Source organism: Gossypium hirsutum, chromosome D07 (genome assembly GCF_007990345.1).
Source record: "Gossypium hirsutum isolate 1008001.06 chromosome D07, Gossypium_hirsutum_v2.1, whole genome shotgun sequence".
In the NCBI taxonomy this organism is placed as follows: Eukaryota; Viridiplantae; Streptophyta; class Magnoliopsida; order Malvales; family Malvaceae; genus Gossypium; species Gossypium hirsutum.
The window spans coordinates 27,173,034-27,245,122 of NC_053443.1; the positions used below are offsets into that span (position 1 = coordinate 27,173,034).

At 33.3% G+C, this 72,089-nt stretch overlaps 1 protein-coding gene, 1 long non-coding RNA gene and 1 other non-coding gene across 4 annotated transcripts; all 3 read left to right on the forward strand.

Moving 5' to 3' along the window:
* Positions 1 to 14,210: 14,210 nt before the first annotated feature.
* On the forward strand, positions 14,211 to 16,371 carry LOC107956731 (uncharacterized). The gene is made up of 2 exons (XR_005916240.1): positions 14,211 to 14,645; positions 15,141 to 16,371. It is a non-coding gene; the product is annotated as an uncharacterized lncRNA (long non-coding RNA).
* Positions 16,372 to 25,785: 9,414 nt separating this feature from the next.
* On the forward strand, positions 25,786 to 28,982 carry LOC107954609 (uncharacterized). Of its 2 annotated transcripts, none has more exons than XM_016890217.2 (5): positions 25,786 to 25,977; positions 27,241 to 27,413; positions 27,963 to 28,155; positions 28,410 to 28,516; positions 28,622 to 28,982. In XM_016890217.2, exons 1-5 carry the CDS (start codon positions 25,906 to 25,908, stop codon positions 28,701 to 28,703), a joined length of 627 nt encoding a protein of 208 aa, XP_016745706.1. In that variant the 5' UTR covers positions 25,786 to 25,905; the 3' UTR covers positions 28,704 to 28,982. The 2 variants fall into 2 exon arrangements, with proteins under 2 accessions (XP_016745706.1, XP_016745707.1); XM_016890218.2 differs by having other exon boundaries at positions 27,963 to 28,146.
* Positions 28,983 to 52,921: 23,939 nt separating this feature from the next.
* Positions 52,922 to 53,028, forward strand: LOC121219673 (small nucleolar RNA R71). The gene has a single exon (XR_005916563.1). It is a non-coding gene; the product is annotated as a small nucleolar RNA R71 (small nucleolar RNA).
* Positions 53,029 to 72,089: the final 19,061 nt, after the last annotated feature.

The window sequence follows — 72,089 nt, forward strand, 5'->3', positions numbered from 1 at the left end:
CATGTTATTAGATATTTAATTTTTCTTTTTCTTCTGTTTGAATAAATGATTTAGGGTATATTTTCAGGATTAGTATGTTAAATAAATTCTGTCTAAGAGATTGGAACTTAAGCGGGACCGCTTGTGACCTCTCCAATCTTTCTTGAGAATTGATTTTAACATAATTTCCCAAGAAATTATTCCCTAAATGACAAAATAAATTTTTAGTTTTTCAAATAAAAAGGTCAATTTTGATCCAAGTTTTATATTGCAACTCAATTTTGAATTTTCATTAAGTCTAGGAACTTAATTGAATTATTTTTAAAAATTTGGTTGCTCTTTTTGTAAATATTAAATATTAGATTTGTAAATATTTTCAAAAAAGCATCTAGAATAAATGTTTTTAGTTCAATAAAAAAAAGATGATAATTATTAATATATAATTATATCTATTATAATATATATTATTTATTATTAGCTTTATTTAAAGTTAGGATTAGTTTTAATTTAATCATATTTTATTCGATAAGTTTTTATCTTAATAAATTAATAGAAAATAATAATTTAATATGCATTATATTAATTATTAACTGTTATTTACTTTGAGTAGAATTAGAACTTAGAATTTTTAAGAATTCTACTCTAGCTCCTACTCCTTTCATTATAAATTCCACACATCTATTTTTTTTTCATTCATACACCATTCCCTCCAAAAACACCAAAACCCTTAAGTGTCTAAACCTCCTAACAATTCTCTAGCCACAGCATCGCCCAGCTAATCGGTTAGCAGCACCCCGCGCGCGCCCACACCACACCTGCTCAACGATCCGCACGCTGCTCACATCCATCCCCTGGTGCGCACTGTTGCCTTGCATACCCGAGCGGCTCACTACCCTTTCACTCATCCTTAGCCAAAAACCCCTCAACCTATTTTAATTTGCCATCTTTTGATTCAAAATTATTTTTCTTAAGAGCTCTTAATCTTTACAAAAAAAGGTGGTAAGACCAAATTTTCTACTAAATTTTAATTTAATTATCTAATTTTTAAATTTATTGAATTATTAATATTTTATATTAATTAAATTTTTGAGAAAATAATTGTTACCATCTTATGATCAGGTTAATCATGCCTCGCAAGAGAACTCGGGCATCTGCCCAAATTGACTAATCATAAAACAAGTTTCACTGTGAAGAAGCCAAAGAAAGATACGAAAGAATCTTCAAGAATCAACAGATGCATCCAGAGAAAGGTTTCACATTGAAATAAAGCAACTATATTTCTTTTAGGGCGCGTATTGTCAGGTTGCTACAACTTTCAATTAGCAGTTGTTTTGTGAGAAGAGACCTAGTGTGGATGAGGAGTTAGTACGCGAATTCTATGCGAATTTAACCTCAAGCGAGTTGACAGAAATTCCAGTTCGCGGGATTAAGGTACCAATAACTTCAAACGCTATTAATGAGTTCTTTAAATTGCCTGATTTTAAAAACGACGAATATTCCTCCTTGATGAGCAATATAGAGTCTGAAAATTTGCAACCAATTCTCGAGGAACTTACAGTTTCAGGTTCTAAGTGGACTGTGTCAAAGCAAAGAATCCACACTTGTCGAAGAGAATATTTGACACCACTCGCAAAGGTATGGTTCTACTTCATCTGATTTAGCCTTATGCCTAGCTCACATGGGACTATAATCTCATTAGAATGAATGGTCTTATTATACTCGATTTTCACTGGGAAGACCATTGATGTGGGAAAAATCATCCTAAGGGAAATGCAGAATTGTGTCATTAGACGTTCACATTCTAGCCCAGCTTACTTTCCCTTTACGATAACAATTTTGTGCTTGAAAGCTAAAATTCTTACAAACGTAAAGAAGATAGGCTATAGTCACGGTACAATCACAGATTGAGACCTCTATCGAATAGGTGGAGACTCTGTTCTACAGCAATGAGTTGAAGAAAGTGAGGATCCCGAAAAAGAAGAAGAAGATCCTACAAAGATCGAGCCAGTGTAGTCGGTTGAAGTCCCTGATAAGGTGAAACCAATGGAACCAGAAGCTGAACCTGATATCGAGACTTCAATGTTCAGATCTCAACCGCCTCGCCCAGATCTTCGAGATGAACTGTCAAAATTAATGGACATAATGCAACATATGCAGTGGCAGTAACAAGCTTACTGGAAATACTCAAAAATAAGAGATGACTCGATGAGAAGTGCTCTTACGAAAATTTACAATGACCCATTTATTTTTGTGCCTAAGTTTCTAGATTACATATTTGAATCATGGAGCCCATTATCGAAAAAGGACCGAAGCGATTCATGCAAAGACAATAATGATGGAGTAAAAGATGAGTCGCATTCGGAAGGATCTGCAAATAAATAAAGGGGGATCTCGACTTTATTTTATTTATGTTCTTAGGTTATTTTAGGGTAAAGTTAATTAAGAATTTTTGCATAATAAAACGAGAGATGGAAATCATTAATAAAATTGAACAAGTCGCGAAGTATAAAGTGTGGCAATAGATATATGCATGTCTAGGATTGGATTTAGAAAGAGCTTGGTACTTAAGCAGTCAAATTGACTCACCTACTCTTTTCTAGAATCCTACCTGGTGTATAGTATCTATTCACTTTAAACAATGAGGACATTGTTCATTGTAAGCAGAGGGACCGAAAAATTGAAATTATTTCCACTCAAAATAAATAGTTCTTTTAATTATGATTAGGATATATTTTGTTCAATAATTTTAAATTTTGTTAAGTATGCTAAATTTTAGTATAAATAAAGTTCTATTATTTCAATAAATTGTTATGTTAGTTAAATAATGATATAAATGTATTTTTAATAAAGCAAGCAAATCGTACCATAAAATTTCTAGTTCCTTAAGAAAGGTAGGCATGCATGAAAGTTTAAGTCTCTAGAATTGACTTAGTAGTTTCTTGAGGCGAAATCTTAGGAAGCATGGAATGTTGAAAATGATTTAGGCAACTCTTGTTTGGACTTTTTGAGCCTTTCAAGCCAACCTTGATGAAATTTTATCCTTTCAAACCCAACTTTGAGACTATATGGCCTAATTTTATTTGAACCCTTGCAATATATAGCCATCACTTCTCTCTTAATTATCTTTAAATTGTCCCAAACACTAGACTCAATACTATTCAGTATATTCTTTGAAAATAAGTTTGAGGGAGTTGAAAGAAGTATCAAATGCTCTAAAAATTGTAGTACATATAGTAAAATGCTCAAAAAAAAAGCACATGTACTTGAAAGAAAATAGATGTACAAAAGAGCATGTGAAAGCAAAGTAAGTTGGTATATTGAGGGAAATTATTCCAAAGGTTCGATTGAAGCTAAGTCTAGGGTTTAAAAGCCTAAATTTATCTATCTTTTACCTAACACTAGCCTAGCTACGTTCCAACCTTTTTAAAGACCTATTGATTCAAGTTTTCTAAGATACCTACATTAGTGGAGAGAAATTGCTATGTTCAACATATGAAGGCATAAGTTAAACTTAATGATTGCAACTTAATCTTGAATAAGGAAATAAAATTAAATTGGTAAGGGTTAAAATGTCTTGTTAATGAAGCATTTAGTCTAATTGTGCTATCATAATAGTCGTTGAGATTAATTTGAACGATCTGTATACTTAAGTAGCATAACTATAAAATTTCTTGTTTTTGAGCATAAGTATATTAAATTCATAATTCTGGGAAGAATGTTATTCTGAAGGGATTTTTCAAAGCTTTTTTTTGAGTAATTATTTTTAATTTGTGCATTACTCGGGACGAGCAATGAATTAAGTTTAGGGTGTGTAAACACAGAAATTTACACATTTTTGCATACCCTTTTTCACTTAACATCATACAGTTTCGATAAAATTCTTGTCGAAAAAATAATTAATTTTTTCAAAATAATTAAAGTGCACTTTAAATATGAAAATTTTGAATTTTAGTTACTTTTATAATTAATTTTGATGAGTTTTGGTTATTTTCGACAGATTTGCACAAATGGCGAAAAATGGCTCGACAAACACTGCTAGAAGCGCAAAATCGAGAAGCAATTTAAAGTATTGAGGCAAACTAAATTTCAGCCTAAGACGGTCCAAATTATATGTATTAATTCATAATTAATTTATATCCAATTTAATTTGGGTTAATAAATTATTATTAATTAATTATGAAAAAGTGGTCTAGTTGAACTGAATCGACCAAGAAATGGATAGCCCAAAAATTGTCCCAAGAGATGACCCAAATTAGCTTATTAGTTGACTATTTAATCTTGCAAAGAGGCCCTTGAAGACTTGTTCAAGTTGCATTCAAACCTCTCGACAATTGGTGGCTTTATAGATTTGCCCCAAGCCTAAATTAGCAAAGTTGAAACTATCAACCTTGCCACATGTGTGGCCGGCCAAGGGAGGGCTCTTTGGCTGATAATTTTAGCTATTTCTAGCAGCCCTCCTCAGCTATAAAAATCCCCTTAGGCTGGTCATTTGAAAAACACACCTCAAGCATTCACATCTTTCCTTTCTTCTCTCCACTTTCTATCTTCTTTTCTATTCCAAAATTCCCTTGCTCTCTTGCCGATTTCTCCTCTTGGGAAAGGGGCATTCATCAGCTATTTGGAGCAGCAATTAAGTGTTCATAGCAGCCTTGGTCAACGAGGACAACAGAGAAAGAAGAACGGAGCAACTAGTCAAGCCACGAAAAAACACCAAATTTGATTATTGTTCCTTATCTATTTAATTTCTGTTGTTGTTATGCTGAACATATCTCTGAATATTTATGTTGTTGGAATGGTTAATTTAATCCATTTAGCTTTAATTTAGTTCGTGTTAGGTTGATTGCATTTCATTTGTTAAAATTATTGAAATTGTGTTTATGTTGTTATAGGCATCAGTAAGATGCTTGATTAAGTAAAATCATGACTAAGTTATTCTTGCATTACAATTGTTAGGTAACTAATGAATTAATTATTTAATCGAATTGAAATTGTAATTAATGGACACAGTACTTAATCAGTGCATGTTTAATCATCTAAGGTAGCTGAGGGTTAAATTAGCAATGGTATCTGAGGATACATTTGCCTTGCATAACTTGCAAGATTATTGTGATTAAACTGTTTCAAGGTAAGGATACTTTGTTACCTCACATAGTATTTTACGTGCTTATTAAATCGAGTTATTGTTTGAATTGACATAGGGATATGTACAAGAGATTATTTCGATTTAATAAGTATGTATGTGCAATAACATATTTGCCTATTAAGAGTTGTTTAATCGGTTGAATTGACATAGGGATATAGTCAAAAGACAAATGGATTTTGGTAGGTGAGTATGTTCATATGTTAGCAAATTACCGAGTTGTCGTAAACTTATTTGTAACAATATAAACATGAGTTTAATAATTCTAAGTTAAGAAGTGTAATTAATCTAACACAATTTTGTCATCTTGATTAAAATCGTATTTTGAAACCGTGCATTTGAGATTTATTTATTTTGTTCACTTAAAATCTTAGTTTTTAATCACCCTCTTTAAACAAAATATTTTTCTTCACCAAAGTGTTTTAAATAGCATTCATAAATAATTCTTTTCACAGTCCTTATGGGTACGATAACTCAATATTTACTTGTCACTTTATTACTAGTTGCAATTGTGTACACTTGCACATTTCCGTCATTCTAGCTATGCAGGAGGTTGATTCCAAGCTCTGGAAATAGGCCATAGATGCCAAGATAGATTCTATGAAATCCAATACGGTATAGGAACTTGTAGGCTTATCGGTTAAGATTAAACACATAGGGTGTAAGTGGATCTATAAAAAGAAGAAAAATGCGGAAGGGTAAGTGGAAACACACAAAGCTAGACTTGTAAGGAAAGACTACACATAGAAAGAAGGCATCGATCACAATGAGACATTCTCTCCGGTAGCCATGCTCAAGTCTATCTGTATACTCTTATCCATTTTCATTACTCTCGATCACGAGATCTAGCAAATGGATGTTAAAACAACATTCTTAAATGGCTATCTTGATGAAACCATTTACATGACGACTCAACCCGCTGGCTATGTTGTCAAAGGAAATGAGCAAAGAGTTTGCAAACTACTAAGATCCATTTATGGGCTTAAACAGGCGTCTTACTCATAGAATAAAAGGTTTGATCAAACAATCAAGACTTTTGGATTTGAGCAAAACATTAATGAACCTTGTGTTTATAAGCGTATAAAGGAAAAAAAATGTGGTGTTCCTCATTTTGTATGTCGATGATATTATACTTATCAGAAACAATGTAGGAGAATTGTCATCAGTTAAACTATGGTTAGCTCAATATTTTAGCATGAAGGCCTTGGGTGAAGTTAGTTATATTCTTGGAATTTGAATCCTTAAGGATCGAAAGAAGAAAATGATAGCTCTATCTCAAGCTTCATACATCGATAAGGTACTAGAATGTTCTGCAATGACCAATGTAAAGCCAGGCATTTAGCTGACTGCATCATGTTTTCATCTTTCTTTATATGATTGTCCTAAGACAGCAGAAGAAAGAGAGCATATGAATAAGGTTCTATATGCTTCGTCAGTTGGAAGCCTTATCTATGCGATGCTTTGCACACGTCAAGATATCTGTTTCGTAGTAGGAATGGTTAGTTGATATCATATGAATCTAGGTCTCAAGCATTGACAAGTTGTAAAGCATATATTATGGTATCTTAAAAGAACCAATGATTATATGCTTGTGCATTCTAGGGAGGACCTTACTCCTGTTGGATACACAAACTCAGACTTCCAAACCTGCAAAGATTCGAGGAAATCAACTTCGGGATATGTATTCGTTCTAGGCCATAAAGCTATAGAATGGAGAAGTGTAAAACAAACTTGCACCATTGACTCTACTATGGGGGCCGAGTATGTGGCTGCTTCTGAGGCAACAAAAGAAGCAATATGGCTTCGAAAGTTATTAACTAAACTTGAAGTTACTCCTAGTATGGAAAAAGTTTATGATAATAGTGCTACAATAGCAAATACCAAGGAAATGATAAGTCACAAGAGGACGAAACACATTGATCGGAAGAATCACTTGATATGAGAGGCAGTAGCAGAAGAAATTGCAGATGTGATGAAAGTAGCTTATGAAAATAACCTTGCAAATCCGTTTACTAAGACTCTTGTAACTACGAGTACAAACACATCGAGGATATGTCAATATGAAACATGACACATTTACTTCACTAGGGCAAGTGGGAGATTGTAGGAAAATGTGTCCATATTATAGTAAACATGTAACTCTTTTCTATTTATTTGAACAATGAATAAATAAATAAATAAAGTTAATTTCACATTTTACTATTATGTCTCTTTTATTTTGTCTCTTATATTTTGCATACATAGCGAAATTGTGACAAGCAAATATTAGCTCATTAATTCTCTAAAGTTCAAACTAAAGATAAGTGGCATTGTAAATAGAATTTACATTGTCTGAAAGGCAACTTACTTCAGTAGATAATCTAAATAAATTTGTAATCCCGTAAAAGAATCAAAGTGAGCATTTGATTAAAATAGTGAGAAGGATTATTATGTTGTCTACCATTCCAATTGGGGAGATGGCTAGTCTTGGCTATTGGAGTAGTTGACTCCACGAGTAGAGACATAGATGTATTCATTAGTACAATGATACATTGGACTAGACCCAATATGAATTAATTCTGAATCCATTCATGAATTAATTCACTTGTGACATTCATGGTGTGATTTACCTAAATTTTGAGTTAGCCACTAACCATACGTATGTAAATCATATTCTTTGATATGGGTGGAGGCTTATGCTCTAAATATGACCGAGCCCATAGCCGGTATATTGGGTACATGACTTGTGTATGGCATGGTTTTACTAGCAACAGTGGAATTCATAGCTCAATTAAAGAGTTAATGATATCCTCTCATTGGCATTGTGTGGATTGATAAATATGGAACGTGGCCACAGGTTACTTGTTCTCAAACGATCAATTTATCACAGTCAATTGTTGACAATGATCATTTTAATCATTAAGAAGACACAATGGTGACAATGAGATAAAATGGGATTGTATTGAGTGAGCAGATTTAACTCAAAGGAATCAAGGATATCATATGAGGGTAACACACATATGACAAGGTCATTGGGCAAAGCAGTTGGAATAATTGCTTTCATAAAGAGTAAACAGTAAGGATTTTCAATCGTAGTACTTCTTGTGGACTGACTCCATGATAAAGTAATTGCAAATTATCGGAACGATGCATCTAGAAATAATTGCAATCACTAGAACCTAATTGTATATGTCTGATTGGTCCCTCTGCTAGATCAACAAAAGCTCGATCGGACTACATTTGAATTAGAAGAAATTCTATGACTTTAGGAATAATTTAATTGAATCGATTTATTCGATGTGGATTTAAATTAGGTGGTCGTGATAATTGTTCAACTAGAGAATTTGATTAAAGAATTTTCTTGAAAAATTAATTTGGAAAATCTAAGTGATTTTTGGAAAAATTAATTTTGATGAAGTAAAATTAAATTAATCAAATCAATTAAAATTAATATGATATATTTAGAAGTTAATTTTCAAGTCAGAAAAGTGGGTCAATGGGTAAGTGAACTTGAAAATTACACCTGATATCGTAATTTGGGCCAGGGAGCACAAAACCGAGACAAAGACCCAAAAATTGGTCGAACTGAGTCTCGTATGAGAAATCGAGACGATAGTCCAATTGGTGGCTAAATCAAACCAGTCGGGTCGTCATTGACCCGGATATAATCGGTAACAACCGAACCGATTCGGGCTGCCGTAAGTGTGTCGCACCTGCATCATCGGACACAGCGGTGCCGGTGGTTGCGGCGACGGCGTCCTGGTGGCTGGTAGCGGTTGGTCGTTGGTCGTTGAGCGATGGAAGAGTTACACTCATACTAGGGCCCTACTAAAGAATTTGATTTCAGATTAATTATTTCCAAAATAATATTATTTTAATAGTTTAATATTAAATTAAATTTAATACTTATTGTAATAGTATTTTATTAATTTAATATTAAAGTGATTATCTTAATATTAAATTTAATTTAATGTTTATCTTATAGATAAATATTCTATTATTTTAATAAGATTTAATATTAAATTTAATCTAATATTTATCTTGATAAATATTATATTAATTTAATATTAAAGTGATTAAGTTTAATCAAAGTTGAACTCTCTAAACTCTCCCTATATAAAGAGAGCATTTGGTCATTATTTACACACATTTGAAATTCAAAAGAAAGTTGTAGAGAAAAAAGTCTCTAAAGAGATAATTCCAGAAAATTTCTAGAGATATTTTTCTGATTTACAACTTGACCCAAAAGTTTAGAGAATTTACAAAATTACCCCACTGGTAATTTTTGTGAATAATTTTCTGATTCGAAGTGCGCCCACACTCGGCGAATGTGAGCTTGAGGATAGCAGAGAAGACTACTCGGTCAAAGCACTCATCCTAGACGAATTGAAAAGGTACAATTTTGATTAAGTGTTTATTATTTTAGATATCACAACCAAGATCTTCTTTTGAAAAAAAATTAAAAATCTGGCTTTTCCCAAAATTTATTTTTCGTTGTGTTTTTTTATCTCATTTTTCCAATACTCTGTAAAGTAAAGCCCTTGTGACAAATACTAATGAAGCCTTTTCTGGCTATTTAAATGAATGAATGCCTTCACGGCAAATTTTTAATGAATGGCGTGTAAAGAATTAGTAAAGAATGGTATGAATGGTCCTCTGAAGGTAAATTAAAGATAGGGCTTTAAAGGTATGGTAAGAGTAAGAGATAACGTATAAGACTAGTAGGAGGAACTAAGTTTCTAGCGAACTTTGAAAGAAAGGCACTGTACGTAAATGAATTGGCAAACCCCGCATAGTAACAAAAAATGAATAGTGAAGCTAGAGTGCGCTAGAATAGGTGGCGAATCTGGGATATATGTTATTGGCATGTATAGATTAGACTTGTCCATGGGCCGCCCGGCCCGACGGCCCGCCCGAAATATGGGAGGGTTCGGGTAAAAATATAGGCCCGAAATATGGGCTAGGGCAAAAAAAGAGGCCCGTTTAAAAAATGGGCTGGGCTCGGGCTCAACTTTTTTGGCCCGAGCCCGGCCCGGCCTGGCCCGAATATAATAAATATATATTTTGTATATTTTTTTTAATTTTAATTTTAAAATACATTAAAAATGTTTTTTTTTATTTTTTTATTTTTAAAATTTTTTTGTGTTTATTAAAAACCGGGCCGGGCTGGGCTCGGGCTTATTATTTTTTTCTCGGGCTGGGCTCGGGCTTATTATTTTTTTCTCGGGCTGGGCCCGGCCCTAAGAGTCGGGCCCATATTTCGGGCCAAGCCGGGCCCAGGCCTAAGAGTCGGGCCGAAATTTTTTCCGGGCCCGGCCCGGCCCATGGATAGGTCTAGTATAGATAGTACCTTGAAGGAAGGAAGATCTAGGCGAATTCTGTGTGAAGTAATGAGCGTAGTCTACCTTGCCTAAAGGTAGTGGTAAAATCAGGACATATGAAATAAGATTTTAAGTCTGCTAATAAGGGAAAACGAAGTGGTTAAGGACTATGTAAAGATAAGATTTTAACAAGAGACATTGAAAGTGATGGAGTTGTAAGTATAGTATGTTCAAAGGAAAGAAACTATCATTTGATTTTGGATCTCGAATCTGGAGCCCAGTAAAGCAAAGGCTTAATAAATATGAAAGGAAGATAAGACCTTAAATACATTGAGAGGAAGACAAATGTCTAAAATAGAAAATAGTAATTTTAGTTTGTTAAAGGGAATCTTAGTGAAGTAACTGCCAGAAGAACTAATGAAAAGTCAAATGATAAATGAAAAACATGTGAAGCATCTATCACGCTTTGATATAATGAATCAGGTATTTAAGGTTTAACTCACTAAGTTCTTATGAACTTATGAAGGTTATTTCATGTTTCAGGTTGCAAAGAAGTACGTGCCAGGAGAGACGATGCCAGAGCTACACCAAAAAGAAGTGGCACGATGGACTATTATGCATACAAAGGAAGTTAAGTGGCATGTTCAAGTTTGAGCACAATTTTATTAAGTAGTATTCCAATATGTGAATAGTAGGCCGAGAGATAAAATAGAAATTGATGGAAATTTTATTATCATGAATTGTAAATATAACCATACAATGTACACTCATAAGAAACTCTATCACATTCATAGATAGAACTTTTACAAATGTAAAAAGCTTAAGTTACATTATAAGACGTAACACCTAATACTCGGATCTGGTTCATTGGGTCAGGTGGAGGGTATTCCAAGTTTGGTATCAGAGCCTAATTTAGCCGTTCTTGGACCAAGAGTGAAAATGAAAGGACCTTGTATGCATAATGTGCCATGCTTGGCTTAGTCTCTTAGGTATTATCTCCAACTCTGCCTCTGTGCAGAGCTGATGAAAATGCATTGAAATGACCAGAAAGGGGTTGTTGGAAGGTTAGGTCACTAAACAACATGGTGAGCTTGTTGGAAAAAGAGTGACCTTTCAAGTCCAATGGTAACCAGAGACCCCAGAAAGCTAAAGATCAATGCTAAAATGGGGTCTTGATAGAGGTTGCCTTGATGGACCAACGACAAAGTCATGCTCAGCAAGTATGATGTCATTTTTTGCACCACATCATGTTGTGGTCCACTATGGAGATCCCATATAATCTTTTAAAGAGTCTTTTCTGGTCACGGGACGCTAATGAATGATCCTTATAAGAATGAATAGTAAGGATTTTAAGTGATTCACACCAGAACCTGAACCCACATTTTGGCCAAGAAACGTGAAGGAGCAAAAGGGATAAGGCTTTAAGTGATGTCGCCTCAATAGAATCTAGAAGGTTGCCTGGTTCCATGACAGGGACCTTACTTTTAAGAAAAGTATCCTCGATCTTTGAAGGAATCATTTGGGACTAGAATTAAAGAAGTGATGCTTCATTTGGCACGAAGGTAATCTCCTCTTAAGGGGAAGTTCACGCAATTTCGTATGAATGATAGGAAAATGGAAAGAAATAGAAGAAGGAAAAAGGAATTTGAAATAGAGGATGGAAAAAGGTAAGAGGATTTTGACTAAGACTGGTGAGGGCATCAATAGAAGTGTTTAGCATGCCCATTTTATAGAAAGAGTCAGCCTTGCAAGAAAAGCTTGTCTGATGGAAACCATTCGACTTCCCCAAATAAAGTAATGACATCTATTATAAGAAATAAATATTGGAAACGATAGAAATAAATACGTGAAAATGTATTTGAGAAGTTAAGTTTCAGACGATGACTTATATTCTTTAATGGGAGTTTAATAGTTGTCCAAGGAAACCGTGTAATATCTGCACTGAAGTGCTTGGCCGCCAAATATTTAATTTTTTATCTCAAAAGTAGATAAATGATATTTCTAAGGAGATTTTGTGGGATATGAAAGTAAGAAGGAAATCTTGAAAACTTAATTAGGAAGTTGTATTGTTTTGATGAAGGGTTGTTGTGTGCAACCATTTTACTCAAGTCATTGAATGCTTAGAAGGATGAAAATTTTGACTACGAAATTTCCTAAGTGGGGGAGAGTTGTAACATCCTGCCCGACGAGGTCACTATTTAAGTATTGATTATAAAAGTAAGGCTTAGGGGTAAGTTTCAAGTGCCCAACATCAGGATTCGATTAAGTGTAGGGACTTTCTGAGTGTGTTAGTGATTCCATGATTTGGCGGACTCTAAGAGAAAAGAAAGAAACCTATGGAGAACTCTGATAAAACAGCGTATGAAGTCTTTTAAATGAACGATAAGTATGGCGAACTCTGGAAAGTACATCATATAAGATATTCTAAAATAACAAAGCTTATTGCTAACATTAAAGAAAGGTAAGTATGACAAATCAAAGAGTATTGGTAAGAATGTGTATATATATAAATAGCGCGCATAGTTATAAAGAAATATGACTGACAAAGTAGTGTTCACCCAAAAGCCCATTGGGACGTATAGAGTGGGCAGACTTCGAAAGGAAAATAAGTGTATAGGGATTCCATGTCAGATAACTGTGAGTAGTGAAATAAGGCTTATGGCTATGTAATATGATTTTTAGGATATGAGTCCACGTCATAGTACACATTGTAACCAATGTGGTCTCGTACTAGTTAATTTGCAAGGTAAGCTGGTTGGGAACTGATTAAGCGTGAACTAGAAGGGTTAAAGGCTAAAGGAATAATCAGATGAGTTTTTTAGAAGTGGCAGATTTTGGTTAAGACAATTTAGCATTGATGTGATGTTTTCCAAGTTCCCATAAGAACTTGAGTTAAGTTAAGGAGAGTTATTTTCCTTCTTAAGAACTAGGGCTAAAAGTAGATGAAAACATCTCTCTAAGATGAGTTTGAAACCCTAATTTTTGTTAATGATTTTCCTCTCATCAAGGTACGTTTCATGACTTTGTTGGTCAAGGGAACACGGATTTGTAAGTATGCTTGAAAAGAAAAAAAAATAGGGCTTAGTGATACGCCTGGGTTTTAAAGTAATGATAAAGGTTTGAATGGCTGCTGGTAATAGATTAGGATTTTTTTGCTTTGAACATATGCTTAGGTTTTTGAAAGTTTTAGACATCTTTTAGAGAAATTTAAACAATTGGGTGAGAAGAGGGGACTTTGGGCTATTGCTTTGTGGTCTTTGATTAATGCTCTGATGACAGGCAATAGCGGACTTGATGGTGATGACTAGGGTTTAGAGTCATTGATACTTTGTTGGTGACTAAATGAAAAGAAATTAGCCCCAAAAAATAGTTAGGTGGATACTTTATAAATTGTAAGTGGAAAATAGAAAAAAAACTAATTTGGTAGCTAGCTTGGAATTTCGTTAGCACATAAACTCATAGTGACCAAAATGTAAATGGAACTGATCGTGAATGTCTAAATTTCAAAGTTTTTTTGGTGTTTAAAGTGAAAATTTTTTGTTAGGGTTTTGTTAGGGCAAACTACAAAAATAGTTACTTTTATTTACTTCAGGTTATATTTTAGTCACTTATGTTTGAAACGTTACGTTTTAGTCACTTACGTTATCATTTTGTTACAAAGTAGTCATTCTGTCATTAAGCTCCGTTACTTCCTTAACGGTAATCCTACCTGACAATCTAAATGAATTTCAAATGACAACTTAGATGTCCAATTGAGATTAAAATAACATTTAATTACTTAATTAAATTTTGGGAAAAGGTAAAAAAGAGTAGACTTTCTCTCAAATTAATCTATTTCGATTCCCAGTCCAAATCCAAAGAAAATATTACCACCTTTCCTCACCATCACATTCTTCCCACACAAATTCCCCCAAATCAACCAAATTCACTCTTTCCATATCTCCAATCTATCTCTCCCTCTTCTCTTTTGTTTTGTTTTCTTCACTTTCTGCATCAAACATCTTCCGTTGTCTAACATAACTGAATCATTGTCGGGGAAAATGATATCCTGGCGGTAACCGAGCGCGGAGGACCTGGTCTCCTCGAACAATCATAATGCTTGGACTTTTGCTGATTATGGTTTGTTAGAAGGATTATGGTTTGTTAGAAGACATTCATCTTCCCTCACTTGACCGTTCAGCCCCAATCTGGCCATCTCCCTGCCCTACTTGTTCTACTCCTCTTAGGTTCCTCTTTTCTCCATATTTCTTCATTGCTTATGAACTTTAAAATGGCATGGAATTCAATACTAGTTGTAAACCTCATGTTAGATTAGATCAACTTTCAAGTGGGCAAAAGTTCGAAGGAAGGATTTTTCTAACATTATAGTACTCAAAGCAATGATTTTTTTTAGAACTTTTGTAGTTTTGTTTCCAGTTTGTTGTTTGTTTAGCATTATATTTTGCCATTATGTTTAGCAATGGACTAATTGGTTGGCAAGCTACCAAGGCCCCTAGTTTCTCCTTCAAGTTAGGCTATGTTAAATTTCTTACTGTTCTTCAAACCTGCTCATTGACCTTTCTAAATGCTTCTGCAGTTTTGAATTCATTGAATCATTTGGGAATTCAAATAGGATTGGTTTATCAAATTATTCTTTCTCTTTTGCTTTCCAAGTCGTTCATTTACCTTTGTCACATATCAATCATCATCTAACTCTGACGTAATTTTGTTATTTTCTGCAGGTAAGCAATTCTTTGGTTCGATATGGGTGCACGATGGCCTGGCAAAGGGCGTGATGCACTAGGGTAATCCACTAGGAATTTTGGTTGCTTATGATGAATATGGACTTGTCTGTCATTGCTTTTGGAAAACTACCTTTTAAATGTGATTTATTTAGAAACATCTCAAAGACGCTTAACTCATTTGATGTGCAGCAAAACAAATAGCTTTTGCTGCTATGACTTTGCCTAATCAAAAAATCTTCTAATGTTGTGTAGTTTCTGAATTTAATTATCCCCTTTGTTGTGTTCTGTATATTTTAGAGGATTACCTTAGTATACCCATATTAAATGTGTTATTAAAAAAAAAAACAGATAGCTGAAATATGTGGGGGTTTTTTTACTATTAGTTCCTATGAATTTAGTTCATGTAGTTTAATATGGTTATTTTTAGTTTTTATATTTTTACAATTTTTGAAATTTGCTTTTCCAAGTGGCTTGAGTATCCATTTCTTCTTATATATAATAAGCTCAGTTCTATTTGTTGGCTATCCCGGAGTTTCCATGTGGCAATTCTTGCCTCCTTCTGCTGTCGATACATCACAGTAACCGTTGATTTACCATCTTGTAGAATCTAATTTCACATTTGGCAGGAAAGAATGAAATTTTTGTTCCAATTTGTTTGCCACCTATTGTTCTAGTAATGGAACTAAGACAAGTTTAGTTCGATTACTTCCTTTTCATTTCCATGTTATATCTCTTTCTGTGAATTCATGTCATTATTTTGTCAGGTTTACCAGGATTAGAATTTTCGAAACAGAAAAAGATTATTGCAAAAGAACAAAGAAAAGAATGATGTTTGGTAGTTGAAAGGCTATTCGGTGATGATCCATGCTTAGAGGGTGTTTTTATTGGGATAAATTTATTTGTTTTGGTATTTCTTTTGGACAAAAAAGAAGAAAAATATTAAGTTAAACTTGTTTTGCTTGATAATTGTATCTGTCATCTCATCGGGTGTTGATCTTTTTGATCTGTAATGTTTACCATTTTACTCCCCTTAGAGTATGTGAAGTGAGAATTGAAAACAATGTTTGAAGCTACATCGATTAGTTGGATATTCTAACTACATCGATTAGTTGGATATTCTAACTTTTGTACCCCTAAAAGTTTGAAAGCATTGATTACATTGCAGTTAAAGCAGTTTTGTGTAACTTGTACCTGTAATCAAGTGAAACCAACTTATTTGCTTTTTTAACTATTTGATTCCTTTGATGCAATCATTTGATAGCATCAACCATTTGATGAAGTTGCCCTTTGATAGTCCTTGAAAATGTTTTTATCTCTAAATGGGAAATGGAGTAAAGAGAATTGGAAACAACAATTTATTTCAGAAGTTTTTATCTCTAAATGGGAAATGTTTTTAATCATTTCTCAAGTAGCTAGGACTACAAAAGTTTATTCGAGATAATCATTTCAATAGTTTAACATTTCAAAAAAAACATATTGTTTACAAACCCTAAACTAAGACAAAATGTATCATCCTGACTATTGTTATCATGGTTCAACAACCCTTTCAAAAAGATAGTCTTTGTCCACAAGATATTTCCTCAAACAAAATATATTCCTAACTATGCAACAAAATGAAATCCAATTCAGTCAAAGCAATTGATCCATCCTTGGACGTTTTTTTAGATTGTGATAGTTGTGTTGGAGTGGAGTCATTGATCTGCTGAGTTGGTATCCATCTGACTATTGTTCGTTGACCAAGTGGATCCTTCTTTTTGAAAGGTAATTTGGCCATAAAATTTGTTGTACCATTTGAGCTTTGCTGGGTTAACGGTGGTTGGCTTGAAGTGTTATCCATTGAAGTAGCTTGGTTCAAAATTTGCATGCTTGATGATTGGTTTGTCATTTGGTTTCCCCCAACAATCCCTTTGCAAGTCCTTGTATTATGGTCTGGTTTTTCCACATTTGGTGCAGTTAGCTTGCTGTCTTGTCTTGCTTAGTTTTGGTCCACTCTTTCTTTCTTCATTAACTTCCTTCCTCCTTATTTGTTTGGGTATTCCTGGAGGCCTTCTAATCATGGAAGGAAGAATGGGTTCAATGTCCCTCACATGTTCCCATTACATAGGACCTATACAAAAAAATTTAAAGATGTCAAACACATTGTACAAAGAAATAATATGTCATAAAGGTTTAGGGTTTTAGGGCTATTACCTTTTACAGGGTTAATCAAGTGGCTATAAATATTCAACTAGGTAGTGACAGAATAACATGTATTAACATAAGCTTCAGGGCTCACACCTAGTAGTTTCATGCAAGAAATAACATGCTTACATGGGATTCCTAACAAGTCCCATTTTTTGCATGAATAGGAGGAGTTGACAAGGTCAACAACTTGCTTGTTGCCTAATCCACAATATACCTCATACTTCTTCTCATTTCCAGCATATACTGGCCAGACACTACAAACAAAGTAACATTTTAAAGTTAAAACTTTTGCATCCAAGTATCAAAATTCAAGCTAAGTAAAAAAAAAGTTAACTTAACTTACTTATTGGATTGACTAACAATTTCAGGCAACTTTTGTATCCTTGGACATAAAGGTCTAGGATGCTTCTTAGCAACTTCCCCCATGGAAACCAACCTAGTCATGACTTTCCTTCTAATTATTTCCAACATCGTTACGATAGGTGTGACACCCCTAAAGTGACCCTAGTCGGAAAGTGGTTTCGGGACCACTAAACCGAGTCATAAAGATAATTAACCGTCATAGTTGATGCTCATTATATGTACATATGCATGTGTGAAAATTTCATGTTTGAATTTGTTAATAGTAAGTGAATTTTATCAAATAGGAGTTATGTGAGAAAATTTGGAAATGTGCTAGGCAAATGTAAAGTGGCCTAATAATGCATGTTGTGAAATGATGGGTTTGCATGTCAAATTACCCAAAATTAAAGCATAGTGGCCGGCCATGCTATGGGTGGAAACATGTTGCAAACATGTTGTGTTAGTGAGTTATGTTAGAAAGAATAAAAAAAAGGGGTTAGGATTAAAGTAATGCAAAAAGGTGGAGTGATGAAAAAAAATGGTCTCATCCATGCCCCCCCCCTTTGCGTGAATGGAAGAAAGGAAACAAAGAAAAAAAAGTGTTCATCCTTGAACATCTTTGGCCGAATAGAAGAAAGAAAGGAAGGGAATGAGCTTGGAGAAAAATCGGCTATGAAGGCTCACTAGATTAAGGTATGTTTAGTGTTGCTTTGAAAGTTCATACATCCCTTGGATGATTAGTCTAAATTCTAACTATCTCATGGATGGATTTGGGATTATTAGAGAGTTAGTATTCGACTAAGAGGCTTCAAAAGTTTTAGTTGAAGCCTTGAGACTATTAGCATGTTAGCTATATAGATGTGTTATGAGGCTTGAGGTGTTAGGTAAATTTGAACTCATCACCAAGTTCTTTAAGCAATCCAAGCTAAAAGTTTCGATATTGAGGTATCTTGAGCATCCGGCCATGGTAGGAAGTAGAAGGGAAAATATGGTTGTTGTTAGATGAAGTAGAGTCTAACAAATGAGCACATATGTGCATTAGTTGCTAGATGGAGAAGAATCGGCTAGCAAGTTGTGTGCTAAGGCCGAATATAATTTTGTATATTAATGAGTAATGCATGTGTTGAATTGATGGAAAGGGAGAGGATGCTTTACTAGTGTATATATGTGTATTGGCCAAGTTTTGAACTTGAAACAAAATGGTGTTTAGTCAATACAAGTGACCATACTTGTAGAATGTATTAAGTGTTGCAATCGACCTCAACATAGACATGTATGTTCGGCCACATGAATGAGTACATAAGTTGATGTGTATGTTCGGCCATAAGTAAGCATATTGGTGGCTTAATCTTGGCTTAAACAATCGGCTAAAAGAGAGTGTGGGTTAATATGTTGAGTTGATTCATGATTTCATATGTATGTGACTTTAATGTCTAATGTATATATATATGGGTTAAGTACCTTGATTTTCTCTTTTCGATGTTCAAATGATTAAATCAATTTATTTGTTAAATTAAGCTCAAGAGCAAAGGGGAACTAAATCCGATAAAGGGAAGGAAAAAAGTGATCGAATAGCCGCCGAAATCGTTCAACCACATCCGAGGTAAGTTTTAAGTGATTAAACGTTGAGTAAATTCAGTCATAATAGGACATAATGAGTTGATTTAATAAGATATGATGTGGCCATGATATGTCTTAAACTCAAATGGTAAGTTCATAAGTGTTTGGACTTGGAAATTTAAGAGCAAATTGTAATAATTTGCTTTGGACAGCAGCAGTAACGTGATTTTAGAAAATCACTATAAATTGTTGGTGTGGAATTATAGGCTGAATAAAATATGTAATCAAAGCTTATTTAGTCTAGTTTCTTATAAAAGAGACCGTGGAAGCAAAGAGATTTCCTATAAAGAGATATTTAAAGTTGTGTGGGACAGTGTCAGAATGACTCCGAAATCTCCTGTTCTGTTTTTAGAAAAATCATTATAATTTGTACAAAAATGGTTATAAGATAAAATTTATATGCCTAGACTCCTTAATGAGTCTAGTTTCAAATGAAATCAAATAGAACACATTTTTAATTCCGTACAATGAGAAATTTGATTCGTAGTGAAGAGTGGTCAGATTAGTCAAACAGTGAAACAGGGGAAACTTTAAGAAAAATCTGGTATTGATTGGCCAAACCAAAAATTCTGAAAATTTTCTGGATAAGATATGTATGAGTCTATTTCCAGGGAAAATTAACGGCACTCCATTTGGAGTTTCGTAGCTCCATTTATGAATAATTTAATGACTGTTGCTCAGAAAAAAATAGCTTGTGCTGAATTTGGAATTTTGTTGTAAACCTTAATAAAACCATTTGAGTTGCTTATAAGCTATCGATTAAACATTGGTAATCAAAGTACCAAATTTGTATTAAAGTGAAGCTATAAGCCACAAATGACTAGTATACCTAGTCAATTTTGTTATGATGAAATTGATGTACAAGTATATATATGTGATAGGGCCGAGTGGCCAATGTGATGAATGTGAAAGTATATATATGCGTGATAAGGCCGAATGGCCAATGTGATGAATGTGAACATGTGTATGTGTGATAAGGCCGAATGGCCAATGTGATGAATGTGAACATGCATATATGAGATAAGGCCGAATGGCCAATGTGATGAATGTGAAAGTGTATATATGTGATAAGGCCGAATGGCCAATGTGATGGATGTGGAAGTGTATAAATGTGATAAGTCCCGAAGGGCAATTGTGTCAGTACTATATCCGGGTTAAAACCCCGCAGGCTTTATGCGAGAATATTATCCTGATTAATGTCCGTAGGCTTCGTGCTCGTACTATATCCGAGCTTTAAGACCCGACGGCTAAATGCTAGAATTCAAGTAAGACTTTGATATTGAGTATCTGCATTAAGTTACCATCAAATAAGTATTATGTATTCAAGATGTTCAGGTACGTATTACTTACTCATCGGTGGAGTGATTTCGAGGTGAATTATCAGTATCAAAGAGGTAGGTAAATGTGATTAATATTATAACTCCAAATGTGAGAATGATCTAATTGGTAATGGTATGTTTGTATAATAAAGTATGCGATGAAATATTCTTATGTATTAGTGCATATTCTGCCCAAAAGCCTTATGATCTGAGTATGGGTTGGGTTGAGCTAGATGTGCCAGTACAAGGTAAAGATTATGATTTGTAAGCTTACATATATGTGATAAGGAATATGTTGGTTCTTTATGTGCCTATGGTAATTTAGTACTTGTCATGTTGAAATACTTAAAAGTATGGATGTGATTATGAACAAGTGGAAAGGATTATTGAAAGTTGAAAATCGATGAAGAATGTGCTTTGGAAATATTTGACCATCTAGGTCATTATTATTCGAAAGTATATATGTGGCAGCCAAGTGTTGCGTTTAATGATATTATAGATCGAGATGAAGCTCTAGATTAACTTCATCGAACAGTTGAAATGAATGACCAATAATAGTGATTGAGAACACTTTGTCTTGCTTAAAACTTACTAAGCATTAAATGCTTACTCCGTTCTTTGAATCTCTGTTTTATAGATTTTGGTTCGTCAGCTATCGGACTCGGGATTTTGAAGTCGAAGTCGCCAACACTATCAAAGCCCTTTTGGTACACTTTTGGTTGAATTCTGAAAATGGCATGTATAGGACTACCCTTTTGTTGTTGGTCATGTACCCTTCGGTTTTGTGTAAATTTGGATAGCCATGCGAAAATGGCTTAAATATACTTTGATCATAGCATTATAATTGTTTTGTATGTTGTCCGTCGAGAGGTATGGAAATGTTGGTAACGGTTAGCCATGGGAAGGGTTATTCTTGATCACCTTTGGAATATGTATGACAAACTCTAGTTGATCCATGGAGGATCATGAAATAGGTAAAGTTTACCTTAAAAATAGATACTGGCAGCAGCAGTGATGTGGATGTGAAAAATCACTAAAAATAGTAGGAATGGAATTAAATAGTTAATAAATTATTTAAACGAACCTTGATGAATCTATTTTCATAGGAAAGTAACGAAACGATCATATGGACAGTATGTTAAGAGATATTCAGGTTCTCGTGAGACAGGGCCAGAACGGTTTCTGGATTCCCTGTTTCGAATTTGGAAATTCATTATAAATTAACCAGAGATAATTAGAAGTCATGCCATATATGCATAGATTCCCCTTTGAGTCTAGTTTCTATAGAAACAAACGAAATCAGTATTGAAGTCCTGTACAGGGAGATATCCAAGTCGTAATGTGCAAAGGTCAGTGTAGTCGATCCCTGTAACATGGGAGAATTTGACTAATAAACTGTACTAATTGGCCCGACCAAAAATTCTAGAAAAAAATATGTATATGGGCATATGAGTCTAGTTTCAGGGAAAAATTACGAAACTGATTTTTGAGTTTTGAAACTCAAGATATGATTTTTAAGGTGACAGTGACGCAGTTAGCCAACTGCCTGGAAATTTTTAAAATGGACTGCGATAGTAAGCGAATTTAGTCTGTGAACTCCTCGTGTCCGACTCCGGCAACGGTCTCGGATACGGGGTGTTACAATAGGTTTATCTCTAGATTCTAAAATGATCTACAAGGAGAGAAAGTCCTTAAATAACCCCAACAACAATTATATAACATGAAGTGATAAACAGTCAAATTAAAAAATAAATTTTAACCTTGTTGAAACATTCACTATTGTTGTACAGTAGCATATCAAACTTGCATCTGGTTGAGAAGTGGGCTATTAACCAAGTCATTGGATTCTTGTTACACAGCCAAATCTCAGCAGATTCTGACAGTGACCTCATTTCAGACATTGCTTATTCAAATTGTCTCTAAATCCTTCCATGTTTTTGAAATTGTTGTAAAGATGTCTGGCACAGTTTCTCGCTTCAACATTAGGGAACAACACAGAAATCACTTTTATTAGGCTTTGCGAAATAGTTAAACAACATGATAAACAACAGTTTTTATATAAACAGTTTAGGGAACAATACAATTTGAGCTACCTTTTGTTTGTCAGACATGAAGCATATATTGTAGGCGTTGTTGATCTCCAAATCCCTCTGTAATAGCTTGAGGAACCAAAACAATGACTATTTATTTTCACTCTCAACTGCAGCAAAGGCCACTAGATATATACTATCATTGGCGTCAACCCCAACAACAGTAAGCAAATGTCTAGCATAATATCGCTTCAGCCAACACTCATCTAACCCTATAATTCTCCTACAACTAGTTAACCAAACTGATTTGCATGCTTTAGTACATATATAAAGCCTCTAAAATTGCTTACATTCTAATTTACAAATGGTTCTTGTACTAGGGCCCTCATACATTTAGTCCGAGACACTATTGTTTCAAAATCCACCCTAATATCATTCCATAAAGATGTTAAGAAATAATTGGGATCAACTTGAAATTTGTGTAAATAGTGTCTAGCCATCCACTTTGAAGTGATATTCCTATTTCTCATTACCTTGCCACACTTATGGTGGTTGACTAAGGTCTTAATCTGCCAACTTCCATCCATTGGATCCTTGGGACTTAATTTGGATGCCAACAATGTCCATGGAGAACCAGGTACCTAGATTGTTTTCATCTTAAGCTTGTCATTCCTAGTTAGTTTTGTTACCACCCTATTTATCCTCCCATACTGTCTGATTGCATCTTTAAAAATGTCTTTATTAGGGAAAACCAAACCCTTTATCAATATAGGTTTCCTCATATCATGTTGATGATTGAACAGGGGGTACTTTTCATTCCCATCTTCATCAGAATCCAAGTCATTGTTCAAATCCTCATTACTGTTACTATCAAAATAATCTCCTAAACCCCAAAACTTTGAGCCTAGTAAGTGGTTTAACTCTTTCTGTATCATTTCACCTACTAGTTCAACCTCTGGTTCATCTACCTTATCACTATCACACTCAAAAAAGTCAGAATAAGAAGCATCCGACTCATAGGCTTTATATGAACTATCACCTAAGTCAGATGCTTCTCCTCCAAAATCTATCCCTAAAGTATTTTGTTCAATATCAAACCCTAAACTAGAAAAGGAGAATGAAACAGTATATTAGTACCAACAAATTAATCCACAACAATTCAGACCTGAAAACAACATTATGTCAACTACAGTTCAAATTTAAACAATACCACTAATGAATTCATTGACATTTTAGGACATTTGGACAGCAATCATTGTTCATCTAGGACATCAAAGCCACAACCATTATTCACATTTTGACAAACATAAATATGTGCATTAAGAGACATTATCACAGCAACTATAAATTACATTTGGCCAACATAAATATGCACATTAAGAGACATTTTGACAGCAACTATAAATTACATTAAGGCCGCATAAATGTAGAAATAATGCAGCAAACAACATTGGTAGTAGCTCCATGGTCAGTAATGTTAACATAATTACACACAATCAAGCTGGAAAATTTCAAGTATAAGGGATATACGAGCAACATATAAAATGATACAACTTAGGACATTTAACCGAAATTTTTACCATTTATTTCCTCGAAGAACAACCTGTCCTTACTAGGTTTATTTGAACCTTACCTTACAATCATAGAGATCGCACATTAACAAGGAAAAGTCTTATGCAATGTTCTACAAGTTATCTATCATTACACATAACTTATGCAGTAGGAAAAGCACATCGAGTACTTCAGTATAAAAGTTTTGAACACAAAATTCTATCATAGTGAAAAACTAAAAGAACGTAAAATTTACTCTCTATGCACACTCAAAATTGACCGAATATTACTAGAAGACAAGTTTTTAAAATCATTCGTAAGTAATTAAATAATTAAAGGCCCTAAGTTTGATATCACTTAAATTAAATCCGTAAAAAAATTATCACATTTTTAAACAAATCAACCCATCAACTTTGAGTCAAAGCAGGAAACTTTAACCCAGAAAAATGGTGAATTGATCTCTGTCTAGATAAAATCTACCAAATCTAAAAACCAAACTAACTCACATAAATCTGCTTCCCACGTCATTCACAAGACCAAAGTATACCATCCTTTGATCTTGTCCAACTTTTACCCCTATGCTTTTGAAGAACCCTGTGCTTTTTTTAATCTTATTTACACCATTAAAGGGCAAGAAATAGTTTCAAAATGACCCTCTAACCATAACACATTTTCTAGAAAAACCTACAAAGTTGAAAACAAAATGAAAGGGAAAAGAGAACTCAAATGGTGAGATTGTAGAAAAAGTTGAGAAACTCAAAAGCACAATAGAAATTTAAAAAATATTTTTTCTTTCCTTTTAAATTGTAAAGTATCTAAAAGTCCAGGCATCACTAGCCAAATAGAAAATTGCAACAAGCAGTAACTTGTAAATAATTTTGTTTATCAATAATAAGACGACTTTGATAGCAAAAATAAGGTTAAGGATTTTGTCAAGAAACAAACCTTCAGAGATCTAGATGACAGATTAAGTATTCAGACCACATGGATACTTACTAAAGATTTGATCTTTTGGGTTCTTCTTAAGGGTTTCTTCTTTTGTGAATAAAATATCAAAAAGGAAGGACGGATGGATGTAAAGGACGAAAATACGAAGGTTTTTAATTTAGGGTTATAGTTTTAGAGTCAAACTACTTATTCAGTAAGAGAAATAAAATTATGCAAAGAAGATGTACTTGACCCTCCATGTTGAATAAAAAATCTAATCCATTGATAAAGTATTTAATTTGATTTCTATTGTTTCGATTCAATAAAGATGATATTTTTTAGTTAAATGAATAATAAAATTAAAAGAAAAAAAAAAAGAGGAAAGGTTTTTCTTTTCCCGTTCAAAAGGTGTAATTAATTTAAAATTTTTATTTAATTAAAGTTAATTAATTAAAATTTTATTTTAATCCCAGTTGGACATCAAGTTATTATTTGAAATTTAACTACTACGTAGGATTGACGTTAGGGAAATAACGGAGCTTAATGACAGAGCCACCACTTCGTAATAAAATGATAACGTAAATGATTAAAACGTGACATTTTAAATATAAATAACTATTTTTAAACTAAAATATAACCTGAACTAAATAAAAATAATTATTTTTATAAAGTCGACATCAAAATAAAGTAGGAAAAAGAACGAAGAGGTTTAACAAAAAGACCTCTACTATAACCTGAAATTGTAAAGACTAGAAAGAACGAACAGAACTTTTCGCTTGAAACCCGGCAATGGTTTCTTTGTCGACTTGGTGTCGATACTTGGTTCACAAGATCGAGTACTCCTTCACTCTCGGCTGGAAGGTCGCATCTTCTTTATCTTATCTCTTTCACATTTAGTATTGATTTTTGCTCTTTGATTTTGAATTTTCATTTTTAGGTTTCTTTTTTCTCCAATGTATATGCCAAAATCCTATGATTTTGGAGCATTGGGTATGGTTTATTTCCTTGTTTTGATGATTTGCCACGGAGTTTGAGTTCTTTTGATGGTTATTTCATTGGGTAAATATAGAGACTTTTCCTTTTTGGGGTTTGGGTAGTTCCCTGATGTTTCTTTTTGTTCTTTTCTAATGCATTACCTTTGTTTATTAGGGTTTTCAGAATGCGTGATTTCTTCATCATAGTGTTTCTGATTTCGGAATTCCATGATCCATATTTACGTCAATGTTCTGTGCTTTCTCTTTTACATAACAAAAGTAATTGCATCTACCAAAATTCTTATGAAGTGTGTGAAAATTCATCTAGTAGAATGTTATGAACTCTGTATATTAATTGATATTGATATGTAAATGCGTTGTTTTTCTCCTACCTAGACAGAATATTGAAAGCTGCGTTGGAATCTAGGTTTAATTTTTGCAAAGACTATAATGGATTTACATACACTATGGAATGCTTTATATTCTTAGTCTCGATGCAAGTATGATTCTTGAAGCCTTTGATGGAAAAAAAAAAGAGATGAGTCTAAATGAGTCCATCAATGTGGGGTTTGTGAAAAGGTGGAAGATCATATATTGAATACTGTAACTAATAGAATAATTTGGGTAAAGGGTGGAAAATTAAATCAGATTTTCAGTCCATGATGAAGATAATGGCAGGGAAATCACTCTTGGTTCCTTTTCAGTTTGTGCCACACTTTGGCCAAAGCTGGACTCATTCTGTTGTGGTGGTTTACCAATGGTTCAAGGATAAGCTTGCAACTGAAAATTTCATTACATTAAGAAAACCCTGTATTAGAGGATTAGAGGGCTTAGGATTTTGGCCATTTTTCATACAAGTCTTTTTAACTCAAAAAATTTGTAAATTTTGAGGAGGTTAGAAGAATTTTTCAAACTAATGTAAAGGTTCATCAGCTATGTTTTGAAAATCTCCATGCTTAATTATGATGTAGAGATATTAATGTTGATAATGGGGGTTTTTAAAGTTTTAGGAGGCTTCTGTGGTTATTCATGCTTCCATTTTATTCTGATGCATAAATTTCACTGGTTTCTGGAATTGCAGAATTTTGGGTAGGTTTTTTCTTGCAAGTGTTCTTTATACTATTCTAACAGGAAACTTGATGTAAAACAGAGTTATAAGAGAGGGCAAATCAGTGACCGGGAATTACAAGATGCAGTTTGGAAAAATGTGTTTCAGGGAAAATTGACTTACTTACACTGGAGTAAAGGAGAGGCAATGGCCCCAACTATTGGAGAACAAGGGGGTACTCTTCTCGTACGGAAGATTCCATCTGCAGACCCAGGGTAATGCTGCTGCTGCTTCTCTCTCTCTCTCTCTCCCTGCCTCCTAAATTGTGTTCTTGTTTATGGTTTTGTTGGAGTAAAGGGGGTTTTCTCTTTTCATATTGTGCCGCATTTCAGAGTTGTTCTTGGTACAGTTTCCTAAAGATTCACTTCTTTATGATAACAAATGTGCAAGTTCTTACAACCCCTGAGAAATAAACTTATGGTTTCTTAACTCTGGTTTGAGTTGTCCATTGCAAATTGTAATGAATCCATTTTAGTGTCCGTGCATCTAGCCTCTGTGAAGGTTATGCTGTTCATTTAAGTTTAATTTATATTATTCCTTCTGAACATTAGTTTAGTACATATATGTGAAGATAAGCAGAGGTAAAAAACATGTTAACTTGGCATCCTCATGAGTTTGATGATCCAATCAATGTTCTCCAAACAGAATCTTGTTATCTTTTTATTTCTTTCCTTCCTTTTGTGTTCAATGTATCTTGCATATTTACTCTTCTGGTTTGGATACGATTTAGAGAGTTCCTAACTTTATGCTTGACATCTGGACAGTCGAGTTTTTGTTGGGGATGTCATTGTCATGAAGGACCCTGACGATTCTGATAACTATCTGGTCAGAAGATTGGCTGCCACTGAAGGATATGAAATGGTGTCTAAGGATGAAAAAGATGAGCCATTTGTTCTTGAAAAGGACCAGTGCTGGGTATTGGCTGACAATGAAAAATTGAAGCCCAAGGTAGTAAATGTTAGTAATACAACCAAAACAAGTTCCAATTGCTATTCTTGTATAAATCAATAAAACAGACACAGTAATCTAGGTCATAAATTTGACTCTAAAGGCTGCTTGTTAGCTGCCACATGCTTATTTCTTCTACGATTCTGATTAATGAATAACTAACATTAATTTAACTTTTTATACATGGCTGTGAAGAATCTGATCCATGTTCTCCACAATTCTCTGTCTTCTTTTGTTTTTTTTTTCTTCATTTGAGACTATAGGAAGCCAAGGATAGTCGGTTATTTGGTCCAGTTCCCATGACTGGCATAGTTGGCCGAGTTATATATTGTCTGCGAACAGCTGTTGATCATGGTCCTGTTCAGAACAGGTAACTGCTCTATAGTAATTATTTAACTAAAACCATTGATTTTCACATTAGGTAAAAGTTATACTTTTTGATGATTGTGCTGAAAATTCCATGTTCCTCTAACAGTCATTACGGTATGCGAAAGGATTCTCCAGTGTTGGAAGTAGAGCTGGATGTTGATGACATGGTGAAAAATCACAAATCCTAAACTGTTTACACTTTGAAAGTGTGCCTATTTGTCTTTATTACACCTTTTTCCCTCTGTGGGCATCTTTTCAGTTTAACATTGAAATTAAGGAGAGAATAAAGAAAAACAAAGAGGGCATTTAGGTTCATGTGTTATTCATGAGGATGGTAGTTTGTCCTTTCAAGATGTAAAGCAATTGGGGGAATTTCATCATATTATCTTTCCATTTGAAAACCACGAAGGGCTGCCTGACTTATGTTGGATTTTGAGTTTGGATCATATTGAACAATTGCTTTTATAGTTTCTAGTTTGAATAGCTTTGCTGAACTTTGTGGGAAAAAGTTGGGACTTGGGTACATCATTATATTTGGTTGTTCAAAGTTGGAGTCATGGTGATCTTTTTATTTTTTCTGATTCCCAGGTTCCTGCCCTCTTTGCGGCTTATTTTCTTTGGGGGAATCTAATCATATATGCTATAGCAATTTTAGGATACAATAAAAAGAAACCATTCTTATGTTGCACATCTAAGAACATGCCATTTGTCACTATAAAATAAAAGAATATGGTAAGAAACTTTTCATACATATATTTACGCTTTATGCATATGTAGATGTCGGGGGTCGTAGTTTAAAATCCGTGACCATCGTACTAAATGCATCTGGTAGAGGTTTATTGTGTAGACGGGGATCATAGAACTGCCCAATTCGGTAAGTTGTTGGAGAAGCCAATCAAATTGAAGCCTGGTTGGCTCGATAATAAATATATGGCAACTTAGGCTATTTTGGTAGCTAATCTTAGAAGATTGATAGAATCATATGTTGTAAAGATTAGATTAGATTTGATATGACATATCTTGTAATCCTTAAAATCAAGAGATATAGTTAATTTCGTCCGTTGACCGTCGGTTTTTAGAGAGCACAACTATAAATAGAGAGTCCTTCCTCATTTGTACTCACCCCATTCATTGTTTCATTATTTCATTATTCTTTGCCTAAGGTTGCACGGATCACGAGACGAAAGATCTAGCCCCGTAACATATATATATTCATTATTAAAATAAAAGAACTGACAGTATATATGTATATATATAAAATTATGCGGATATATACAATAATTTTTTTTGACCATGTTTATGCCTATATATTGTATAAGTATGCATATAAGAAACTATTAACCAGAATCAAAAAATTATTTTCATATATTGGGACTAGAACCGGGACATAATTGTAGAAAAAAAATATATTTGGTTGTTCAAAGTTGGGACTAAAATCGTTAATTTATATTTATTAACCAGAATAAAAAAATATTTTCATATAAGTAACTATTAACCGGAATTGTTAATTTATGTATATATCTATACAATAAAAAAAATTATTTTCTTATATTGGGACTAGAATCGGAACATAATTTTTCGAAAAAAAATATTTGGTTAAATTAATTATTTAGAAATACAGTTCTTAAAAAAATCAAATTTTATATCTAATTCTGGTATGTTTCATTATAATATATATATTTCATTAGTTACCATATTTATTTGTGAATAGATAATCCCTTAATTGTAGGCATAGCATAATATATTGTATAAATAGTATTATTTATTGATTCATTTTCCAATCATTAAAATAGTTTTGAAGGGTGCATTTCTTAAAAAGTTAAAATTAAAACTAATATCACAATTACCTATTGGTGGATGCAATGATAAATTTACGTGCTAAATTGTATATTTTCCATGTTAAAAGCATATGACTTCTTAAAGTATTAAAAATACCACTATAAATATCGTGCATTATACATATAATGAATAATTGTTTTGAATTTTTTTTTAATATGATAAATAAAAAATATATTAACTTTAACATCTACTATTAATAATATAATATCGACAGCATATGGCTATAAATACCTAACTTGCAAAAGATGAAACCAAAAGTTGAGAATTGTTTAAAAAAAAATGCGTCTACCCTATTTTCTTCTCTAATTTCATATCACCTTTTGTTATGCTAATATTTGAACCATACATTGTTAATTTTTTTACAATCAATGTTCATTAAAATAGTTTTGAATGACGTATTTTTTGTTACTATTTCTACTTTTTAACTCTGTATATTGCTTTACTTATAGGTTTTAGTTATGGAAGGAAACAATTCTAGAAAATGGCAGAGACAAATGACAAACATAGACCAATGGAATTAATCTAAGTGTTTCCACTAACCAATGATTTATTTAGATGCGTAATTTTCTACTGGGTTCCTTCATGAATTTTTTTTTTCTACATTATGATTTTGAGGAAGGAGAATCTTCCTCAAAAGAAGAGATATATTGAGTCAATTAAAGAGAATACATATTTTTTATATTAATGAAGTAGAGAGAAAATCCGCAGTCTATTAATTGTTCCAGGTACTTTTTTTTTGGTCTAAAGTTTTATTTCTTGTATATAACCTGGTCAATATTCGAATTTACTCTTTTTTTTTGTTATTTTTTTTAGTAAAGTAGATTTTACATTGAAAGAAAATAGGTAACAATCTCGAAACAAAATTGAGTTGTGGCATTTTATACTCGACCCAATTATTGGATCTGAATATAAAATATCACATTTCGTTGCCAAAACAATTTACTTTTTTATCTTACATTTTTTTTTCGAAATAGAAATGTAGTGGTAAAATTATTTTATAAAAATTTCGGTAGTTTTTCTGCCTATTTTACGTAACACCTCCTACAAAATTTAGATTTCACAATATATCCACATTCAAATTTTCTTCCAAATCAATTCCCAACGCTTTAATTTCTCAAAACATACTATTAAACTAGATTTCTACGCTTTACTATTTCATCAAAGCATTAGTTATAACGTACTAGCAAATAAAACATAACGAAAATATTTAAATTCAATTCACGACATAGTATTATATATACAAGCCTAGGTACATGCCATTTATATAAACTATAAAGTAAACTTTTCACCAACATTGTTTGAGTTGATCTTCGATTCTTCAGATGCTACTGGAATGACCTATCGAATCTAATTACTTGCGCACGAAAAAATAGACAACCGTATGCTGAGCAATTTTTATGCTCAGTGGTGGTAATATCATATAAACCATTACATAAGTATTGAACATAAATTAATTGATAGAAATAAATTTAAACATGATTATAAATATCATTAATAACATCACAATAAAAGAAAATTCTAATATTAATAAAACTTAATATTATGATATTGACAAACCGAATAAAAAAAGCTTTTTTAATCAAATTTAAAATCGCGTAATTAATTTAATTCACACAATATGAAAATTCAAGTAAGTTCAACTTTTGTTTTTGCTTTTCTTTCAATTTAGACCCCGCACTAAGGTTTAGACTCATAACTAGATACACGAATCTGTCACCGTGAGTTGTTCGGCAACGATTACTATCAAAGTAGTCTACGATCCTTTGAGAATTGAGACTGCCCACGACCCTCTGAGAATTTGAGAGTTCTAAATCCTTTGATGTAAAGACTCTATGTCATGCCAACTATATTCGATCTATAGTCTAACTTAGTGAAACGGGGTAAAAATCAAATTTCATGATCCATTTCAATTCCATTTTCATATAATTCTCATTTCAATTTCGTTTCATGTTCAAATCACATATCGCCCAATGTAAAATTAGGCTTCCAATTCAAAACATATTAAACATTTACTTGCTCAATCATCTAAAATCAGAATACTCAAATCCAAATCTTAACCTTGAATTTGCTACTTTAATCATTTGCAAAACATAGTCTTCATCTTGAAACATATTATAAATATTAACTAAATCAGTCAAACTCATCCAAAACTCATAAAATAAAATAAAATAAAATAAAATAAATTTAATATAACTAGTCATAGTAAACTAAATATTCTAAAGCATTATATAATGAAAATAAGATATTAGCACAAACCAAAGTTTCAATCGCTTCATTCCTTTTCTTCGCCTTTCTCCTTCAAGATGCTCATTTCATTTTTAGCTACAATAGGAGCAATTCAATACGAAACAATGTCATTTATCTATTCTAATATTAAAACTAATAATAACAAACTTAAATATGCATGGTTAATCAAGTTGACAACTTAAGTTTCCTAGTCGGAAATTCACATATCTTTCGACTCGATTATCTGTTTCTAATTTCGTCTTCACCAGAATACTCACTGCTGCACAAGCTATCATTTAGCACAAATATTACACAAACTGGCCAAGGTTCTCTACTTTCCCTTGACCATGGCCAATTGTAAAATGTGTAAAACTCAACCACGGTTGAATTTTATTGATTGAATAGCTTATTTAGTAAACGTGAAAGGTTTTATAAGACAAATATACCATTTTTATTAAGTGGAACGGTTAATAAGTGTGTTTTATACCTTTTTATACATTAATTTAAAGTTAAAAACAAATATAATAAAACAAAAGCATAAAAAAAATAAAACTATCATCTTACTTATTTGGTTCCACCAAAAAAAAAAAACCAAAATTCTCCATTGAAAGGGCTTGAGTTTTGGCTATAGCTAATCACTCTTGCATGGTAAGAATTTTGATCCATTTTTAGTAATTTTTATGTTTTTGAGATTGTTGTAGCTTAATCTAGCTAACCCGAGGACTATTTCATAAAACTGTTAAGAGTTTTGAAACTTGCCATTGATGGTTCTTTGAGGTTCTTAGTGTTAAATGATGAATTTGTGAACTTGGTTGTTGTTTAGGACTATTTTGTAAAAAAAAATTGTTAGTTTTGAGTTTAAGGAATAATATGAAAAAATATAAAATTCAACATGTATATTTGTGAAATTTTCAAAGGGTTGATTTGATGTGCCATTAGGATCGGTTTTGGATGTTAGGGTTCAAATGTGAAATTTTTAATAGTTTTGGGTTTGAGGACTAAAGTGAACAAAGTGTAAAAGTGTAGAGAAAATTTGTAAAATGGAATTTAAAGGTCATATGCATAGAAATGAGTTTGATAATTTATTTGAGTTTGATAAATTAAATTTAATAATTATATAGATCAAGAATTGAACCGTACGGAGGATAACCAGGAAAAAGGGAAAATCACAAATTAGTCCCTACAAGTCACCCGATAGTATATACTAAGTAAGTTCATAGTATAGATGAATATTTGTATATATTAATAACTTATGCTATTATGACTTGTCTTAGTTGTATTTGGATTGAATTTTGATATTAAATTGAAATTATAAATGTTTAGCATTAAGTACAGGTGAGAAAGTGGGTGTTTGGTTGTTATTGAATGTTTGGGAAATATGGTTATATGATATTGGAATGAATTTAGCTAACTGATAGCATGTGTACGAGAGTATTTTGAGAAGTGTCTCTGAATTTTAAATGTGATAATTCTGTTGAAATGCCAATTTGAACGTAGTAAACGATTAGGATACGATTGGCATGCCAATAGGGTTGGAACGCACGCTTGTATAGGTTTGCACTTCGGTGCCTCTATTTGCATTTTGATACTCTCTAGTGTGTTATGGGTCCCGGAGTATTTGAGTCTTGTTACTATAGTTTATTAGACTATGAAAATTGTGATTAATCCTAAAATGATTTGTTATTTTCGGTGTTTATCCATTAAAAGGTTTGTATCAAAGTAAAAACATACTAAAATGTTTCATTTGGTATTGTTGCAATGAATTGTATATGTATAAATATGAAGGTTTTGGTTAAACCATTGATGAACATGAATTATTTGATGAACTAATTCTGTACTAATCATATGTATTCTCGTAAATGATTGTCAGGTTTAATTAATTTAAGTTATGTCAGATTTCACATTATTTAATTGAGGTAAGTTTATTTGAGTTTTAGCTATGAACTTACTAAGTTACTTAAGCTTATTCTGTTTGTTCTTGTTTTCTGTAGTTAACGTTTTGCAGAATTGGTTGGACGGATCAACTTCGAGGCTCACATTATCCAGTTTTTAATTTTGGTAGTTAGTTGATTCGTTACTTTGGTTTTGTGGCATGTATATAGGATATTTGAAGTTGATGAGTTTTAAACTCTTGTTGGAATTGTAATGTGTTTAAAGTTTTTATATAGTGTGAAGTTTCATGTTTTTATGGTAGGTTTATATGATGGATGTGGTGAAGTTATTTGGAAATGTCATATTAATTTTGTTTTGTGAAATGGTTGACATTGAGATATAATGTTTGGTTATATGCTTAGTTAAGCTTTGATGAATGGTTGTATTGTGGATTATATATGTGCAAATGCTTGGAAATGTTGTATAATTAGTACAATGATAGGAGGTCATTATGGTTTTGGTTGAACATGATTTGAGTTGCTTTATAAGTTGGTATAAATGGATGATTTTAGCATATATTATTTGGGACTTAGTTGATGATTGAATGAGATTAACATGTTGATTATGTTTTGGATTGAATATTGTTGTTAATGTTTGAATTGAGGTGTCAATGAGGGCATATTGGTTAGACATTTAGGTTGATTTTGAATTGGTATATTTTGACATGTTTCGACACATTTTGAATATGTTTGAATGTTGGTTAATGTATGACTTGGAACCTAAGAAATGGTGTGTGAAATGGCTTGTGTTTGAAGGTATTTTTGCACACACACGACCTGTGACACGGTTTGCCCGTATGCCTCACATGGTTGTATGATACGGCCGTGTGCTCTGTTTAATTTTGGTGATTTTAAGTCCATACGGTTTCAGAGAGTTACACGATCGTGTGGCCTTGAGTTACACGAGTACAGGTTGTTACATGGTTTGGCCACACGGCCATGTCTTTGCTCCATATGGGCTGAGCCTTGTCACACGACCGGGTAACTCCTATTTCTAGTATTTACCCTATTTTCATATTTTGATTCAATTTAATCCTTGATTGTTTCTTAATCACTTTTAATGCTTTATAGGGTTGATTTAAGTTCCATTTTGGTTTGAACAATATGTTTATTGAATGAAATTATTGATTATTGATTTAAAAGTAAATTTTTAAATTGAAATAAACTATGTTTGTTCTGTTAATTGTTGTAACTTCATGTAACTCTAATTCGGTGACGAAAAAGGGTGAGGGGTGTTACAACTTCCATCAATGTCTTTTAATGACAACTTTCAATATACTTGATAAAATAAAAAATATTGGTACATATATGTAAAACAAGCTTCAAAGATTCAAAATCTATGAAAAATTTGAAGAAAAATAATATATTATGCTTGAATTTGAAGGAAAATAATAAAAGAAAATTTTTTTTCTTCCCTTCTTAGTTTTTATAAAAAGAAAGAAAGATGAGAAAGATGTTTCTATCTTTTTCTCTTTTTATGTAATATAATATTAAATAATAAAATATTATTATTTAATAAAAATATCATTTAAAAGCATCATGAAATTATTGATTTTTTTAAGTAATGATAAAATTGTCATTAAGTCCTTTCCATCAAAATAAAAATGGAATACTTACACTTTAATTCCTAAATTTTCCCAACTTATTGAATTGAGTCCCTAAACTCGATATCGAAATTTTAACCTAACTGCCTACTCCAACTAATAATTCTCTATGTTTTCATGTTTGACAGTTTCCTCTAAAAACAATTGCAATTTCTTATACTATTTTTTATTTATAGATCACTTATTTAAGGTCTTCTACCATAAATATTCTTCTCTTCTACCATAAATATTCTTTTTTTTAGGGGTGTTACATGAATACATTTAACTAGAAATGTGATTATATCAAAATATTGAATCAAGACAAATGCACAATATCAAAGCCCTAAAAAAAATGAGATATCCCATAAGTTTCTAAATTTGTATAAAGATTCCATTAATATTTCAAATAAGAGAATTGTACATCAAATCTAAATTGTACATTTTTTTTAAAAGAATTACCAGCTGGCATTAATATAAAAGAAGGTAAAAATAAAATACAAGGCAAATGCCAGGTGTTTTGCAGTCACCTGACAAAATTAATTCTAAAACTAAAAATAAATAAATAAATTTTCGAAGGAAAGAAAAAAAGAAATCAAACATCTCACAGCTTAAACCCTCTCAGCATCTATTGATATTGAAGAGCCAGACCAGAAAAATCCCCATCTTGAAGAAAAGGAAGAACACGGAAAAGCTCAGATTAGGGAAGCCAAAAGGGAGAACAAATCCGAATCCTGCAACCAAGATGTTGTGCGACAGCATTCCCACTCCCCATATGCAAGAACAAAAGCAGACCAAGGAAGCAGAAGAAAACAAAACTACTCTGCATAGAGGTAATACCGATCTTCTTCTATAAGTCGATAAATCTGCTCCGGGCCATCCTCCACCCAAAAGGTATTTTCTTCATAATCCTTACCTGACCTTGCCAAGAGATTAGCGACAATATCCCATTGTCTTGGAGTAAACACAAAGTCAATATTGAAAAATTTTCTCATGTGTCTAATACTCTGAACAATGAAATCGATAGGAGAGAGATCAAAATAGCTAGACAAGGCCTTTTTAATCACGGTAAGAGAATCCCCTTCCACAACCATCTTATCAAGTCCCAAATGTCGAGCAAAAGCCATGGATTAAAGACAGGCCAACGCTCTTCAGCAAATGGTCTCAACTCGTGAGGAAGAACCGGTAATAGACATAAAACCATCCATTCTGGTTCTATATTTGTTCGAATAAAATGCTTAGCCAATTCCATGCGTCTAACCAAAAAATCCTTTCTTCTTCCAATTTTTCGATCTTCCCAGTCATTACCCGTGAGGCCCTCTTCTCCTCATTCTTTCCATTCTACCACCGACTTTCCCATTTCTTATTACAGTCCCACTATTGGATCTGTTGGTATTTTTACAAAAACTTGCATCAAAATTGACCTTCAGGATAGGACCTTTAGGGGGTTTCCATCAATTCAAATGTTTTTCCATCGGAGGATCCATCCTGCTCTGATGCATCGAGAGTTCCAAATAGTACCCCTTGAGAAAAGTAACCAATTCATCCACAATCTGTCTTTTTCCTTCATGTAAGAGTTTATTTCGAGAGAACCATAATGCTCATGTTGTAATTACAAATAATGTTCTTTTGTCTCCCGTATAAGTCTGGAAGATACTGCCAAAAAGACTATTTACATCAGAGACCTGAGTCGCATCCTAGGCGAAATCCAACTTCCCAAACACGTTATACACAAATGGACAGGCACAGATAGCATGGAAGACATCCTCCACCCCCACACCACAACGAGAACAAACTAGATTAGAAGCGACCCTTTTAATACAAAGATTATGCCTAGAGGGAATGTTATTTTTGAGAAATATCCAATTAGCAATTTTAATCTTTGAAGGCACTTGTAATTGCCAAATATTATCGTAAAGGGTTTTATCAGTAGGCTGTATTTCTGTACAATTATTACTCTGAAAAAGCCTATACCCAGACTTGACAGTATAAAAACCCGTATTATCCCAGCTCCAAACCAGCCTATCATCACTCAGCTCACTTGCTAAAGGAATACAGAGAATATCCTCAGTAGTCAGTCATCAAAGAAGGGACGAATCAAATTATCATCGAATCAAATTATCATCCCATTGTCTTTGATTTGGTAAAATAAGATCAACAACCATTTGTAAACCACTAACTGGAGGTGCTTGGATTTTGCGAGGTTCTGCCCTTGATATCCAATAATCCTCCCAAATACTCACATTATTCCCAGAACCAGTTTACCATTTAAAACCTTTTTCCAAAAGACCCCGAGCACTCCATATGCTACACCAGACTAAGGAAGGTTGGTTTCGTAACCTTGCTTTTAAAAAATCAGAATTGCAAAAATATTTAGCACATAACACTCTCGCCACGAGAGAGTTAGGATTCATCAAAATGGGCCATCCATGCTTAACCAACATAGCAATATTAAACTTTGCAAGGTCTTTAAACCCCGTACCTCCATTGTTCTTCGAAATGCAAAGGTCCCTCCACGAGCACCAGTGTATCCCTCTTCGATCCTTATCCTTTTGCCACCAAAACTTACTAATAATTGATTCCATATTATGACATAAAGATTTGGGCAGTAAAAAACAAGACATGTCATAAACAGGAATAACCTGTAAAATAGATATAATAAAAACCTCTTTACCTCCTTGTGATAATAGTTTCGAACCCTAACAACACGCTTCTGTATTTTATCCTTAATATCCTGAAGGATCAATCTTTTATTTCTACCAACAAAAGGAGGAAACCTTAAATACTTTCAGCACAAAAGGTACTCTGAAGATACAACTCCCTCGCGACCATTTCCTTAGCATTTTCGAAAGTATTACTACTGAAAAATATGGCCAATTTCTCATAATTGATGCCCTGACCCGAACAACTAGCAAACTCATCAATTATTCTTCTGATAGTGCGCACCGATTCAACCGTGGTTTGTCCAAAAATCAAACTATCACCCGCAAAGAATAGGTGAGTCAATGGTGGACTGCCTCTACTTGCCTTGATTCCTCTCAAAGTCCCTTCATTACAGGCCCTTTTCAAAGAGGGAGGAAAAACCCTGACTACATATTAAAAAAACATAGGGGCTAAAAGGATCCTCTTGGCGAAGCCTTCTAGATGGCCTAAAACAATCATCTTGTTTACCGTTAATGACAATAGAGTAGCTAACACTTGTAATGCAATTCATAATTCGGGACACCCAATCATCCTAAAAACCCATCTTCTTGAACATTTTCCAAAAAACCCCACTCCACCCTTTAATAGGGTTTGCTCATATCAAGCTTCAGAGCAAAAGAGCCTACTTTCCCGGTCCTATTATTTTTCAAACTATGGAACATCTCATAAGCAATAATAATATTATTAGAAATTAATTGCCCCAGGACAAAAGCACTTTGAGCTTCGTCGATACATAAATGTAGAACTTTCTGGAAGTTTGCAATTGTCTTAGAGACGATTTTATATATCACATTACACAAACTAATGGGAAGGAAATGAGCCATAGAGTTGGGAATATTACACTTTGGAATCAATACAATATTTTTAAAATTAATAACATCCATGGGAATTTCATTTTTGAGTGAAGTGTGACAATAGTCTATTATTTCAGACCCAATAATATGCCAAAACTTTTGGAAAAAAAGAGTTGGCATACCATCCTTTCTTGAAGCTTTGGTTGGATGCATTCATTTCGAAGCCACATAGATCTCTTCATCGGTAAAAGGTGATCGTAGTCAGGCATTCATCTCCTTTGTAATACACCAGGACACACCCTCAAGCAAACTATCACAACTGCCGACACCTTGTGAAGAGAACAAGTCAGCAAAATACCCACACGTTCTAAATCCTCTTGATCATATAAATTCCTACCATCCGGATCCTTCAAAGATTTAATTTTATTAACACGACGCCCCTTGGATGCGAAATTTTGGAAAAAAAAGACGTATTGCGATCCCCTTCATTCAACCAGTTGACTTTGGCTTTCTGTTCCCAGTACCGCTCTGCCTTATTAGCCTCTCAGTTAATCTTAAGCTTAGTGTCAACAATTTCCATTAAACATCATCATTGGGGTGCAACTCATAAAGTTCCTTGAGTCTCCTTTTCAGGCTAGCTTCATTTGTTTTATTTGCATGTTTCAATTGTGTTGCCCAAGACCATAATCCATCAACCATAGCTACAAGTTTCTCTAGCACTGACCCTACTGGATGACTTCATATTCTTTCCATTTCTTGTTCACATGAATCCTCCATGATCCAATGGGCCTCGAATTTTCATTTCTAAGGGTGATACTCCGCGTGAAAATCCTTTGCGTTAACAAGGACTGGGTAATGATAAAAAATAGAATGTAAAAGATGCATCACACTGACATTAGGGAATTTTCGTATCCAGTTATCATTGGCAACCTCCTATCCAATATTTCTCTAATATTTGTTTCTTCCAAATGCCCCATTCATAGCCTAAATCATGCAAAAAACAATCATTGAGGACCGATAAAAAATTATCCATTTACAGAATATTTCTCAAGCAAAAAACAATAATTATAGAATTTTCATATCTAATTATCATTGGCGTAAAGAATTTTATTGAAGTCGCAAGCCATAAGCCAAGGAATATCGAGGTTGTGGTTCAAATGTCGTAAGAGGTTTCATGAATTGTATCGACGTTGTTCTTCCTGATCACCATAAAACCAAGTAAATCTCTACGGCTTTGTGTTCGATGTTGGGAAATGTCCCCATATTGTAGTAAACATGCAACTGTTTTCTATTTATTTGAAAAATGAATAAATAAATAAAGTTAATTTCATATTTCACTATTATGTCTTTTGTACTTTCTGTATTTTATATTTGCATGCATAAAATCTTAACAATCAAATATTAGCTCATTGATTGTCTAAAATTTAAATTGAAGATAATTGACATTGTAAAGAACGTTTATATTGCGAGTAAGACAACTTACTTCAGTATATAATCTAAATGAGCCTGTAATCCCGTAAAAGAATTAAAGCGAGCAGTTGATTCAAATATTGTGAAGGATTATTATGTCGTTGGAAACACGGAAATTTACACATTTTTACATACCCTTTTTAACTTCAAATCATACAGTTTCGATAAAATTTTTATCGAAAAAATAATTAATTTTTACAAAATAATTAAAGTGCACTTAAAATATGAACATGTTGAATTTTATTTAATTTTATAATTAATTTTGATGAATTTCGATTATTTTCGACAGATTTGCACAAAGGGCAAAAATGGCTCGGCAAACATTGCTAGAAGCGCAAAATCGAGAAGCAATTTGAAGTATCGAGGTGAACTAAATTTTAGCCTAAGACGGTCCAAATTATATGTATTAATTCATAATATAATTAATTTTAATTTATATCTAATTTAATTTGGGTTAATAAATTATTATAAATTAATTATGAAAAAGTGGTCTAGTTGAATTGAATTGACCAAGAAATGGACAGCCCAAAGAGCTTACCCAAATCAACTTATTAGCTTATTATTTAAGCTTGCAAAGAGGCACTTGAAGACTTATTCAAGTTGCATTTAAACCCCTCCACAATTGGTGGCTTTATAGATTTGCCCCAAGCCTAAATTAGCAAAGTTGAAACTATCAACCTTGTCACATGTGTGGCTGGTCAAGGGAGGGCTCTTTGGCTGATAATTTTCGCTATTTATAGCAGCCCTCCTCAGCTATAAAAATCCCCTTAGGCTGGTCATTTGAAAAACACACCCCAAGCATTCACATTTTTCCTCTCTTCTCTCCACTTTCTCTCTTCTTTTCTATTCCAAAATTCCCTCGCTCTCTTGCCGATTTCTCCTCTTGGGAAAGGGGCATTCATCAGCTATTTGGAGCAGCAATTAAGTGTTCATAGCAGCCTTGGTCAACGAGGACAACGGAGAAGGAAGAACGGAGCAACTAGTCAAGCCACGAAAAAACACCAGATTTGATTTTTGTTCCCTATCTATTTAATTTCTGTTGTTGTTATGCTGAACGTATCTCTGAATATTTATGTTGTTGGAATGGTTAATTTAATCAATTTAGCTTTAATTTAGTTCGTGTTAGGTTGATTGCATTTCGTTTGTTAAAATTATTGAAATTGTGTTTATGTTGTTATAGGCCTCAGTAAGATGCTTGATTAAGTAAAATCATGACTAAGTTATTCTTGCATTACAATTGTTAGGTAACTAATGAATTAATTATTTAAACGGATTGAAATTGTAATTAATGGACACAGTACTTAATCAGTGCATGTTTAATCATCTAAGGTAGCTGAGGGTTAGATTAGCAACGGTATCTGATGATACATTTGCCTTGCATAACTTGCAAGATTATTGTGATTAAATTGTTTCAAAGTAAGGATACTTAATCAGTGCATGTTTGAATTGATATAGGGATATGTACAAGAGATTATTTCGATTTAATAAGTATGTATGTGCAATAACATATTTTCCTATTAAGATTTGTTTAATCGGTTGAATTGACATAGGGACATAGTCAAGAGATAAATGGATTTTGGTAGGTGAGTATGATTATAAGTTAGCAAATTACCGAGTTGTCGTGAACTTATTCATAACAATATAAACAAGAGTTTAATAATTCTAAGTTAAGAAATGTAATTAATCTAACACAATTATGTCATCTTGATTAAAATCGTATTTTGAAATCGTGCATTTGAAATTTATTTATTTAGTTCACTTAGTTTAAAATTTTAGTTTTTAATCACCCTCTTCAAACAAAATATTTTTCTTCACCAAAGTGTTTTAAATAGCATTCATAAATAATTCTTTTCACAGTCCCTGTGGGTATGATAACTCGATATTTACTTGTCACTTTATTACTTGTTGATATTGTGTACACTTGCACATTTCCGTCGTTCCAGTCGTTTACAATTCCAATTAAGGAGATAGCTAGTCTTGGCTATCGGAGCAGTTGACCTCACGAGTAGAGACATTGATGTATTCATTAGTAGAATGATACATTGGACTAGATCCAATATGAATTAATTCTGAATCCGTTTGTGAATTAATTCACTTGTGACGTTCATGGTGTGATTTAACTAAATCCTGAATTAGTTACTGACCATGCGTATGCAACTTATTTGTTTTGATATAAGTGGAGGCTTATGCTCTAAAGATGATTGAGCATATAACCGATATGTTGGGTACATGACTTGTGTATGACATGGATTTACTAGAAACAATGGAATTCATAGCTCAATTAAAGAATTAATGATATCCTCTCATTGGCATTGTGTAGATTGATAAATATGGAATGTGACCACATGTTACTAGTTCTCGAACGAGCAATTTATTACAATCAGTTGTTGACAGTGACCATATCAATCATTAAGAAGACATAATGGTGACAATGAGATAAAATAGGATTGTATTGAGTGAATGAATTTAACTCAAATGAATTAAGGATATCATATGAGGGTAACACACACATGACGAGGTCATTGGACAAACTAGTTGGATGAGTTGTTTTTGTAAAAAGTATACAATAAGGGGTTTTCAATTATGATTGTTATTGTGGACTGATTCCATGATTAAGAAATTGCGAATTATCGGAATGATGCTTCTGGACATAATTGTAATTACTAGAGCCTAATTGTATATGTCTGGTTGGTCCTTCCGCTAGCTCAACAAAAGCTCAATCAGACTGCATTTGAATTAGAAGAGAATTCTATGATTTTGGGAATAATTTAATTGAGTCGATTTATTCGATTTAGAATTAAATTAGGTGGTCGTGAGAATTGTTTAACTAGATAATTTGACCAAAGAATTTTCTTGAAAAATTAATTTAGAAAATCTAAGTGATTTTTGATAAAATTAATTTAGATAAAGTATAATTAAATTAATCAAATAAATTAAAATTAATATGATATTTTTGGAAGTTCATTTTCAAGTTAGACAATTGGCCCAATGAGTAATTAAACTTGAAAATTGGACCTTAGATCGTAAATTGGGCCTGAGATCCCAAAACTGAGACCAAGACCCAAAACTGGTCAAACCGGGCTCGGTATGTGAAACCAGACCTACAGTAAATCGGTGGCTAGACAGAATCGGTTGGGTTGTCATTGGCCCAGATTGAATAGACAGCAATTGAACCAGCTTGGGGTGACGTAAAGGTGTCGCACTTGCATCATCGGACACGGCGATACCGATGGCTGCGACGGCAGTGTCCCGATGGCTGGCGGTAGTTGGTTATCGGTAGTTGAGTAGTGGAAGAGTTACACTCCTACTAGAACTCTACTAGAGAATTTGATTTCAGATTAATTATTACAAAAATAATATTATTTTAATAGATTAATATTAAATTAAATTAAATACTTATCTTAATATTATTTTATTAATTTAATATTAAAGTGATTATCTTAATATTAAATTAAATTTAATGGTTATCCTATGTATAATATTGTATTATTTTAATAAGATTTAATATTAAATTTAATCTAATATTTATCTTGATAAATATTATATTAGTTTAATATTAAAGTAATTAAGTTTAATTATAGTTGAACTCTTTAAGCTCTCCTTATATAAAGAGAACCTTGGTTCATTATTTTCACACACTATAATTCAAGATAAAGTTATAGAGAGAAAATTCTCTAAAGAGATTATTCTAGAAAATTTCTACATATATATATTTTTTGATTTACAAGTTGACCTAAAAGTTTATAGAAATTACAAAATTATCCTACTGGTAATTTTTGTAAAAATTTTCTGATTCGAAACGAGCCCACACTCGGCAAACGTGAGTTTGAGAATAGTGGAGAAGACTACTCAGTTGAAAAGCTCATCCTAGACGAATAAAAAATGTACAATTTTTAGTTAGTGTTTATTATCTGTTGCGTTTTCCAAACCCCTTTTTTTTCTTCCAACAATTGGTATTAGAGTTAGGTTGTGTTCTATCTATAAGTATAAATAGATAATCAAAATAATTTTCTCTTATTCTTGAATGATTTGATTATGTAGAAAGTGGCATTCTTTAGATCTTATGCATGTTTTGAGTTAGATATGAGAATGGATGCAATAATATATATTTGTTATATAATTTTTTTTGTCGAGGTTGTGGCTCTTAGGAAATAGACCGTGGACTATCATCTCCTTGTAGAACTATTTTTTTAAATTCGTAGAATTCTTGTGAGCCATAAATGGATATAGGACTTAAATGTGATTTTTCAAAAAGGAGTCCATGACGAGTAAAAGATACAATGGCAGTTGAAGGCCCAATGAATGTAATTTTATTTTTCCATTTATTTTCTAGAAATAGAACCATGGAAACCTTGGCTGACAATTTTATTTTAATTACCTATCTCATTATATATTTGTTTTATAATTGTTTATAATATTATGTAATGTTATAATTGTGATATATATATGAGATGATCCACAGTTGATCAATTTAAAAAATAAGAAGTGTGGTAATGAGAAAATACATGTGTTGTATTGTTTGATTCACTACTTTAGGTTATTTGATAATTGTGAGAAGTGTGGTAATGAGAAGGTACATGTCTAGGATTGGCTCTGGCTAGGAAAGACTTGGTTTTTAAGTGGTCAAATTTGACTCACCTCATTTTCTTGGGACCCTACCTGGTGCACGGTTCTCATTCACTTTTTCGATTTTTCCCTTAAAAGAAAAACTATGGAGAATAAAAGTTATTTGTTTTAAGATTGATTGATTCTTATGAATTTATATTATAAAATTGCCATGCATATATTGAAAGCATGTCATTTAGATTAGGTAAGAATGCCACTAGGACTATTATATGATCATTCTTGAAATTTGGGATAAAAAATACCTTGTATATTTTTAAAATATTGAGTGGAAGAAGGTCATTGAACAAAACCTACGGCCTCCATTGATGATCCCTAAGTGATAGCATGATAAAGTTTCGAGTCGGTTCCTACCCTGGTCGTACGCCAAGGTAAACTTTGTCATGTGGGTTCACTAGATGAGATTTCCTTTTAAGGACAAAGATATTGTCCCAAGATGACTTAAAAATGAAAGCATGTTCATGATGGGTGTTGAGTTAATGGTTACACACTCAAGATCATCTCTTATTAAATGGTTTTGCAAGAAATGATATTTAAGCCAAGGATAATGGCCAAACGTTAAACGTTCATTAGTTCGTGTAGAGTCTTAAGAATTAAGATTCACGAACTGATTGGATGTAATCCATATTCTTACTAATTAGTCCTGGGACCCCAAGGCGACATGGTTGATGGGTGTGAGAATGATCGTAGCAACAAAAAAATATTTTTTCAAGGTTTTAATACAAGATGTATGCATCATACTGCATTCTTGATATGTTGCTAAAATGAAAAGTATTTGCTTAATACAAAGATAGTAATTAGTGAAATTTTTATTTTTTACGGTTCAAATATGTCTCCTACTCCTCTTATGAGCATTCTTACTGAGAATAAATTAAATGGGGATAACTTTCGAGAATAGAAATGGAATTTGCTGATAGTTCTCAGCTATGAGAAACACAAATTCGTTCTTGACGAAATGTGCCCTCCTGATGCTCAGCCCAAAGCGAGAAATCACTGGAGAGATTCTGACTCAATTGCTTGATGTTATATGTTAGCGAGCATGAGTAGTGTGTTGCAGAAGCAATATGAGAATTTTAGTTCTGCTAAAGAGATCATGACAAATTTGGAAGATTTGTTCGAAGGCCAAGTCGCATTAGATCGACAATCCGCTATAATAAATTTGATGAATTCTCATCAGAAACCAGTACTCGGGTCAAAGAACATATGCTTAAGCTTATGAGATTCTTTGCGGAAGCAGAGGACAACGGGCTGAACTAGATGTGAACACTCAAATTGAAATAGTGTTTAAATCCTTAACCAATGAGTTTGTTGGTTTTAGGGCCGCTTACAACTTGGGGAACAAGACACTTACCTTGACTCAGCTCATAAAGGAATTACAATCCTATGAGTTGATGCTGAATGGTGGTAAGCCAGTTCAAGAGAAAACTGAGGCAAACTTAGCTGTGGGCCCTTCATCCTCTAATAGGAAACAAAAAGCTAAGGGAAATAAGAAACCGACTAAGTCTTTGGTTCCACCTTGTGTGGATAGGAATAAGGCGAAGAAGTCAATAGATCCTAAAAAGATCAAATGTTTATTCTGGAACAGAAAAGGGCATTTCAAATCAAACTGGAAGGAGTATTTGGATTACCTAGCCGAAAAGGGCAAATGTATAGAACTCTTTGTGGTTGAAGCTTGCTTAGTGGAAGAATCAATTGACAACTGGGTTGTTGATTCTGGAGTCACAAAATATGTGTGTGTTTCTTTACAGGGGTTTAGCGAAACGAGAACTCTGTGTGACAAGAGCCTCTCGTTGTGGACTGAAGATGGGAGCTATGTTTCAGTTGAAGCACTGGGAGAAGTGATTTTACACTTTGATAATTTTAGGAAGATTGTTTTAAAGAACGTGTTTTATGTACCTCATTTTAAGAGGAATTTAATTTTTGTAGCATGTTTATTTTATAAGGGTTATATCGTGATATTCAATAAAGGGATTGCTATTCACAAAAATGATTTTTTAATCTGTAATAGATGGATGGAAACCAATCTCTTCTTTATCAAACTAAATAACTACTCGATGCTTCAAACTGAAATAATGAATTAAAAGCTTAAAACTTCTCACTCTAATGAGGGGTACCTATGACATTTAAGACTTGGTCATATTAACCAAGAAAGAATCACTAGACTCGTGAAAGATGGTCCCTTAAGTATGCTTAAAGAAGTTAGTCTTCCACAATATGAATCTTGCTTGGAAGGTAAAATGACTAAGAGGTCTTTTAACGCGAAAGGTACAAGGGCCAACCAACCTTTAGAACTTGTGTACACTAATGTATGTGGTCCCATAAGCATCAGTGCCTAAGAAAGTTACTATTATTGCACGAATTTATCAATGACTATTCTCGATATGGATATATGTATCTAGTGCACCGAAAAAGTGAAACCTTTGATAAATTTTGAGAGTTTTGTGTGAAAGTGGAAAAGCAATTAGGTTTATCCATAAAGAATCTTTAGTTTAACCAAGGTGGGGTACATTTGTTTGATGAGTTCTTAGGATACCTCGTAGAGAATGAGACTTTATCCCAATTAACTGCGTCAGACACTTCACAATAGAATGACGTAGCTGAGGGAAGGAATAGAACCTTGCTTGAAATGGTTCCTTTAATGTTAATCTATTCACAACTTTCTTCTTCCTTTTGGGGATATGTGATACAAACAGCTTACTATTGATGGTCACTAAACTAACTATAATTACGACAAAGGCAAGCGCACCTATCGAACAATAGTATAGCTATGGTGAGTAGGGGATATCGTATCCATGAGGGCTAAAAGTACTAGTAATTACTGTTTTTCTATTATTTAGCCTATAAATTGAAGTGATTATTTTTTTATCTAAATTTATTAATCTAATTTAACTACGAATGCAACAGAGAATGAAATAGGAAAATAATCGAAGATAACCAATGAGATAGACAATACCCAAGAAAGAATTCACTTATTATTATGAATCTGAATTAAACGATTTATTCACTTGTGTCTTGATCCGTAAAGATCCCTAAATTATGTTAATATCTCTTTCGAGAGTAAGAACAACTGAATCTAGGTTGATTAATTGAAATTCTCTTTCTAATTAAAACCCCTATTGTCGCATTAACTCGACCTATGGATTTTCCTATTAGATTTGACTCTAATACGGTAGATTTATGTTGTCCTATTTCTAGGATTGCATGCAACTCTACTCAACTATGCTAGATCTACCCTTAAATAGGGGCTTTTGCTCCACTGAAATAAGCACATTAAACTTGAATTAATATATCAGAAATATTAAAATAAGAAATAAACATACATAATTGAGAACAAGAACCAAATATTTATCGTGTAAATCAGAAATCAAATTATAAGATTCATCAAAGGTTTCATCTTCCCTAGGTATCTAGTAAATTTAATTCAATAAAACTTCGAAGGAAATTTAATGGAGATCTTCTATCTTGAAGGAGATCCGCTTCCGAGTTGATTTCGATGGCGTTCTTTGAGTCTTTTCTTCGATATTCTCTTTGTTCCCCCTTAGGTCTTCTTCTAATTGGTATTTATAGACTTTAGAATGCTTAGAAAGCATAAAAATTGAGTTTTTCCGCATATTTGGGAAGCAGGGTGCGATATTGACACGGGCTGGCACATGGGCGTGTGGCCAGCCTGTGTGGCTCACACAAATGTGTGGTCAGCCCGTGTGGAAATGCCTTGGCCTTATGGATCCTGAAAACAGCTCTATTTGTCCAATTTTGGCTCGTTTTTCACTCTTTTTGCTCCCAGATGCTCTCCTAAGTATAGAAACATGAATTTAAAGGATTAGGAGTATCAAATTCACTAATTTACATAATTAATCATCCAAAAATGCATTAAAAATAAGATTAAAATATGTTACTTTTATAGCTTATCAAATATCCCCACACTTAAGCGTTTGCTTGTCCTCAGCACATTTAAGATGTACATTTTCTAATAATTATGTAAATAACCTCAACACACTTAAGATGTACATTGTCCTCAATGTACAAGCATATATAATCACAGTATAAACAGAGTATCATAAGCGAGGGAGAAAACTGAAACTGCCCTAAATATTGAATGAAATCCTCAGAATAGTGAAAAGCGAAATTGTAGTCAAATCTAAATGTAACCCATGATTCTGAGCAAACTAATAAGAAAATAGACACAAATAATAGAGAATATTAAGGGGTTATAACTCGATTAGAAACAACCATAAAAAATATATTTCAAAAGATAATAATGAAAATAAGTTGAAGAAAATAATAAAAAATAATGCAACTAAAAAAATTAAAAGAAAGATAAATAAAAAATAAAATAAAAAATAAAAAAGAAACTAATAATAATAATAATAATAAACTCAGTGATACCAATAAACTTAAAGGTAATTGTAATAATAATAGTAAAAAACACTTAAAAAAATAGAAATAACAAAAAAAATTAAAATAAATTTAAAATATAAGTATAAGTATAAGAATAAAAAATAAAAAATAAAAAAATTAGTAAAATAAAAATAAATAATATAACAAATAATAAATAAAATAAAATAAAATAAAATAAAAGGGGGTGGCCTATTTGGGGAAGAAAAAAAAGACAAATTGAAAAATAAATTTTAAGGTTTAGGCCACAAGGCTGTGTGACACAAACGTGTGGAGTATTTCTAGCCCGTGTGTAATTAAAAATTAACCTAGTTTTTACATGGCCATGTGTGTTTTCCTTCGCTTCTCCCACGCCCATATGAGATCCCACACGCCCGTGTGGCTTGGCCATGTCTCTCACACGGCCATGTCTCCTACCCGTGTAACTCTTTGACTTTGAAAAATTAGCTCCAGGTTTCACACGGCCTAGGACACGCCCGCGTGTCCAGGCCGTATGGGTCACATGGCCATGTCGCCAGGCCGTGTAATCGTTGAATTTTTGAAAATTTAAGTCCAAGTATTCACACGGCCAAGGACACACCTCTGTGTCCAGGCCGTGTGGGTCACACGACCATGTGCCAGGCCGTGTAACTAACTGTCGAACCCCTTATAGTGCACACAGCTTGGGACACGCCTGTATGTCTAGGCTGTGTGGGTCAAAAACATTTTTTTTTAATTTTGAAAATTAATTAGTTTTAAAAATAATATGAAATAAAATTAAAAGAATTAGTAGTGTTAACACTCGGGTGCCTCCCGAGAAGTGCTTATTTAAAGTCTAAGCTCGACTTACCTCATATTCGCACGGTCATGGTGGTTCGCGGAGTCGAAACTCCTATTTTTCGTTATCAATTCTATTATCAACATAAGGTTTAAGTCAAGTATTATTTACCTTAAATGTGTCAAATTCAAAATGAGTTACCTCGACTGTACCATATGAGAAGACATTCAGTACCATAAAGGGATTTGATCCGTTTGCATCAAGCTCTGAAGTGGTAATTCAAGGATCCCTTTTATCTAGAAGTACCTTGTCTCCAACCTTAAATTGTTTTGTTCCATCCACATGCTTATCATGGTGTCTCCTTAACTCTTTATCATGCTTTTTCGGTTTCTCCTTAACATGTGTTCGCCATTCATCTAGTTCATCGATTTGCAACTTTCGTTCATCATGAGTCGTTCTGTTTCTGTCTCATGGACTAGAACATGGCTCCATCACGTTTTTTTGAAGGGTTTCGTACAAAGAAGTTTGAGCCACATGGTTACTCATATTAACAGAACTTGTAAAATCATCTCGATCATTAGATGTCTTAACAGAATCACGAGCTTGGAGAGTAATCGTTTCGTCACTTACATGAAGTGCTAACTCACCTGTACCAACATCAATAATAGTTCTAGCAGTTGCTAAAAAGGGTTTTCCTAAAATTAAAGGTACTTCATTACCCTCATCCGTGTCTAAAACAACAAAATCAACTAGGAATATGAATTTATCCATTTTTACAAGAACATCTTCAATAATACCCATAGGAAATCTAATGGTTCTATCTGCTAATTGAATACTCATCCTAGTTTGTTTGGGTTTCCCAAGGCCTAATTGCTTAAACATTTTGTAAGGCATGACATTAATACTAGCCCCTAAATCAGTTAAAGCATTATTAATATTCAAACTACCAATTAAATAAGGAATAGTAAAACTCCTTGGATCTTTCAATTTGTTGGGTAGTTTATTTTGCAATATGGCCGAGCAAAATGCATTTTGTTCTGCATGCGACGAATCATCTAACTTCCTTTTGTTCACCAAAAGCTCATTTAAAAATTTAATGGAATCGGGCATCTGCGAAAGAGCTTCAATAAACGGTAAGTTAATATGTAATTTTTCAGAAGTTTAAGAAATTTACCAAATTGTTCGTTGGTGTGGTCTCTCTTCGTCGCATTAGGATATGACACTCAAGGTTTATATTCTTTACCAACCAATTTTTGCTCATTCTGGCTTACCTCAACCTTACCGTTACTTACCACACTTTCTTGCCTCGGTTCTCATTCAGATTCAACTAACCCTTCTTTATCTTGAACAATAATTGCATGAAGTTGCTCTCTTGGGTTAGTTTTGGTATTGCTAGGCAAGCTACCTTGTAGTCTTTCTGAAATTAGCTTAGCAAGCTGACCTATTTGGTTCTCGAGCCCTTGAATTGACGGTTGCTGATTTTTAAGTACTGCTTAAGTGTTTTGAAAACGGGTTTCTGACACTGAGATAAACTTCGTTAACATCTCCTCAAGATTCAACTTCTTCTCTTGCTGGTAATGTTGTTGTTGGAAGCCTGAAGGGGGTTGTGCTATTTGATTTCCTAGACCACCCCAAGAGAAATTGGGATGATTCCTCCAACCTGCATTATAGGTGTTACTGTAAGGATTATTTCGAGGCCTAGAATTATTACCCATATAGTTGATTTGTTCGTTCCCTGTGCTAGGGCCGTAGGGTAAATATTTTGGATTGTTCATTCCTCTTCCATTTGTATCGCACTGCATCACCAGATGTACCTGGTAGAAACATAGAAACCATCAATTTTCTTATTTAAAAGTTCTACCTGATTCGATAACATGGTGACCACATTTAAGTTAAAAACATTGGCTGCTTATCGACATTGTCCTCATGACTTGCCACTGATAATTATTCAGTGCCGTCTCCTCTATAAAGTCATACGCCGCTTCAGGTATTTTATTGTTTAGAGTACCACCGACTGCTGCATCTGTTAGCTGTCTAGTTAAGGGATTCAAATCGTTGTAGAAGGTTTGAACTTGTAGCCATAAAGATAATCCATGGTGAGCGCACTGTCTCAATAAGTCCTTATACCTCTCCTATACATCATATAGGGTTTCTAAGTCGATGTGAACGAAGGAAGAGATATCATTCCTCAACTTGGCCATCTTAGCCAGTGGGAAGTACTTCAATAGGAATTTCTCAGTCATTTGATCCCATGTAGTGATAAAATCTCGTGGTAAAGAATTCAACCACTGTTTAGCTTTGTATCTCAACGAGAAGGGAAAAAATCGTAGGCGAATGACATCGTCAGAAGTGCCATTTATCTTAAAAGTATCACAGACTTCCAGAAAATTAGCCAAATGAGTATTTGGATCTTCGTCTTGCAAACCATCGAACTGAACAAATTGTTGTACCATCTGAATAGTGTTCGGCATTATTTCAAAATTATTTACAACAATAGTGGTCTCAAAATACTTGATTCAGCCCCAGTTAAAGTGGACTTGGCATAATCGTACATAGTACGAGGAGCAGGATTTGGATTTGTAGGATTTGCAGCAACCGCAGAAGGTAACTGATTATTCTGATTATCACCCATCTCCTCATTAATAAGAATGTCCTCTTGCTCGTCTATTATACTCTTTCGACTCAGCTTTGTTTCTCTACGATTCCTACGAGCTGGACTTTCAATTTCGCTGTCAAATAATAATGGTCCCAATGGTTTCTTCTAGTCATAAACTAAAGGAACCTACTAGAAGCAAATAAAAGAAAAATTATAAAACAAAAATAAAAATAAAAATAAAAATAAAAATAAGAATAAATGGCTAAATTAGTAAAAAATTAAGTGTTCCTAGTATTTTAGTCCCCGAAAACGACGCCAAAAACTTGATGGTCACTAAACTAACTATAATTATGGCAAAGGCAAGCACATCTATCGAACAATAGTATAGCTATGGTGAGTAGGGAATATCGTATCCACAAGGACTAAAAGTACTAGTAATTACTGTTTTTTCTATTATTTAGCCAATAAATTTAAGTGATTGTTTTTATCTAAATTTGTTAATCTAATTTAACTACGAACGCAACAGATAATGAAATAGGAAAATAATCGAAGATAACCAATGAGATAGACAATACCCAGGAAAGAATTCACTTATTACGATGAATCTGAATTAAACGATTTATTCACTTGTGTCTTGATCCGTAAAGATCCCTAAATTATGTTAATATCTCTTTCGAGAGTAAGAACAACTGACTCTAGGTTGATTAATTGAAATCTCTTTCTAATTAAAACCCCTATTTTCGCATTAACTCAATCTATGAATTCCCCTATTAGATTTGACTCTAATCTGGTAGATTTATGTTGTCCTATTTCTAGGATTGCATGCAACTCCATTCAACTATACTAGATCTACCCTTAAACAGGGACTTTTACTCCACGGAAATAAGCACATTAAACTTGAATTAATATCTCAGAGATATTAACACAAGAAATAAGCATACATAATTGAGAACAAGAATCAAGTATTTATTGCGTAAATTAGAAATCAAATAATACGATTCATGAAAGGTTTCATCTTCTCTAGGTGTCTAGGGAATTTAGTTCATAATCCTGAATAGAAACATATCAATGTTAGGATAACAAAGAGACATAAAGAAACTCAATAAAACTTTGAAGGAAATTTAATGGAGATCTTCGATCTTGAAGGAGATCCGTTTCCGAGTTGATTCTGATGGCGTTCTTTGAGTCTTTTCTTCAATCTTTTCTTTGTGCGCCCTTAGGTCTTCTTCTAATTGGTATTTATAGACTTTAGAATGTTTAGAAAACCTAAAAATTAGGTTTTTTCGTGTATTTGGGAAGTAGGGGGCAATATCGACACGGTCTGGCACATGGGTGTGTGGCCAGCCCGTGTAACTCGCATGAGCGTGTGGTCAGCCCGTATGGAAATGCCCAGACCGTGTGGATCTTGGAAACAACTCTATTTGTGTGATTTCGGCTCTTTTTTCGCTCTCTTTGCTCCCAAATGCTCTCCTAAGTATAGAAACATGAATTTAAAGGATTAGGAGCATCAAATTCACTAATTTACATAATTAATCATCCAAAAATACATTAAGAATGAGATTAAAATATGTTACTTTTACAGCTTATCATCTATATTCTGAATGATGTGTCAGCCAAGTCTTCTTGTAAGACACCATATGAACTGCGACATGGAAAGAAACCCGATCTAAATCACTTTAGAATATAGGGTTTTCTAGCACATGTTTTGGATAAGGATGCAAAGAAGTTAGATGCATGGATAGAATTACGTATGTTTGTAGGATATCAAGAAGGAACAAAAAGATGATTATTCTACAATCCGAAAGATAATACGATTAAATTTTCTACTCATGCTACTTTCCTCGAGGAAAGCTACATGGATAACTTTAAGTCTTGAAGTAAAGTGGTACTTGAGAAACATTCAGGAGTGGTAGAACAATCACCAAGTTCAATTCTTGAGAAAGTTGTAGAAAAACCTACAAATGATCAATAGTATAGGGGAATCCATCGTAGTGGGAGAGTTTATAAGAAACTAGACTTCTTCATCTATGATGCTAGTATTTATGATACGGAAGCTAATCATGAGGATGATGATCCACTACTTATGAGGAGGCTATGCAGAACGTTTATTCCAAGCTCTAGAAACAAGCCATGGATGCCGAGATGGATTCTATGAAATCTAATGTAGTGTGAGAACTTGTAGACTTACCAGCTGGGATTAAACCTATAGGGTGTAAATGGATCTACAAGAAGAACATAAATGCAAAAGGGAAAGTGGAAACACACATAGCTAGACTTGTAGGGAAATACTACACATAGAAAGAATACATAGATTACGATGAGACCTTATCTTTGGTAGCTATGCTCAAGCCTATCTACATATTCTTATCCATTGTCGCTGCTCTCGATTACGAGATTTAACAAACGGATGTCAAGACAGCATTCTTAAATGGCTATCTTGATGAGACCATTTACATGGCTTAACCCACTGACTATGTTGTCAAATGAAAGGAGCAGAAATTTTACAAACTGTTAAGATCCATTATTTATGGACTTAAGCAGGCGTCTCACTCATGGAATACAAGATTTGATCAAATGATCAAGACTTTTGGATTTGAGCAAAACGCTTATGAACCTTGTGTTTATAAGTGTATAAAGGAAGAAAATGTGGTCTTCTTTATTTTGTATGTCGATGATATTCTATTTATCGTAAATGATGTAAGAGAATTTCATCTGTTAAACTGTGGTTTGCTCAACAGTTAGCATGAAGGACTTGGGTGAAGCTAGTTATGTTCTTGGATTTCAAATCCTTAGGGATCGAAAGAATAAAATGACGACACTATCTCAAGCTTAATACATCGATAAGGTATTGGAGTGTTTTGCAAAGACCGATGCAAAGCTAAGCATTTAGCCGACTGCATTAGGTTTTCATCTTTCTTTAGATGACTATCCTAAGACAGCGGAAAAAAGAGAGCATATGAGTAAGGTTCCATATGCTTCGGTAGTTGGAAAACTTATGTATGCGATGTTTTGCACATGTCCAAATATCTATTTCACAGTACAAATGGTTAGTCGATATTAGGCGAATCCAGGTCCTAGGCATTGGAAAGTTGTAAAGCATATATTAAGGTATTTAAAAGAACCAGGGATTATATGATTGTGTATTCTAGAGAGGACCTTACTTTAGTTGGGTACATAGACTCAGACTTCCAAACTTGCAAAGATTCGAGGAAATCAACTTTGGGAAATGTATTCGTTCTAGGCTGTGGAGCCATAGTTTGGAGAAGTGTAAAAAAAAATTACACTATTGACTCTACTATGAAGGCGAATTATGTGGTTGCTTCTGAGGTAATAAAAGAAGCAATATGCCTTCGATAGTTTTTAATCGAACTTGAAGTTATTCCTGGTATGGAAAAAGCTATAACACTGTATTGTGATAATAGTACTGCAATAGCAAATACCAAGGAAATGAGAAGTCACAATAGGACAAAACACATTGATTGGAAGTATCACTTGATATGAGAGGTAGTAGCCAAAGGAATTGTAGATGTGACGAAAGTAGCTTTTGAAAATAACCTTGTGGATCCGTTTACTAAGACTCTTGTAACTAGGAGTTTTAACAAATACATCGAGGATATGGGAATGTGAAACATGACACATTTACTTCACCAAGGCAAGTAGGAGATTGTAGGGAAATGTGCCCATGTTGTAGTAAACATGTAACTATTTTCTATTTATTTAAAAGATGAATAAATAACTAAGGTTAATTTCACATTTCATTATTATGTCTTTTGTATTTTTTGTCTTTTATATTTTGCACGAAAAGTGATATTCTGATAAGTAAATATTAGCTCATTGATTGTCTAAAGTTTAAATTGAAGATAAGTGGCATTGCAAAGAATGTTTACATTGCGAGAAAGACAACTTACTTCAGTAGGTAATCTAAATGAGTTCGTAATCTCGTAAGAGAATCAAAGCTTGCATTTGATTAAAATACTGGGAATGATTATTATGTCGTCTACAATTCCAATTAGGGAGATGACTAGTCTTGACTATTGGAGTAGTTGACTCCACGAGTAGAGAAATAGATTTATTTATTGGTAGAATGATACATTGGACTGGACCCAAGATGAATTAATTCTGAATCCATTTGTGAATTAATTCATGTGTGACGTTCATGGTGTAATTTACCTAAATCCTTAGTTAGTCACTGACCATGCGTATGCAACTCATATGCTTTGATATAAGTGGAGGCTTGTGCTCTAAAGATGATTGAGCGTATAGCCGGTATGTTGGGTATATGACTTGTGTATAGCATGAATTTACTAGCAAAAGTGAAATTCATACCTCAATTAAAGAGTTAATGATATCTTTTCATTGGCATTGTGTGGATTGATAAATATGGAATGTGGCCATGGGTTTCTTGTTCTCGAACGAGAAATTTATCATATTCATTTGTTGACAGTGATCATATTAATCATTAAGAAGACACAATGGTGGCAATAAGATAAAATATAATTGTATTTAGTGAACAGATTTAACTCAAAGGAATCAAAGATATCATATGAGGGTAACATACACATGATGAGGTCATTGGATAAAGCAATTGGATTAATTGCTTTCGTAAATAGTATACAAAAAAGAGTTATCAATCATGATACTTTTTGTAGACTGACTGCATGATTAAGTAATTGTGAATTATCGAAATGATGCTTTTGGACATAATTGAAATTACTAGGGCCTAATTATATATGTCTAATTGGTCCCTCCGCTAGCTCAAAAAAAGTTTGATTGGGTTGCATTTGAATTAGAAGAAAATTCTATGACTTTGAGAATAATTTAATTGAGTCGATTTATTCGATGTGGAATTAAATTAGGTGGTCGTGAGAATTGTTCAACTAGAGAATTTGACTATAGAATTTTCTTGAAAAATTAATTTGGAAAATCTAAGTGATTTTTGGAAAAATTTATTTAGATAAAGTAAAATTTAATTAATCAAATCAATTAAAATTAATATGATATTTTTGGAAGTTAATTTTCAAGTCAGACAATTGGCCCAATGGGTAATTGAACTTGAAAATTAGACCTTAGATTGTAAATTAGGCCCTTAAGCGCAAAATCGAAACGAAGACCCAAAAATTGGTCAAATTGGGCCTGGTATGTGAAATCGGGCCGATAGTCCAACCGATGGCTAGACTGGACCAGTTGGGTCGTCATTGACCCTAATCGAACCGACAACAGTCGAATCAGCTTGGGGTGACGTAAGGGTGTCGCACCTGCATCATTGGACATGACAATGCCGATGGCTGCAACGACAGTGTCCCTGATGGCTTGCGACAATTGGTTGTCAGTAGTTGAGTAGTGGAAGAGTTATGCTCCTACTAGAACTCTACGAGAGAATTTGATTTTAGATTAACTATTCCAAAAATAATATTATTTTAATAGTTTAATATTAAATTAAATTCAATACTTATTTTCAAATTATTTTATTAATTTAATATTAAAGTGATTATCTTAATATTTAATTTAATTTAATGGTTATCTTGTAGATAAAATTGTATTATTTTAATAAAATTTAATATTAAATTTAATCTAATAATTATCTTGATAAATATTATATTAATTTAATATTAAAGTAATTAAGTTTAATCGTAGTTGAATTCTCTAAGCTTTCCCTATATAAAGAAAGTCTTGGTTCATTATTTTCACACACTCTAATTCAAGATAAAGTTGTAGAGAGAAAATTCTCTAAAGAGATTATTCTAGAAAATTTCTATAGATATTTTTCTGATTTACAAATTGGCCTAAAAGTTTATAGAAATTACAAAATTATCCTACTGGTAATTTTTTTGAAAATTTTCTGATTGGAAACGAGCCCACACTCAGTAGATGTGAGCTTGAGGATAGCAGAGGAAACTACTTAGTTGAAGCGCTCATCCTAGACGAATCAAAAAGATACAATTTTGATCAAGTGTTTATTTCTTTAGATATCACAACCAAGATCTTATTTTGGAAAAATTTTTAAAACTCTGGTTTTTCCCTAAATTTATTTTCTACTGCATTTTCCAAACCCGTTTGTTCCAACATTCGAATCCTCTTGTATCATAACATCAATATGCCAATGGAAAAACTTTTGAGGCTCACCAAATTATCAGATTTCCAACCCAATAAAAGTCCCCCTCCACTACCAAAAGCGGTAACCTCAATACCATATTGAAATCCACATAATCTTCTCACTTTCTCAATTCGGTGTGACACATGTTTAGCTCAGACGAGTAACATGATGTGTCATTATAAAGGTTTAGCCCAGCCAGGTATCTTGGCATGTTTATATATTAGGTTGGATGATCAAATAGTATGGTGTAGATACCTATGTATCTAAGTCCATTTAGTAGGGTTCACCGGGTAAGACAATTTAAATGCTTTAAGAGATTGAAATGAGATGAAATGAACTTGACTTTCAAATGGTAAGTTTTTGAATGAATAGTGAAAAAAACATTTATTTTAGTAATGCCATTGATATGTATGTGAATGTAAAATCCCTTGGCTGAGTATGAATTTCAAATTGTTACCAAACGTGACTTGAATTGGCATATTGAGCTCTTGTGGTATCATACGTTTTCAATTTTGAGCAAATGCTTATAATATTAATGATTTTGATTACCATGTCTAGCCAAATGTTGTGACAAACTTATTAACATAGAAATGTTGGTAAAATAAGGTAAGTTTTGTTTAATGCCTATGAACTTACTAAGCATCCTATATGCTTACCTTGTTTGTTTTCCCTTTTCCTTGTAGATTATCACCTTGTGAAACACGTTAAGCCAGATCATCTCGAAGCTCACACTATCACTAAATCAGTAATTATACGATCATTTTGAGTCTAGGGTAGTGGCATGCATATAAGTGATGTGTTCATGTGCATAGATGCTTATAACTAAAGTGAAATGGTATAATTCAATGTGTTATAACAATTTTAAGTTGAAGTATACATTAATATGGTATGTATGATGATTTTGCTTAAGTTCTGCATTTGGTATGTGATTTGTTTCGACCTATTTTAGGATCACATAGGTATTATGTGCAAATTTGAAAGTAATGAAGTAAAAGATATATTTTGGTAGAGTTGACATAAGTGAGGTTTATATTTGAATGTATGAAATCCCATGGTTTGGTTTTGAATAGGTTGAGATCATGATAAATTTGTATTAGTTTTGGAATTGGTTTGGTGACTAGTTGACATGAAATGGCATGAATATCTTTTGATGATGATGGTATAAGATGGTTTGAATCAAATAGGTTGGTGTATATGCTTTGATTTAGGACCAAATGGTTCTTTTTTTCCAAAAAACAAGGGCCACGTCTCGACGACCAATATTCCTTGTCGCAATGTCGATCGATAGTAAGTGACGTCGCAACATCAAGTGGCTTGAGGTCGTGACATGACATACTGTTTTGGCAACGTCATGATGTGGAAAAGATGGCGTCATGAAGTTGGCTGTAAACTTCTAAAACTCTGCAATTTGGTCATGTTTTGTGCTTGGGATGGCAATAGAACTTTCGTAAGTTTGTATAAAACCTGAAAATGATTGTTTAACATAATTTGAATATGATTAACACTTGATTACATGTAGAAATGTTTGTTTGTTGTCTAAGTGACACGTGGTTGCTTTGATAACAAATTTAGCATTCCGTAACTCGAACCCGACAATCGAGTCGGGTGAGGAGTATTAATATAAAAGAATAATAAAAATCATACGTTTTTTTGGATAAAAACAAACCTATAAAATAATACACATGCAGAATTGTATAAGTACTATAAAAAAGCCAAATAATAGTAAATTTATCAAACATCATATAATAAGTGAATTATAAAATAATACTGAAAATATGACATTTTTTGGTGAATGAAGCAAAAACTATCATATAATATTAAATTTTGATTTTTTCCATTTATTCTTAAAATAAATATTTAATTATTTTTATATTATTAGTTCTACAATTATTTTTGATTTAATTAAAAATTGAATCTATATTAAATTATACTTATTATTTAGATTAATTATCACTTAATTAATATTACAGTCATTTAACATTTAAAATTAAGCTTTAACACTATAAATATATGCATTAGTAAGGTATTTCCATTAAATAACATTTAAGTAGCATTAATAAATATTCTTATTAAAATAATTATTTTAATTTCATATTTAAAATTTGATAATAGAAACATTATTAATAAGATAATTATAATTATTTTCCATAACAAAATTATAGTTATATTAATTGATTTTATGCTTATTTTTCCATAATACTAAAAAGATAGTTTAACAATTTTATTCATAAAAATATTAATAGAATAATTATAATTATTTTTCATTTTAGATTATATTTATTAATTTTATATATTTAAAAATTGAAAAATAGTAGCTAACACAAAATACTAATTATTAATTGATTTTTTTTATCTATTGAATTGAATGAACTTATTTGCCAAGTTAAAATTTGTATTAGTTCCAACTGATTTTATTAGTATTTATAAATAGAAATAATTTTTAATTTAATTATAAAACATATTATTTAATGTAAAACATGTTTATTTTTTAGTTTCACCATATATATAATGAAAAAAAAATACATTATATGTACAATTAGATTACCAATATTAATATTATATTTTTTAATGCTAATCTTATTCATTCAATTTCTAGGAATTATAAAAAAAATTATTTTAACACGATTTAATTTTTATCATATTAAAAATAAAATAAGATTTATAGGTAAAAGCTATATTTAATTAAAAAAGTTTGAATTTTATTATTTTTAAATTATCTAATTATATTAAATGATTTTTTAGATTTAATTTTTTATTAATTTAGTTAATTAATATTGCTTTTTAATTATCATATAATAATTATTAATATACTGATAACTTACTTTTAATGATAATTTAATAATATAATTAATAATAAAAAGATACTTTCACTAGTTCAAAAGTTTCTCCTAACTCCTGCTTTTTATTGATTATAAATATATATTTGAACTTAAAACTTATATTCTATAGATAAAAAAGAGAAAAAAAAGAAACAAAAAGAAATTAGTAAATTATGAAAGTAATATACATATATTTATATTTAATTTTGAATATTTAAATAATTAAATTATGAATATATATTGGAATTTAAGACTTATATTCTAAGGATAAAAAAGAGAAAAAAAGTAAAGAAAAGGAAATTGCATTAGCTATAAATATATTATACAATTTTTTACTTTTGAATATTTTCAAACAAAATTAATTGAATTTTTTTACTGTGAAGTGGCATGCATTTATTACTAAAAAAATTGTCAAACAATAAAAATAATTGTGATCCTCGGTCATCTAATTAAATCAGAACTAAACAACCTTTCTCTCCTCTCACAACCCACACCACATGCCATATATCACTTCAAATGCCCAAAATCGTATTGAGTCACTCCTATTTGAAGCAATCTGATCCTGCTAGCTATAATCGAATCTTCTAGCGTCCTCCATCATCGTATCGATGGACCTCAACTGACCTGAAGAGTGGATTGTCCCTCTTCCACCAGTCACTGAATCACTGTCGGGTCGTCCTCCACCCACCAGACATCACGTTTTCAGCAAAACCCCTCTTTGGCCAATAGGTGAGCAACTCGATTGCCCCTTTCTTGATATGCTGAAATTTACATCTTTTAAAACCCAACACAATCTATTTTTGCTTACCACATGTGGTTACTAATTTCTGATCGATCAATGCATGCTGCTCGAAGCTTCGTTATAACCACCAAGGATTCCCCCTCAAATTCTATTGCCAAAAATCCCAACTCTTGTGTGAATCTGAAATCCTGGGTACCAGCCAACGCCTTTGCCACCGACGCATTCGATACATATCTATTCCATGGGTAAACTGCTCCTATTATCAGACCAGTGCTATTTCTAATGATAATCCCTGTACTCGCTGCTTGCAACTCGTAGAAACCTACATCAAAATTTACTCTGAAAAAAGGCTTTAAAGGAGACTGCCACGCCACCGTCTCCTCTGCTGCTCGTTCAACTCTTTCCCCAATCAATAGTTCCAACTCACGAATGTATCCTGAAATGAAGGTAACAATTTCAGTCTTAGATTGTTGCTTTCCTTCATTAACTAGTTTATTTCTTAAAAACCAAATTGCCCAGATCACGATTATGACTATTAATTTTTTGCTAATTACTGCTCCCAAAAAATAATTATCGAGCCTAATTAACAATAAAGTCCTTGTTTTGATTCCCCCTCCAGTTAATTCCAAGATCCTGCCAAACCTGTAGGGCAAGTGGACAATCACGGCTTGCATGTCTATTGGTTTCAAAGTCTTGACCACATCTGGGGCAAACTACATCCGTTCGAATTGTTCTTTGATATAGATTGGAATTTGTAGGCACATAATTTATAAATTTCCATACTATAATTTTCATTTTTTTCCAGTTATTCTATCTTCCATAATTGCTAGTATTACTCCTAGTTTCTTGATTATGGAACTGTAACTATCCTCCTAAGTCTTGGGAAATCCCCTAAGCAGGACCTTATACCCATTTCATAACGTGTACTCACCGAAGCTCTCAAGACACCATCTCAGTTTGTTCGTAACTCCCTTCTACACCAGTTGTATACTGAGGATTCTTCTTGCCTCTTGGTAATCAAACATTGATAGCACCATATCTTCCTTCCATGTCTGACTCTGTTCATCAATTAAATCTACCACCTTTACTATTCTATTAACCCGAGGTGAACTCAATTTGCAAGGTCTATCACCCGACAGCCAAGGCATATCCCACATTGAAATTGAACTCTCGTCGTTGACCAACCAACTACATCCCTTCATTAGAAGTCCCTTCACAGCCCATATGCTCCTCCATACTACAGAAGGTTCACTCGCTAACTCAACTTCTAAGAAATCATTATTCACATAGTATTTTTCTTTTAGTACTCATGTTACCAACGAAGACGAATTACACACTAATTTCCATCCCTTCTTGGCCAAAACCGCTATGTTAAATTTTTCCAGATTGCAAAATCCCATACCCCGACCTCCTTTAAATCGCAAAGATCCCCCCACAAACACCAATGAATACCACGTTGTGATTGAGATTTCTACCACTAATATCTACACATAATCGATTCTAATTCCTTGCAAAACAATCTCAGTAATAAAAAACATTACATTATATATAAAAATCGCTTTCCCACCATGTGATAAACATCAATTACACCAAACATTAATCCTTTCCCAAACCCAATCCTTTATACTTTGAAAGGCTATATTCTTGTTTCTTCCTACCCCAATCGACATCCTCAAATATTTCTCCAGATCCATCGAGTTTTAAACCGCTAATGTCCCTACCATCATCTCACGAGTTTCCTCCTCTACGTTTGAGCTAAAGCAAATATGGGATTTGTTAAATTCACCATTTGCCCCTAACATTCCTCATACTCCTTCAAAATATTCTTCACATACTTCGCCCCGAGTGACATTGCTTGTAACACCCCAAACTCGATCTTTAGGGAGGACCCAGTATTGGTGCATCACTACCTTAAAATCTTTTCCTTTAAACTTGTACAGGCGTGGTCTTCATAAAAATACAATTCAAATATATATGAGTTGTAAATCCTTTGCTAAATTAAAGATAAATAATGTTATACATTTCCAAGGAAAATGAAAAACATAGAAGCTCTTAAAAACCATATTTGGTGTAAACCAATATTTAACTAAAGTATCGTATTAATTAAATAAAAATTCATCATTCAAGGTAAATAATTTGATACTTTTCAAAAACATAATCAATTCACTAAGGTTTCATTGAATTAACGATTTTAAAAGAATAGTTTTAAAATACAAAATTCATTCTTCGAAATGAAACCATCTTGACACCACCCCCATGCCATGCATAATACAAAATACTTAGAAATCTCACGAAATAAATGTCATCTGGCGTAGTCTTTGAAAAGTCCATTACTTTGTCAGCGTACCTAAGAAGGAAAGGTAACTAAATAAGTTCAAAGAACTCAGTGAGTTCCAGAACAAACATCATAATAGCTATGTATAATACAAATAAACCTTTCCAACTTAGCAAGTCATACAGTTCGCTCGTTGGAGATTACCATACACAAATAGACTTTACTACAAAAACTATTCCTTTGATGCATGCACTATGCCCATACAACTATGCGGACAACCTTCTTCGTGCTAGCCACACCTAAGTCAATGATCGACCATTAGAATTCATTTCATTCGTTTCATCATGATTTGCCAATCTGGTTCGTAATAACTTTTGCACTATCAGAGGCTATATGATCCCTTTTCATGTATTGTGATATTCCCATTCAATGCTCATTTCACTAAAGGCATCGCCATGATTTCATTTTCATAACTCAGTTCATATTGTTCATTCTAGAAATAATGGATGGTGGCTTAAACACAAAGAAAGACCCTTACTCCATTTACACAGACAACTAACTCAAAATTATAACCATGAACCTTTGTTACTCATACACAAACATATTGTCTTATAGGATAAAAGTGTTTATCTCAACTAAACATAAACGAGAACATTATACACATACATGGAAGCAAGAAGAAGCTCACCAAAAATTACAAGAATGTTCAAAAAACAAGACCTTTGACCTTTTCATGGGAGCCCTCAGGATTATCATGAGCTATAGTATAAATAGTTAAACTTATCAATTCCTTGCACCAAAAAACTAAACAAGTTCACAAGAACATGAATTAAAAAACCCATAATATGAAAGTTTCCTCCCTTACCCCTAAAACTGACCCTGAAGCATGAAACCCTAAGGCCCTGTAAGTAAATATGAAAATAACCTAAGTTTCATCAATATTTACCAAGTACTAAGTGATGATGGAGTTGGCTGAGTACAGCGAACCCAAAATCTTCAAGCAAGTTTGAGGTCTAGGATTTTCCGAGAGAAAATTTCAGAAAAAGTTTGGGAAGAAAATATGGTTTCCAAAACTTGCATTATACAAATATAACAAGAAGGAAAAACTTAGTGGATAAGTCTAATTTCCCTCCAAACCCCTCGTCCCTTGTGACTAAGCACTTCTCTCTCTTCATAAATGCGGGGCTAACAAGTTACAGAAACTTAGTCTTATATTAACCAAATTCTTGTTCGTCTAATGGGATTGATCAACTAGTATAATAAAATAATAATAAAGCATACGTTCCTTTTCAAATTAAGGTATTAACATTAATAGCTTAACGTTTTGTCTAATAGTTGGGGTGGCATATACTCTTCAGAAGAGTCCGCCAAACCACCAAGCTCGCCTAATATAGACTTCGCTTGAAGGTCCAACCATAGACTCATATACTTAGTCAAGCTTAATACCTACATACTCATAACCTACTCTATATGCCTTACTTTTATAAACAATATTCGAACACTAGGGCTTTGCTAGACGGGATGTTACAACTCTCTCCCACTTAGAAAATTTCGTTCGCAAATTCATACCTGAAAATAACTGAGGGTACTGATCTTTCATTAAGCTCTCTCTTTCCCAAGTAGCTTATTCAGTGCTATGATTCCTCCACAACACTTTAACCAAGGGAATTCTTTTATTATGAACTCCTTAACTTATCTGGCTAGAATACAGATGGGTTTTTCCTTGTGAGACAGGTTCAGTTCAACCTCAAGTTCTTCAATCTGTATCATATGATTAGGGTTGGAATTATATCTTCTTAACATTGATACATGGAATACATTGTGGATCTTTGACAACTCAAGAGGCAAGGCTAATTTGTACGCCATTGGTCCAACCTTCTCCAAAACCTTATACGACCCTACAAACCTCAGACTCAATTTTTCTTTTTGGCCAAACTAGATAATCTTTTTCCATGTAAAGACCTTCAAAAATACTTTATTCCCTACCTCGAAAGAGATTTCTTTCCTTTTCATATCTACATCTAATTTTGTCAGTCCTATGGAGCTTTTAAGTGACTACAGATAATTATAACTTTCTTTTCCGTTTCACGTACCAAGTTTAGACCCATTATCTTTCTTTCGGTCAATTTCATCCAACAGGTAGGTGTCCTACCTTCTTCCATACAAGGCTTAACGGAGACATCTTCAGGTTGGCGTGTTAACTATTAATATAGGTGAATTCGAACAAAGGGACATACTTCTCCCAATTTATTCCAAAATAAATTACACAATAACACATTATATACTATAAGACCTAAATAACTCTCTTTGATTGGCCATCATTTTGAAGGTGAACTGCAGTGCTGCACCTTGTCCCAATTTTTGCTTGGTTCCCAACGATTACTATAACGGTTGCTAGAACCTTGATGTAAACCTCAAATCTCTATTTGAAATTATAGCGAAGGTACCCCATACAGGGGGTACTATATCAGTAATATACAATTCAACTAAATTTTCAAAGGAATAAGTGGTATTCATTAGAAGAAAATGAGCTGACTTGGTAAGCCGATCAATTACCACCTTTACAACATTATTCTTGGACGGGCTGAGGGGTAACTCCGAAAAAAAAATCTATGTTGATCCTATCCCATTTCTATTTGGGAATTTCCAAAGGATATAGCTTTTTAGAAGGAACTTGATGTTCTGCCTTAACCTTCTGGCACGTTAGACAAGTTGAGACATACTTGGAAACTTCCTTTTTTTTTATATCCAACCACCAATAAGAGTCCTTCGAATCTTTGTACATGTTGATGCTACCAGGGTGGAGTGAAAAAGGTCCCCGATGAGATTCCGTCAACAAGTCTCTTATCAGCCCATTTCTCACTGATACAAACACTCTGTTCTTGAACCTGAGCTCGCCATCCCTACCTATATTGAAGTTCATTTCTTTTCCATATAACATCCTTCATTTATTCTTCTAACATTAGAGAGAGATGGGTTGGTTTTACAACTAGCTCCGCCAACAGGGCTCCACTATTAGACATGGTCACCTTAGCTTGAAGGGACATCAAGATCACTAGTCTTTTTGCTCAAAGCATCTGCCACAACATTTACTTTCCCTAGGTGATACTTAATGGTCATATCATAGTCCTTCAACAGTTCCAGCCATCTTCTTTGGCATAGATTCAAATCCTTCTGGGTCATCAAGTACTTTAGACTTTTGTGATAAAAAATATGTGACATCTTTCCCCATACAAATAATGTCTCCAGAGTTTCAATGCCAAGACTAGTCTACTAACTCCAGATCATGCGTAGGGTAATTCTTTTTGTGAGGTTTCAGTTGGTGTGATGTATAAGCTATGACCTTTCCTTTCTAATAAGGACACATCCTAACCCATTCAGAGAGGCATCAATATAAATTGTGTACTCAACACCAGGCTTTGACTGTTCTAACACCAGAGCATCAATAATGAATGTTTTCAATTCCTCTAAGCTTTGCTAGCATTCATAATGCCATAAAATTTTTTCCTTCTTTCTCAACAACTTGGTAAGAGACGATGCTATTATCGAGAAACCCTTCACAAACCTCTTGTAGTATCCAGCCAACCCTAAGAAGCTGTGGACTTCAAAAACATTCTTGGGTGAGTTCCATTCCAGGACTGCCTTTACCTTAGAAGGGTCTACCATAATACCATTCGTCGAGATAACATGTCCCGAAAAGTGCAACTCTTTTAGTCAAAGCTCACATTTGTTAAACTTTGCATATAACTGATGTTCAATTGCATATAACCCTTTCATTCGTAGAATAAACCAGTATATCATTAATAGAGACTACAAAAAATTGATCTGAGTAAGTCTGGAACACCCTTTTCATTAAGTCCATGAATACTACTGGCGCGTTCGTCAACTCAAATGACATCACCAAAAACTCACAGTGACCATATCTTGACCGGAAGGCTGTCTTTGGCACATCATCATCCTTGATTCTTATTTAGTAATATCCTGACCTAAAGTGATCTTGGAGAAAATTAGGCCCCGCTTAATTGATCAAACAAGTCTTCAATCCTGGGTATAGGGTACTTGTTCTTTATCATGACGATGTTTAACTACTAGTAATCTATACACAGATGCATAAATCCATCCTTCTTCTTAACAAAAAAAATTGGCACACCCCAAGGTGACACACTAAGCCTGATAAAATCCTTACTCAACAAGTTTTGCAATTATTCCTTTAATCCCTCAAGCTCCAATGACGCCATCGTGTAAGACGTGCACGATATAGGGGTTGTCCCTAGTTCCAATTCTATAAAAATTCCATCTCCCTCTTAGGAGGCATTCCAAGATGTTCTTCAGGAAACACATCCAATAATTCTCTTACTACAGGTACTTGATTGATCGCACTTTGGGATTCGGGTATATCCATGATATACGATAAATATGTATCTGTGCCCTGAACAATCATCTTTTTGGCAGATACCACAAAAATAATCCTATTTACCAAATCTGACTGTTCACCAAAAAGTAATATTTATTTGCCCTCAGTGCTTACAAGGCGAGCACTTCTAGCTCAAAAGTAAACTATAACATTATGCCTAGTTAATCAATCTAATCCCAAGGAAAGAAAAATTATCAGTTATGACCTCAGGTAGGTCTGCATCCTCCTTAACCTCTATCACATAGGCACGAGTTGAGGTGCTAGAACTTGTCTTGCTATAGTTCTTTCTTTATGTTCCTTGTATTGAGCTGGACTTGGCTGCCATCTCTATTCTTCTTTGGTTTTGGAACTTCTATGGGCTTCTAATATATTTCTTCATACTAAACTCAGGCTTAGATGGGCAGTTTTTAACCAGGTGGTCTCTAGATCCACAACTGAAGTAAGCCCCCAATTTCTTTTTGCATTCAGCACCGTGATTCCTTCCACAGTAGTTACATTCCCTTTTTTTTCATTCTAGGACCTCCAGAACTTTCCATGGACATTACTGGCTTGTTGAATGCATCATGTTTGTAGCTAGTGAACTGTGAGTCTTTCCTTGAAGCTAAAAAATTCTGGTCCTTTGGTTTCTTGAAACTGGACGGAGGTAGAGGACTTGATCAGCCTTTTTTCATTCATTCTTTTTCGAAGTTCTCACTCCTATCCTTAATAATGGATTCCACCTTGTGAGCTTTGGTCGTTATCTCTAAAAAAGTCTTCTATTCAAAGATAGCCACAAGAGCAGAAATTTCATCTGTAAGCCTCGATTCGAACTTGTCACACATCTCCTTCTCCATTGGAAACATGTTCTTGGCATATCTACAAAGTCAGAGGAATTCATGCTCATACTCTAAAATAGACATCCTGCCTTGTTTCAAATACAAATTCTTTCTTGATTTGTTTGAAAACCATCTGATCTATATACCTCTCTCTAAACTTTTCCAAGAAGAATTCCCAGTCCACCATATGCTCAGGTTTAACATTAACCAAAGTTTTCTACCATTGGGATGCTTCGCCTTCAAGTAAGGAAACAACACATCTAAAACTATCTTCTTGATTACACTTTAATTCCTTAATGACCCTACATAGACGAGACAACCACTATTCAACCACTATGTGGTCATCTCCCTTATCACCAAGGAATTCTTTGGGGCCTTTTTTCCTAATCTCCCAACAAGATCGACTTTAAGAGGAACGTCACAGGTGCAGGTGGCGCAGGTTGAGCCACGTGAACCACTTCTAGATGTGGTTGAGGAGGGTGCTGAGGCTGTTGTGGTTTGGTTCTTGTTCATTTCCCATAAATTGGTTAAATAGTTGGGTCATTATAGCGAAAAATATGTTTTTGAATACGTTTCATGCATTCTTAGCATTATTACTATTGGCAGTTGTAACTTGTTCTTGGGTGGGAACATGGCTTTCCATCTTCTCACTTGTTACTTCCTTTGAACTATCAAACATATTTCTTTTCTTACTACAAAAGAGATATTATCTTAGTAAAAAAGATTAAGACTATACCAGAGCTTTACTATGCATGATAGGGGTGTAACACTACATTCTGTTTCTCCAAGAATTCGGCTAAACCTAGGCTCTGATACAAAACTTGTAATGCCCCAAACTTGATCCTTTGGGTGGACCCAGTATTAGTGCAGCACTACCTTAAAATCTTTTCCTTTAAACTTGTACAAACTTGGTCTTCATAAAAACACAGCTCAAATAAATATGAGTTGTAAATCCTTTGCAAAATTAAAGATAAATAAGGTTATACATTTCTAAGGAAAATGAAAAACATAAAAGCTCTTAAAAACCATATTTTGCGTAAACCTATATTTAACTACAACACCGTATACATATACATATAATTAGACAAACATTAATCATTCAAGATAAATAATTCGATACTTTGAAAAAAAAACATAATCACCTCACTGAGGTTTCATTGAATTAACATTTTCAAAAGAATAGCATTAAAATACAAAATGCATTCTTCAAAATGACACCATCTTGACACCACCCCTATTCCATTCATAATACAAAATACTTAGAAATCTCACAGAATAAATGTCCTCTAGCGTTGTCTTTGAAAAGTCCTTTACTTTGTTAGCATTCCTGAGAAGGAAAGATAACTAAATAAGTTCAAAAAACTTAGTGAGTTCTAGAGGAAACATCCTAATAGCTATATATAATACAAATAAACCTTTCCAACTTAGCAAGTCATATAGTTCACCCGTTGGCGAATACCATACACAAATAGACTTTACTAAGACACTACACTACACTATG

Excerpts from the sequence above, each read along its gene's own strand:
- LOC107954609 (XM_016890217.2), top strand. The coding sequence starts at position 25,906 with ATGGTTTCTTTGTCGACTTGGTGTCGATACTTGGTTCACAAGATCGAG. Across the intron at positions 25,978-27,240 it reads CCTTCACTCTCGGCTGGAAG|AGTTATAAGAGAGGGCAAAT; the intron begins GTCGCATCTTCT and ends GATGTAAAACAG. Across the intron at positions 27,414-27,962 it reads ATTCCATCTGCAGACCCAGG|TCGAGTTTTTGTTGGGGATG; the intron begins GTAATGCTGCTG and ends ACATCTGGACAG.